The 72,089-nt window shown below is 32.6% G+C and overlaps 1 protein-coding gene across 1 annotated transcript; it reads right to left on the bottom strand.

The window, feature by feature from the left end:
• Positions 1 to 19,294: 19,294 nt before the first annotated feature.
• Positions 19,295 to 46,014, bottom strand: LOC127724472 (beta-1,4-galactosyltransferase 5-like). Its single transcript, XM_052231438.1, has 7 exons — positions 45,776 to 46,014; positions 40,697 to 40,926; positions 33,252 to 33,439; positions 30,866 to 30,988; positions 26,806 to 26,901; positions 23,639 to 23,786; positions 19,295 to 19,410 (listed from the first exon to the last, which is right to left on the bottom strand). Exons 1-7 carry the CDS (start codon positions 45,999 to 46,001, stop codon positions 19,366 to 19,368), a joined length of 1,056 nt encoding a protein of 351 aa, XP_052087398.1. The 5' UTR covers positions 46,002 to 46,014; the 3' UTR covers positions 19,295 to 19,365.
• Between the last annotated feature and the right edge of the window lie 26,075 nt (positions 46,015 to 72,089).

Raw genomic sequence — 72,089 nt, 5'->3', positions numbered from 1 at the left:
TTGAAAGTTGACACAACGTTGAATATCTTACGTTGAAACAACGTTATATTTTCAACATTACATCAACGTTGATTTTTGATTGAATATAGGTTGAAACTTAACATTGAAACAACGTCACCTTAATATTGCAACAACTTTGTTTCATGTTGAAATAAGCAATTCGTTGCTTGTTGTTGGTTCATCTGTCGCATGTGTTTGTCGTTACAAAATTAGGCGGTTGTTTTTCTCGTTTGAATTGTTTATTGAAGGGTTTATTGTGTCCGGGTCTTCTATCGCGGATTACTAGTATACGGTGTGGTGTTTGATTATTGTTGAAGTCCGTTTAGTGACCTTTACGTCTATTGGACTCTGATGGATATTTGTCTCATTGGCAATCATACCACATGTTCTTATATCTATAATAGTTAGTAACCACAAAAGATATTGAAGCCACATGACTCGACAGAGGACAACAGCTAGATTTGAAAAAAAAAACCAGTACAACAATTGTCAAGTCATGACAATAGCTCATAGCCAAAAGATGATCTGGTAAAAAAATACAAATAATCTCTGAATTCATTTTTAATATTTTCGTGAAAATGAATTTTAGTCTCTAAACTCCTCCAACCATTTCTGGTGCACAATCCTTCTTTAATTCAGCTTCTGTTTATTTTCGTGTAGGCATCCATTACTCTTCCTGAAAAAAAAAAACACAAATAATATTTTGTAAACATGAGTTAACAATTATGTAGAACGTCAAAGGCAGGAAATAAAATGTTATATAGCCAGTTTTTTTTTAATAATTTACTGGTTTACAAAATAGCGGATCCTTTTTTACCATTTTTCAACCCTGTACATGTACAATGTAGCAATGCCACGATCTATTGCTCAAATGCCACCTATTTCGAGCACCAGGATCTATTGTTACAATACCACCACTCTCGAGCACCAGGATAAATTGTAACAATGCCACCCATCTCGAGCACCAGGATCTATTGTATCAATGCCACCCATCTCGAACACCAGGATCTATTGTAACAATGCCACCCATCTCGAACATCAGGATCTATTGTAACAATGCCACCTGTCTTAATGATTGCAGAGGTTATGTTTTAATTTTGATATGCATTAAAATATAAATACAAATCAAATCAAATCAAATCAAATGTCTTAACTAATATTCCTAATTAAAGCGCCAATATAGAGCATATAAATCAATACAAATCACAAAGTGCATACAGTATCCACACAAACAACACATGCAATCTAACATACATCATGTACATACTGATTATTGATAATCAAAAATGTTAAGAATTTAACAAAAAATACATACCTTGACAGCTATTACCGCTATCCTTAAATCTTGTTTCCCTAAAACTGTTAAGTTACAGTCCTGTCCCTAATACCTGTGCAAAAAATAAGATTAACATCGATCATCATCGACGACGCCAAGCAATATTTTAAATTTGTAAAATTCGATTGAAGAATAAAAAAAACATGAACAATTTCAGAGCATAGTTGACAATCATTAAAAAAATGCGAAAATGGATGACGGATTAAAATCTTAGATAAAAAAGGGGGAAATGCTAATCTTACTTCGCAAAAGTTCCTAGTCTTTAACAAATCAGCAGTAAAGAACTTAAATAAACTGTATGTAGGATCATGTAGGCTGAGTATGCTGTTTCCAGATTATAGTACATATTTATATAGAAGTGCGGTCATAAATTTGGAACGTACAACAAAAAAGGCAATGGACACACTGAAGTCAGAAAGGATATCTCTACAACACATGCAATATGGCGAGATTTTCAGAATTATACGCGTTTGAGCATTTATTATCTCCTATTGTTAACATCACGCAAGCATTGGAAGACAATTAATACAGCAACGGATAATAATTTAAGGAATCCCTTACATTTCTATGACTTATTCTTTCCTGAAAACGGTCCTAATTATTGTCCAGGAAAATTGTACAATCTCCTGTTTTTGTATCACACTTCATGATCGCTGCCGGGTTTGAAAGAGGCGGTCACACACGTGCGGTCATACATTAATCAGCATCATGTCACGTGATAATATTATCAATAGATTATTTGGAGTGCCGATCCTCGTGTATCTGCTGTGTATATGCCACACTTTCACATGCTGTGTCTTATCTATGATTAAAATATTTCCGGATAATAACAAATTAGTTAGTAGCATATTTCGATGAATGATAATTTATATTTTTTTATACTTTTATGATTTTAATAAACGTCCCGGTTAGACGTCGGTTTGAGCTTATATTTCTTTGGAAAATTTGAGATTTTACCAGATATTGCACAAAAAAATTTAAAGGCAACATTAATTACAACTATCCATAGCAAAATCTTTATTTGTGAACTTTTGTTGATGCAACAACAAATGATGTACAACTATGATGATTCCCCTTTAACACTGATGGTGAATAATTTTTTACATCTTTTTTTCTCGACGAACTTCCATCGTCGACATATCAACCACAATTAAACGTTGAAACAACATATTTATTTCAACCTAACTTCACATTAAAAATTCAACTAAAATTCAACGTCGAAACAACATACTTTCTGCAACATAACTTCGACGTTGCTGTTACAACGTTGAAACAACCTTGAAGCAACGTCATGACAAAATATCAACCACATTTCAACGTTGAAATGACGTTGCATGCCGGGTGGGGAGGTAAAATATTTGTGTTTTGTTAAGCTGACCTGGGGTATTATGGCTATGTACAATAATACAGTGGTGACCTGAGGTAACCTGGTCATGTACAGTAATACAATGGTGACCTGAGCTTACCAGAAAATATTTGTGTTTTGTAAAGCTGTTTTTTTTGTAGTAAAGGTGACTAAGGGTAAACTGACCATATACTGTAGTTGCAAATGTGGCCTTGGGTAACCAGAGTAGCAATGATATCGCAAAGGTGACACTGGGTAACCTGATTTAATTTTGCAATGTAAAAGTTAACTGAGTAACATGATCAAATATTGTATTACAGATACTATTTTTGTTTTTCGTAAAAGTGACATTAGGTAACCTGACCATGCACATATAAGGTTTTGCAGTGGTGAACTGTCACAGTGTGAGGTAAATAGAAAGTAGAATAATGTATTTTTAGTTTATTCTATTTTTAGACCATAACATTACTACGCATATGGGGCACTATTTGCAAGATACTTGAGGTCCTACATCAGTGGACCTTTTATCCACTTATAAAACCGGATGCGGGTTCAGTACAATTTAAACGAATGGGTTTCCAAACTCCATACGCCGCAGTAATTCTCAGAGTCACACCAGGAAACTCCGATATCCTTCCTAAATTCTTGGAGGAAGTTGAGAGGGTTCTCTCCGATTGCCGCGTCTTCAGCTTGAAAGTCGTCTAATAGTAAAATTTCGATAACACTTTCTACTATAAATGTTTCTGATGTTTCTGTAGTACACTCAACGAAATCAAGCGAGTGGATTTTGTCCTGAGCAAAACACTTCCCCGAAACAAATGTTGCATCATGCATCAGGCATTTTATAGCAATCTGATGTGATTGACAATGTAAAAAGGACTAGATGGTAGACCTTTGATATCACGTTTAAAAACACAAACTGGCGATCCCTTGCTATAGATTACATTTCTGGTTTCCTGGATATCAACTGTAGTACCTATAGTTTCTTGTACATAAACTTTTAATTTTGAAAAATCTAGCTCATGAACATCTGAAGGTTTCCCTAAATAACAATTCAAAGGAAGAGTTCCTGAGTCGTCTTTGGTGCTCATGTTTCTTACCGCTAACTGGCGAACACACTGTACATTTTCTACCAAGTGAGATGTAAATATTTCTGTAATTAACTTTTAAATTCCAGATTTTTTTTTTCATGTTCAAAATTCAATATCCCTAAAAATACATCAATATCCCATATCCCATTTATTTTCAGGACGAATATCCATTTCCATAAAATTAAAACTGCAAATATCCCGTATCCCAATATATCCAATACAAGCCTCAAATTTACATCAGGTAATGGAAGGTCCAGGACCTTTGACCAAAAATACTAAAAGGTCCTCCTTTATTCTTAGAAGGTACCTTTATTCTTAGAAGGTAGATTTATAAAAACAGAAAATGCTTACCATTCCAAAAACACTCATCATATCTCGACAGTTGTTGTCCATTCGTTTGATGTGTTTTATCATTTGATTTTGCCATTTGATTAGGGACTTTCCGTTTTGAATTTTCCTCGGAGTTCAGTATTTTTGTGATATTACTTTTCACTACATTAACCTCATTTTTTTTCTGAATTTCTTAAATAAATTCAGTCAGAAGAAGGCTCCACCTTTTCCCCAGCACTATACGCTGTGTTAAATAACACTTTGTGCCTTTTTAATTGTTTTTGTTTCAATTACTGCATTAGAACACACTGGCCTAACTTTGTGTCAGATAACAGCTCGACTTCGTTTTCCAACTTAGGGCCAGTTTCTTTTAACTCCTTTTTTGGCAAGATATACAAATGTTGGGAGGTAATTTTCATCATGATTTTTTATGGGGTCAAGTTTTTAGTTTTTGTCCTACGAACCAGAGCATTTTTCCTTTCACTGTGCGTGGAAAAAAGTTCTCGTTTTCCCTGTCATATTTTTGGTTTTTTAGTCAGATCCTGTCTTTCGTCCTGCGTTAAGGGCATACGGTACAGTTTCGATCCCACGGTAAATTTTTTATGAAAATTTGCATACAAGCTATTTTTCACCTGGTCAATTCAATTATATGTTATAAAAAACATACCTTCATGTGCTCAATTTAGAGGGGTCGAAATTTTTGACATTTACCTAAAATTTCGGTTTCTTTGACATTTGTATCCTTTGGATAGACACACTTATCTTTTTTGTTTCAAAAGATAAACACATGCGGTTTGTTGTAAAACGGTTTGGAATATCTTCTTTACAAAAGTATCCTCTTAAGTTTTGCAACAATTATTTGGAAATAAATCATTTTTATTAAATTTTCAAGATTTTAGAAAAAAAACAGACATTTTTTTACAGTATATCTATCTAATTTAAAAAAAAAATCATCGGTGATTTTTTTCACTAAAATTAGAATAAATTATCTCCATACAGTATCAAGTCAAATGTCATTTTAAAAAAAGAGTGGTCCATGTACTCGTTTTCAAGCTATGGATTAAAAACACTCGAAACATGCATATTTTCTCGATATGTCGCAGTTTGACGTCGCGAAAAATAAGATTTTACGTTAACAACGTCATTACCTTCCCTGTAACTGTATCGTATGCCCTTAAGCCGTTTCATCAAATACCCCCTCTGTATCACCCGTTTCATCAGATTTTGTTTTGTAAGAGGTCACCCCAAAAACAGACAGACTCATACCGTTTACTAATTATGTTTTATTATTATATTCTCGAGATTTCCGGTATCTTGTGCGACAACCGGCCACGTGACTACACATGAAATCAAATGTGAAGAATTTAAGCAAACACTTAAGTTTCCTTTCAGTAAAGTTACATATTTTAAGATTATTTTATACTAGAATTTTATATTCTTTGTTCAGAATACTTTTGTAATTTTTTTTAACCTGCAAAAATACGAAAGTCCGTCGGGCGTAACTTACTACCGGTGGGAAGGTCCGAACCCATAAATACAAGGTCATTGACCTCAAACCACCGCTAATTTGAACCCCTGGCATTGCTCGTGTAATAAGCAATTGTATTTCACATCTTTATATACTCAGGTTCAATGGCCTTTTACCTTAAGCAAATAAGTGTTTAAATATTAAAATAGTTTTTTTATCTGTTCATTGTGATTAACTTTTTTTCTCTTTTAATAGAACATTTTTTTTCTTGATTTTGTATTCGTTTTTATATTTTATTTACTAAACATGGACGTACTTTTTTAAAACAAAAATGGAAACTGCCGGCGATGAATAAATGTGTGAGAATCATATGGCCATGCATTTTGTTTATGTCTATTGGACAAAAACAGATACGATTGATTGGTATATGAAAAATTTCGCCGACAACAGGAATGCTTCCATAGTTTAATCAAGCTTGTGAACACAAAAACGTGGTTTACACATGACATATTTGTCATACGATAGTAAATGTATGTCTCTGATTAAACTACTGCGTGCGATATTTTCTTATTAAATTTTGCTCTTTCTGGCGGTCAGGCGAAAGTAATATCCTTTGGATAACTCCATGGTCAATTGGCATGGCAGTATTGTGGTGCTACAAAGACTGATCGTTGCATAATATATATTTACGGAAAATGCAGTGCATGTAAACTAGCGTATTGTATTTTGGACAAAAAAGTTCCATTTAAAAAAAAAGATATCAAAGTTACGTATATGTATACCTCAAAGCACTTCTTGTAATGTTACCTTGGAACATAAGCTGGGCAGAGTTATTTCACGTGTATATAAGCTCATTTTATAATTATTTTTGACAGTTTTAATGATTTTTTTCCAATCATTATTGAGAGTGCGATCTTAAAATTAACAAATATGCCTGGGCAATAATATTGTTTTAAATTTAAGTGTGAGAAGACAATTTCATGATACACACGGAGTTGATTTTTTTTTTAATTTCTTCTTCATGGTGCACGAGTATTTTAGATTGCATCTTTCAAATTTAATAGCAGTAGCTGTAAATGGTCGAACGTAATTATAATCATTCCGGGATGAGATTTATCTATATATCTTTATTCTCACAAACCAAATTAACAAATTAAATTATCCCATACACACAAAAAGAAAAATTGTTGATGTCAACAATCATGGCAATATTGTACTTAAGAATTGAATGCTTCTTTTTGTAAATTTATTGGGGTGTAAAAGCGTTGACCAAAGTACATTTTGAAGCGCTTCATTTAAAAAATGTGCGCACGGTCAACGCTTTTACAACCCTATAAAATTACTAAAAGAAGCATTCAATACTTATTATTACATTTTTTTGCTAGGATCATGAAAACACGATTTCTATCAAGTTTTTCTTTTATTTACCTGTACACTTTATTATGGAAGCTCGTGTCATAATGAATGTTACATTTCATTTCGAAATGAAGGTTAATTTCAGAATAACGCGAGATTGCTGTTAGCCAATCAAAATAACGTATTATAATGAAACATACATGTAATGTAATTATTTGAACTTAAAATCGTAAATTAATCCTGACTTCGCTCACAATATTGAGTGTTAAAAATAGCTGACATCAATTTTGTCTACTGCACGAGATATCATACGGCGCGAAATATCATGTAACAGTTAACACAGGTGAACGATATGAACTGATTGACCGACAGCGGGAAAGTCAATTCAGGGTTAAATTTGATGTGTAATGATTGACATTATTGTGCGTTAGTCTACAATTGATTTATGAGAATCTAGATTTTTTTTTTTTTTAAATCACCGAAACAAATTTTCTTTAACTAGAAAATGTTTTAGTTTATCAATCAACTATAAGCTTTTATAATGGAAATACGGTTCGTGTTTCTTTTATATGATATTGCTGTAAAAGTTTTCAGTGAGTCGCTGTTGTTCTAGGGCGTTGATTGAGATCCTCAGTGGTTATATTTGGAGATCGTTAAAATCCTGTCCATATTTACCATAGTCATTTCTTTATAGCATAAGTGCATGCTCTGGTCACACGAAATAAATGTCACAATTGTTTTATATATTTATTTAATTTTTTAGCATTGAAATAAAAGTGTTTTTTTTTTTAATTACGCCCAACCGATTTGTATACATGTAGTTTAAGATCGATGACTAAGGTAAACGTATATATTTTTCATATGACCATCTTGTGGTATGGCTTGGGTGGGAAATTTCAAGAAATGCTAATTAAGACTAAATGACTCAAATTGTTTTCATAACAAAGGGCCACACAAAATTTGATCTTATTGTTCACCCAGAGTTGTTCACACAACCATTTACTTTAAAACACAAATACGTCGGGGTCTGGATGGGGTTTTCTTCATTTCTTCATTCTTCAATTTTGTAGGTAATTTTTCTCTATTCTTTATAATTTGTTACCAATTATTCACTTTTCTTTGTATTTTAGCACCCAACTTTTCTATGCTATATATTTCTCTATTCTTATGGTTTTTGTTTATTTTTCTGTAGATTAAGTCTATTATTCTCTATTCTGTAAACCCCATCTAGACCCTTATACTTACATCGTTTTCTCTTTGTAAGTTTTTTTGTGTATAAAACCCACATATTGATACTTGTCAACAATAACATGACAATCTTATTAAGTTGTTAATCGAGTATAATTTGATTTCCGAATGTATGTATCTTGTCGAGAGTTGTCTCATTGGCCATCATACCACATCTTCTTATTTTATAATTGTTGCTACAACAGAATTATTCACATGTTATTGGTAGCGAAATTTACATTGGTATGGAGATATGATGCTTACATAGGATTTTAATCCGATAACATGATAACCATTTTGTGGTGTATTTGTACTGCTACTTGTTTAATATCCGTTCGGTCATGTCGATTGGTGTCGTTTTTCAATTTTCTTTATTGCGATTTTCCCCATGACATCTTTCAATACTACGAGCTTAAGCGGCCTTCCCCATGGTATCAACCAAGCCAAATAAAGCTACACCACAGGATCTTTAATGAGTCTTTGATAAATCGGAGGCAGTACAATAGGCCGAGGTCTGCGTTTAATTATGACCCTAGAAGCTGAACAGTTTTTTCATGCTTAATCGTGCGTTTTGGATTTTTTTGAGATATTTTGACTAGGTTTCAGAGAAACAAATAGAAAATGCATAGTATTTATCTGATAATTTTGATTATTGTTTTCAAATTCACATTTTTATATTTGGCGAGCATAATCATTGGGTAGTTTATCATTATTATTCGTCAAAAACTAGTGCAACTTTTCTGTGACCTAAAGAACTCCAACGCTCCAGAATTTCCACACATTCAGTCTGGCCAGCATCGTAATTTCGGTGTGTTTGTAGCATAGCAATACCACACAATCTACTTTCGGTCATTGTTGACCTGTTCAAGTTTTAAGTTGCCGTAATGCACAAACAATGATAGCTCACAACTGCAAGATCCTACATGCAATGCTAACAGAAGTAATAATAATTGTCTTATATTTGGATTGAACTGCGTAATGCTTATTCGCTTGTTCTATGGTACAATTTGATCCAGTGTCCTTAGTTGTATTCAAAGTTACTGTAGACTAGTTTTAGGCTCACGTATGTACCAGAGCTAGTAACATTACTCCCCCATTATAAATGCATTTTATTGTAATCTAAATTTTAAGGTTATTGTTGATTTTAATTTTTGTTTTTTTTTTGTTCACTGTTTACAAATCTTCTAAGAAGAGTGATCTATTGTGATAGATATTTGACATAAATGTTGGACAAATGTGACGTTACGGTTATTACTTACATTGTATGTTGTTAAGAAAGTTTTGTTTATCACTATTCATACCGTGGGCTACTTCAAATAGTTCTCCGGTCAATTGAAAATTATTTATCATCACCATAGTCAAAGTGACCTCTCTATTATACAAGCATTTAACTGTCTATGACGTTAAAACACTAATTCCCTGGGATGTGTTTAAGTTGATTTTAATCTCTGATGTATGATTTTTTATTTTTTATTATTAATTGTTTTTGGCTTTTAACTAGCTTACAGTAACTGCGAGTACTCTCAAATCGTACTTTCGTGTTAATTTGACCTGTTGATACAATTTGTAATTTTTTTTGTTATCAAATGTTTACTTATTTAGTGTTATATCTCGTCTCACTATTTCTAATATATATCACCTTTGATAAGTGTTTAGTATGACTATAAATTTTCACTTTTGTTCTCGTACTAGGAACAACAAAATTATTTATTTTGTAAAAATTATTTCCGTTCTCCATGTATACCTTACAACAAAATTATGTTTATTTACCTGTACGTTATTTTATTTGGCGGCATTTTGTCCAAGGTTATCTTTCTGATATTGGTTTACATTTAACCCCCTTGTTTTATTAAATTTGTATTTACATTGTGTCATAGATCAAATTTATTCGTTCCGTGTATGTTCACTTGTTTTTTTTAATATGTCTTTTGATTGAGTTAAGCCATTTCAATTGATATTTTATAGTGTGTCTTTCTATGTTGTGATATTACACTATTGTTTCAGGTAGGGTGAAGGTTGGCGCCTATTAAAACGTTTAAACCCGCTGCATTTGTTTGCACCTGTCCTAAGTCAGGAACCTGATGTTTAGTGGTTGTCGTTTGTTGATGTGGTTAATAAGTGTTTCTCGTTTCTCGTTTTTTATATAGATTAGACCGTTGGTTTTCCTGTTTGAATGGTTTTACACTAGTCATTTTTGGGGCCCTTTATAGCTTGCTGTTCGGTGTGAGCCAAGGCTCCGTGTTGAAGGCCGTACTTTGACCTATAATGGCTTACTTTTACAAATTGTGACTTGGATGGAGAGTTGTCTCATTGGCACTCATACCACATCTTCTTTTAGGACATTAACTTATGCAACATTTAGACCCTATTCCGGACAGTTACTATATTTGGAAATTTCTAATTTTACGCTGACAAATAAGGTGATGTTCTTATAACATCAATTAAATGAGTGGTATATCATGGATCTGTAATGGATCTGGTATGCCAGATTATTTATAGTTCCGTTTTATTAATTGACAAAATTGGGTGAGCGTTTATAGTACAAAAAATAATACAAAAATGTGAAAAATTAATAAGTAATAGAAAACGGGAAATCTTACAATGATAGGTAAAGTAACAATATTATTATAATTGTAAAATCACTTCTTATACCAAACCTTACATATCTAGCTTCAGTAACAAACATACCACATGAATTTATTTAAGAATTTAAAATTTACAAATTTATATTGGAGGGTTAAAAAAGAAAAAGTAAAAACAAACAATATTAAGCAAAGATGCCACTGATAGAGATCTTAAGACGACAGATATAGACAATTATATAACTGCACTGCAAATAGCTTGGGTCAAAAGACTAACTGCAGATAGTTTTGCTAACTGGAAAGTGATTCCGACATTTTACTTTTATAAATTTGGGGTGATTTCATGTTACTTTACATGAATCCAGACAATACTTACTCCATACAAAACCTACATAAATTTTAGTAGCAAAATTTTTTTCTTAGAAATTGTTAAGTCCTGATTCAAAAGTACAATACTTAGATAATGACGAATTTATCTTGAATCTTAAAAACATAAGACAACTAATCTTATGGGGAAACAAAATATCTGTGTTTTTAAGGAAGCTGTATTAATGGGACCAAATCAGCAAATTTTGGATTGTTAATGGAAAGAACATCATCAATAAACCTGTATGTGAAATAAAGTAATCTAGCTTTTTGAAAATCTTGTTTTTTTAGAAATGTCTGAAGGAACTCTGACTCATAAGAAAATAAAAAAAGGTCGGCCGAGAGGGGTGCATAGTTGGTTTCCTTAGGAATGGCGACAACCTGCTGGAAAATTCTACCTCCAAATTCAACAAATATGTGAAACTCCAGCATAATGATCACTTGTTCTTCCGTGTAGCATGTTTAATTTTCGGGCTCATTTAAACATAAAATGTAGAATATATCCCAAAACAATAGATTTGTAGCGTATGGTACTATTTTTATGGAGGAAGGCATTGTGGATTATTTCTTTAAGACATTTAAAAACTTTTCATGTAGTATGGTGGTGTAAAAAGTGGAAAAGTCGAAAGTTTTGTTTAAATTTATTGAAAAGAAATACCGCAATTTCAAATATTCCAGAAGGTTTTTTTGTGGGTTCTTAAGAATCCACATATAGTGTATGCCACTGTGCGAGTAAACAGTGTCACAATATTTCTGTAACCCCTCTTTCACTGCGGACCAATTTTTGGTTAATATAACGGACAATTCCTTTGTAGAATATGCAGATGAACCGGCAATGTACCGTTAATTATACGAGGCCTTGTAAAGTTTAGGTATTCAATACAAACAAGGTAAATCCTCAGATTTATTGTTCATTGACAAAATAAATGAGGTCAAGAAGAACTTATGGTTTTCCAAAATCTCATCTTTATCAAGGATTACGTTTTTGTACGTGAGATTATCCAAGTATTCATTTATTACTCATTCTTTCATAAGACACTCGCAGTAATAGGATTTACATACACAAACAATATTGAAGAAATATAAACTACATCCCTATATTTTCCAGTGATCAAATGTTACTAGTGTCCGACACAAAATTGACAATAGTTCAGACAACAAAAATTAATCTCAAATTCACATTCAAGCAGATAAAAATCGGGAAACATACAAACATCTTGATTTACTCTGGATTTACAAGTCAGTTCTAATGTTTAACTAAAGTTGAGCAAAACAATGACATAAAAGTGCATTTACTTCTACATAAAAGTACATTTACTTCTACATAAATTTCTTCCACGTTTGGATTTGTAAATATTTCGACCTCTAGCATCACTGAAATGATATTTATTGTCGAAATGAGCATCTGGGGCAGCAAAATTGGTTCCGTTTATGCTATTCAATACACGAAATACCGGATTTACCAAACAAATCTCAGTTTAAAAAATGCCACTTCCAGGTGACTTATCTTTAAGTGTAATATGTCATCCAAGCCAATGCAAAGACTAAAATATGACATTTCACTTTGTTTTCAGCTTTCTTTTATCTTCAACCAAAGATTAAGAACTGGATGTTCCATCACTGTATTGGATACCTAAACTACATAGGTGTCCTTACAAACAACGGTATATTGCTGGGTCATCCAAGTGCTCAATGAAACCTCTTTCTAAATTATTAACATCAATTTATCAGCAATCACAGCCGGGCTTCAAAGTTATTGTGAAACTACCTATTCTAGAGGTGGCGTGAATTAGATGTGGATACCAAGAAATACAAAAGATCTTTAAGGGTATATACAATCTAAGACTCTTTCCTCTTGCAATAGTACTAAATCATTTGACATTTCTACACTTTACACAAGTATTCCCCATTCCAAACTAAAAGCAGCATTTGTTTGCACCTGTCCTAAGTCAGGAACCTGTTTTAGTGGTTTTCGTTTGTTTATGTGGTTCTTACGTGTTTCTCGTTTCTCGTTTTTTATATAGGTTAGACCGTTGGTTTTCCTGTTTGAATTGTTTTACACTAGTCATTTTGGGGCCCTTTATAGCTTGCTGTTCGGTGTGAGCCAAGGCTCCGTGTTGAAGGCCGTACTTTGACCTATAATGGCTTACTTTTACAAATTTACTTCATACAGGAACTGCTTAGGAAGAAAGAAAAGAAGTTAGCAGTATCCTTAACTTTACTTTCCGCTATATAGATGATGTTCTCTCACTAAATAATTAAAAATTTGGTGACTATGTTGAACGCATCTATCCCATCGAACTTGAGATAAAGGATACGACAGATACAGTTAAGTCTGCCTCATATCTTGACTTATATCTAGCAATTGACAATGAGGGTCGATTGAAAACAAAACTTTACGACAAAAGAGATGATTTCAGATTCCCAATTGTGAAGTTTCCATTTCTATGTAGCAACATTCCAGCAGCGCCTGCATACGGAGTATATATCTCCCAGTTGATACGATATTCCAGGGCTTGTATTTCCTATCATGATTTCCTTGATGGAGGGTTGCTGCTCACAAGGAAGCTATTAAACCAAGAGTTCCAAGTGGTGAAGTTGAAATCATCCCTTCGTAAGTTTTACGGACGCCATCACGAGTTGGTGACCGTTATGGAATATCCGTTTCACAGATGATAGCGGATATGTTCTAATGTCGTAACTACAATCCCGTCCCCTTTTCCCGAAGGTGACCTACAGAATTATTATTTATCGGGTTTGTACTAACGTGAGCAACACGACGGGTGCCACATGTGGAGCAGGATCTGCTTACCCTTCCGGAGCACCTGAGATCATCCCTAGTTTTTGGTGGGCTTCGTGTTGCTCAGTCTTTAGTGTTCTATGTTGTGTTTTGTGTACTATTGTTTGTCTGTTGGTCTTTTTCTTTTTTAGCCATGGCATTGTCGGTTTATTTTCGACTTATGAGTTTGAATGTCCCTCTGGTATCTTTCGCCTCTCTTCTACTTTTCAATAAAACGAAAACTCATATCAGAGGTCAACAGAATAGTTCGTTCAAAATGAATTGCAGTCTCTCCATATCGCAACTATTTATTTTTAAACAGCCTTTTGTCTGTTCTGAGGAAATGCGATAACCTAGAATCATCTTATATAAATAATCCTAATTGCATATTGTTCAAGCGATCGATCATTAGGATTATTCCAAAAGAAGCTCTGATGAAGTTGTTTCCACCTATCTCAAATTTACATTGATCAAAAAACAAAAAGAGTGAAACATAAAAACATCCGATATTAAAAGCAAGTTACGGTGTATGTCTATTGTTGAACAAACACTGAAATAATAAAAAAAAAAAAAAAATAAAAGAAGTAAAGAAATAAGTTTGTACCTTAAGATACAAGATCATATTTAACGTTGTTTCTGACTGGTTGACATCTGATGCCAAATACTAGAAAACACAGTCCATATAGATAATATTTGTAACACACCCGTATCAAAAATCAATTAAAGACAGTCTTAATGACAAACATCTGCAAAATAGCTGTACAATTACATTACTGCACAAAATAATCTTATATGGCAAATACCCGTAACATAAAAAGTAAAATTACAAAAATACTGAACTCCGAGGAAAATTCAAAAAGGAAAGTCCCCAATCAAATGGCAAAATCAAAAGTTCAAACACATCAAACGAATAGATACCAACTGTCATATTCCTGACTTGGTACAGGCATTTTCTTATGTAGAAAATGGTGGATTGAACCTGGTTTTAAAGCTAGCTAAACCTCTCACTTGTATGACAGTCGCATCAATTTCCATTATATTGACAACGATGTGTGAACAAAACAAACAAAAATAATAGGTAAAAATGTAACAAATAGGGGTAAATAGTCTAATTCGGTAGGTCACATTCGTGAAAAGGGAACTGGATTGTAGTTACGACATAAGGAACATATCCGATATCATCTGTGAAACGGATATTCCATAACGGTCATACAACTCGTGATGGCGTTCGTAAAATTTACAAAGTGGTGATTTCAACTTCACCATTTGGAACTCTTGGTTTAAAAATGAAAATTCACAATTGGGAAGCTGAAATCATCTCTTTTGTTGTAAGAGTACCAGCTGTATTTGAAAAATGTCAACACACAGTCCCTATGATAAAAACTTTTAACATGCAAAAACAATCCCAATGAAAAATATTTGAAACATACCCGTATTTGAAAATTATATCACTCATTCCCTACGACAAATAATCTTGACATACACTTATTACGAAACTTCAAAACACAGAACTTAGAATAAATATATGTAGCATACCCGGTTTAAATTAATGAAAAATACAATCCCAATAAGATTATCTGTAACGTACCCGTATTTGAAAATTTAAAACCACGATTCAAATAACATGAATAACAAATATCTGCACCTTACCCATATTAGAACTCCCTAGTACCTATTAAAACAGGGTCATATATCCGTTAAAGGGAAAAAAAAACATGAGTCCCTATAATAAATACCTGTACCATTCCCGTATTATCATACAACAAAACAGTCCATATGAAGAATATCTGTAACCCATTTCTAAAAATTTCGACACACAATCCCAATGACAAATACCCTTAATATACCTGTATTTGAAAACTTCACTGTCCCTATGGCTAATAACTGTAAAATACTGTAACATAAACTTGTTAAAGAGAATCTTCATGACAAAAATCTGTAACAAACCCTTGTTTGAATATCTGCACAAAATAGTCTTCTATAACAAACACGTGTAACACATCCGTATTAGAAATTTAGAATATCAGACCTTATAAAAGTTAGTAAAATATCATTATTACATGGCTTCAAAACACAGGATATATGATAAATATCTGAACATGCCCGGATGAAAAAATGCAAAAACAATCCCAATAAAAAAATCTGAAACGTACCCGTATTTGAAAATATAAAAGCTCAATATGACAAAAAACATGCATTTTACCCATTGTAGAAATCTTTGAACCCAGTACCTACTACTAACAGGGTAACTTCCCCGTATTGGAAAAAAACAACAAAGCACAGTCCCCATGAAGAATATCTGGAACGTTCTCATATTGGAAAATAAAATAAAAACAAAATCCCTATGACAATTACCCTTAACATATCCGTACTAGACAACTTAGAAACTAAGAATTATGTCAATCTAAGTCTTTATGACAAAATTCTGTAACATACCCGTGTTAGAAATTTAGGAAAAGAGTCCTGATAAAAGTTTGTCACATACCCGTATTTGATAACTCCAAAACACAATCCCTATAACAAATCAATTTCACATATCCTTATTACAAAACTACCAAACACAGAACCAATGATAAATAGATGGAGCATATCCGAATTAAAAAGCAGTAAAACAATCCAAATGTAGAAAATCTGAAACGTACCCGTATTTGAAAATGTAAAGCACAATTCCAATGACAAATACCTGCACTATACCGTATTAAAAATCTGCAAAATCACTGTACCTATTATCAATAGGGTAACTTACCCGTATAATAAAGCAGAAAATGACCCATGTAATAAATACTTACAGCATACCCGTATTAGAAAACACCAAAACACAGACCTCAGTAAGAATATCTGAAACGTACCTGTATTTGCACACAGTCCCTATGACAAATACCTCAATATTACCCTTATTACAAAACTTTAACACACAGAACCTATGAAAGATATATGTAGAATACCCGGATTAGAAAACGACATAAACAATTCTAATTAAAAATGTATGAAACATACCCGTATTTGGAAATTTAAAAGCACAATTCCAACGACAAATACCTGCACCATATCCGTTTAAGAAATCTGCAATACAATGTACCTATTACTAACAGGGTTACTTATCCGTATTATAAAGCAGAAAAACAGTCCTTGTACTAGATACCTGTGGCATACCAGTACTTGAAAACAGCTAAACACAGTCCCCAAGAAGAATATCTGAACTTACCCGTATTGGAAAATTGCAAAATACAATCCCTATGACAACTACCCTTAAGATACGCATATTAGAAAACTTCAAAGAACAGTCCCAATTGATAATATCTGCATCATACCTGTATCTGTACAAGGCAGTCTTTATGGGAACAATCTGATAAATAACCGTACTAGAATAAATGTACAAAATAGTCCTCCATGACAAACACGTGTAACCTACCCATTTTAAATATTAAGAAAATCAGTCAAAATTTTGTAACATACCCTTAAACAGATATCTCTGCTGTTGGACTATCAGTCCCCGAGAGTATCATTAGCTCAGTAGTCAGTACTTCTGTACTGAGATGATTTATAACAATCCTTTCTAAAATTGGCCCTTAATAAATTTTTGAATTATAATAAAAAAAACTTCTACTCCCTCAGGGAAAGTTGACCTTAAATGGATTTTGCTATTGTCTAGATCCTTTTTGGTCATATAGCTCTTCAACTGTTATCATACATCCTTTGCTTTCAAATACTCGGCTTTGAGCTTTCCTGATAAAGGTAAATCCAGAAAAGCGCTTCAGACGAATGACATTCATAACGTGTTGTTTTCATTTTCATGTTCCTCGTTTACCGTGATATTATATTAAGAAGAGTCTATCTGCGGACCCGTGTGTATTAAGAGAATGCCACGTTCCATCGTACGTTAAAAAGAATCTTTCGTAGTTTTCGAAACAAAAATCCGCCACAGAAAATTAGCTTTCCCCTCTCCCCCAATCACTTCCCGTTTTCTGTAGTATTAAAAATTTATAAGCCCCATTAAACCTACTATTGGTAACTAAAAAAATGTATGTGTCATGGCGTATGAACCACATGTAAATATGCATATTTATCAATTCCTGTTATACATCATATACTCCTCGCCACCACAATCTATAAGGCCGTCAAACATTTATAGATAGAAGACGTTCATGGTTGTAATATATAGATATGATCCAACATTTTGTATCCATCCTTTTGTTTCAGACTTCAATTCTTATCTAATGATGATTAATGGCAATCACTATGACATGAACATCAGCCTCTCAAAAAGGACGTTATAAATGGGACCATCCAATTCAAAACAAGTATTCAAAACTATCAGGACTATGAAGTGGGTACCGACTTTTTTTTTCTACAAAGTGACTTTGACCTTCAACTTTTTACTCTAATAACCAATAGGGCTCATGGTCAAGGTATAGAGCAATTTTAGAATGACATATTTAAAACCTTAAGGTCTACTTGTGCTACGAGTTTTTGGACAGATATATAACGTGACCTTGACACCAGGGGTCCTGAAAAAAATAGGTTGCATGTTCTCCTGATTTTCAACACACAAACAAATTATCAAACAGAAAGGACAGAGAGGGAAAGTAGAAATGTAAATAAAATCACAAACACACTGACACTCTTTACATCAACTAGATATCGTTACTTTTTTTACCTCTGCCTATGCAAATTATTAGGCTTTAAGTTCTCCTCAAATTAAAAATATAGACGGAAAATCAATGAACTTATATGTTTATAATATCATATCAGTCTAGTGTTATATTTTATATCCTGCTGATTGATTGTGTTAAAGACACGATGCCATTATATTATATTGATTATCAAAACTAGTTGTCGTGCTAGTCTAACTACTTATAAAAAAATATCTTCACACGTTAGTTATGTTTATTCCGTAGACATTTAAGATAAGGATAAAAAATAAAAAAAAATAAAATGGAAATATTTTTATTGATATTTGTATCCTTATTTCTACAAGAGAATATGAGAAGAAATGCCAGCACTAAAGGGGAAAATCATAACCGCGATATTATGTATAATCATATGTGCATTCGCAGGTATCGTGCAGAACATTGACCTTTACTGGGGAAGTAACTTTTGCAACTTTATTTTGCACGTAACATCAGTACAGGATTCATCAAATGTTAACTTGTTGGAGCATTTAAACAACAAGTAAAACATTAATATTGTAAAATGTCCGACGTTGTATGACCGAATCACTCTGTAACAATTGGAGTAAATTCCAGATATTGCATTCGTTCAATGACTACTTTTTGCAGCTTTTAAATTCTGGTTGTTTCAATTTCGTCCATGTACGGCGTTATTTTTTTTTAATGAAAGATGGCTTAGGAGGAATCAACTTTTATAAATTGAACTAAAGATTAATAACGAAACGATGACATATGCAGCAGGTATACTTTTTATGATACACTACATTAAATTGTCTGAAAGTGTTATAAATATGATTGTATCTTTTAAACTGTTCTCATTTGTGTACTTTTCCGCCTATAGGTATGTACGAAACCATTTTCTGCAACAAAGACAAAATCTCAATTTATAAATTAAAAATCACTAGATGTTCGATATCACTCTCTACTATATGTATGTTCACTCATCTTGGTTGAGTTGTTGAAAGCCTTAGTAAATGACGTGGGTTGTTTCTTTTCTTTCTTTTTTTTTCATTGAACAGCAAGCATAATGAGTTTAATGATGTACATTTTAAAATTAAAAAAACAACGGAATTAAGGTTTCACAGTGTTGGTTGTTTAGATATAAGTGTAGATTTACGCTTATTCGATATACATTTGAAAATTAAAAGATTTTGAGGACGTAGGTCGTTATTTTTAAATATTGATGTCCTAATCGAGGTAAGGTTACAGCAATTATAACGTATCTGTGGAGTTTTGTGGTACAAATATGCCATAATAGCGAACCGATCCATGGTGGCCTCCGTACAACCTTTATAGAATGTTTTTAGCTGTTTCACCTGAAACCCTTGGAACAAAAACTTCATTGTAAACAGTGACATAATAAATCATAATTATTCCTTACGCAGACGCTGTTTGAATGTTGGTACATAGAAATGGAATTGAACTGATATCATCCATTTTATCGTTAGGTTTGGTTTTTTTTTTGGCAACCGATCTTCGTTGTTAAATTCAAAATTTAAGTCAAGATATGCGCTAAAAATATTGTCACCACCATCATTAATGGTTAATTGAGCGAAGAATGAATAAAAGAACCAGTCGGCAAGAAGAGGAGCACAATCAAATTTTCTCTAAAACAATTAACTGTAACACTTACAGCATCAGAATAATGTGCATTTCGACAATGATATTTTTTTTCTCGATATTGCGCGAGGCAAACATAATTGAAAATCCGGTATTTTTACATACCAAAAAACAAAAGACAAACATTGCCAACAAATTACTGAGGAGTGTTCGTAGTTAATGAATCTACTTGTATGCACATCACAGCAATCAAAAATAGAATTCAGTATACATTCGGTGGTTTTAATAATAAAAAGATGGTGAACCGGAAGACCATATATAGTATATTTATAATTAAGGATACAGAAAAAAACTATAGTTTTTAGTTACATTTTTCTTTTTCACCTCATGCATTGCGACTCCATGAAGCTTTCATTGATATACACACACTTTCAGTAATCTAAGAGGTTTTCATCTGCTAGCCTGTCTTATTTTGTTGATAAATTTACGTAATACATGTAATATATGTACAGTATGTAAAATGTATTTTTTTTTTTTATAACAATTTTAATTGTTATGTTTTTCTCTTGATTTCAATACGGTATATGGCATGATGACTTAAATGTTTGTCTACTGAAGGTGTAGTTGATTTACGCCTTGGTTCCACACATTTACTAAATTTCATTTTTTTTGTTTAGTTTTTTTTTTTCCTTTTCAACCAAAATTGTACAGCAAACAAGTCTAAAACAGGATAATCTTTTTTAGCATATGCAAGATATTGAATATTTGATTACATTTGACACTAAAACAATCAATAATAATGCTATTTAAATGTTCACTTGTTTAACGTGATTTTTTTAGCTAATTTTCATGGATTGTTTTAGCTTTTGTGCCGGATAACATAATAAAAATTATCGGAGAACCCACAGCTGTCTTCTTTAGTGTATACACGTAGCGTGGTTGAGACCAATCTCATAACTCTGCATGTTCGAGAATGGTACTTTAAACATACAATTGTGTTATAACACGTCCCGAAACGTAACATACATCCTGTCAAAAATAGTATCAAATTTATATTCGTATTATTATCATAGATCCCTTGGATGGTGTAACTTTTTGAATAAAATGTGTATGGTGTAGGTGTTTTGTGTAAAGCGTTATAGTGTACGATTTATGGTGGAATGATGCACGATTTAAAATGCATTTTGTATTGTATATGGGAAATAGTGTATCGTATAATCGGAATGGTATGGGACTATTGAACGGATGACATTTTAGTTAAGTTTTTGTCAGTGCACGTTTATTAATCATAAACAATGGCGATAACGATAGGACAAACTGTGAAAAGTCCCGATATATTTACATATTTTATATATAGCTTTTCATCACGAATTTCTATTTCTTTTATTAAATAACTAAGTTAAAGGCAACCATTTCTGCGAGAGTATACATAGATTTTTTTTTATTTTTCTACCCTATATACCACTTTGCCTCATATTCTTATTAAGAAAAAAATCACACACCTAATTAAATGGGCATTTAAAAAGTCGGAATGCGAATACATATGTTCAAACTCTTTTAGGTCATTTTTTAGTAGAAACAAACAAAAGAGCTATGTCAATTGGACATGCTTTGATACTATATCTGCCCTTGAACTTTTACTTGATAACATTTTTGTTCGCTTTGGAGATTCCGTATATCGTCAAGTTATCGGAATGCCAATGAGGACTAACTGTGCACACCTTATTGCGGACCTGTTTTTGTATTGTTATGAGTTACAATTTATGACTAAAATCAGCAAAGACCCATCGAAACAACATCTGATACAAAAATTTAACAATACTTTTAGATATTTGGATGATATATTGGCTCTCAATAGTGACAACTTCAGTATGTATACTAAAGGAATTTATCCTGTTGAACTTACTTTAAATAAAGCTAATACTAACAATGACCACTGTCCTTTCCTCGATCTTGATATCTATATCATTAACGGGAAGCTTAATACAAAAATTTATGATAAAAGAGATGATTTTTCATTTCCGATCGTTAATTATCCATTTTTAGATGGTGATGTCCCTTGTCACCATCTTATGGTGTTTATATATCTCAACTTGTACGATTCGCTCGTGTATGTAACAACGTATAAGATTTTAGCGAGAGAAATTTATATATTACTGAAAAATTATTACACTAGGGTTTTCGATATCATAAACTAGTCAAATATTTACTAAATTTTATCATCAGTATAAGGACATCATTCGTAAATATAACTCAACATGCAGACATCTTATACGTTCGGGTATTTCACATCCAATCTTTTAAGGTTATATTCTTTACAAAGCACAAAAATGTCAGTATTCACCTCAAAAGCTAACAAAACCTTTAAACAGACTTATTAAGAAGGGATATAGTTACGATACTGTTGTTAGGTCATTAAAAATTGCATATTTTGGCTTTAATATTGATTCACTTATAGGGTCTTTGCATCGGAATTAAACATATTTATTCTAAAACCAGTTGTTGGCATGACACGGGTTATGTTCTTCTCATATATTTTATGACGGGATAATACTAAACCCCTAATAGGAGGGATTGTGCCTGATATTCATATGATGAAGACATAATCTTTCAATCAGTTTAATTGAGGTCTGGAGCTGGCATGTCAGTAACTGCTAGTAGTCTGTTGTTATTTATGTATTATTGTCATTTTGTTTATTTTCTTTTGTTTCCTATTCTGACATCGGACTAGGACTTCTCTTAAACTGAGTTTTACTGTGCGTACTGTTGTACGTTTGTTTTTTCTACATTGGCTAGAGGTATAGGGGGAGGATTGAGATCTCAAAAAACATGTTTAACCCCGCCGCATTTTTGCGCCTGTCCCAAGTCAGGAGCCTCAGGCCTTTGTTAGTCTTGTATCATTTTTAATTTTAGTTTCTTGTGTATAATTTGGAGTTTAGTATGACGTCCATTATCACTGAACTAGTATAAATATTTGTTTAGGGGCCAGCTGAAGGACGCCTCCGGGTGCGGGAGTTTCTCGCTGCATTGAAGACCCATTGGTGGCCTTCGGCTGTTGTCTGCTCTATGGTCGGGTTGTTGTCTCTTTGACACATTCCCCATTTCCATTCTCAATTTTATAGAGTAAGTTATATTGATTCCAGGAAAACCTCTAAAATTTGGAATTCTTGATAATACAATTTGCAATCGGAATCGTTTTTTTTTTCTTATCTTTAAAAAAAAAAAAAAATCAGTTGCTTATTACGACATGTACTAAGCTCTGAAATTCTATGCGACTGTCTTACAAGTAAGAGGTTTGGGTAGTTATAAACCAGGTTTAATTCACCATTTTCTACATAAAGAAATGCCTGTACCAATTCAAGAATATGACAGTTGTTTGAAGTCCATTTGTTTGATGTGTTTGAACTTTTGATTTTGCCATTAGATAAGGGGCATTCCGTTTTGCATTTTTTGCAGGTTTTTTTATTATTTTATTTTTCAGTTAAATATAATAATCCAAAGCACTGTCGAAAAAAAGATGTAAAATACCTGACGCACTTTCTTCATATCAATATCTCTGTAAATCCATAAGTATAATTGCTTTGTTTGTTTTTCTAAAATTGTGTATGCATGATCGAAAAGATCAAACAGGCCATCTTTTTTCCAAATTGATTCTGAAATTCTTCTGATTTTCATCCTTAAAGAGAATATTAAATAGTATTATTAATCTGTTCCAATGGATTTGTACATAAGTTCTCTCTCTTTCTCTCTCAGACAGACAGATAGACAGAGACATACACACACACACACATACGTAGAAAATAATACTCCTCTTACTTGAAACTGTGAATCGTCGAATTTTAGATATGATCCCTATGGCCATGTTATTACGGGGGACCTAAATATCGTTCAAGACCGAGAGGTTAAAAACTTTTTGAAAAAAGGACAAAAATATCGTCCGCCATCTAAAATAGATTGGAAACAGTGTCGTCAGGTCACAAAAGACGCTCTTTCATCGTAATGTAAAAATTGGTATAAACGGGCAAAATCTGATAAAAAATCTCTTGATTCTTATTTAAATAAATGTATGAATGTTGCGGATATTCGAATATCACATTTTGAAAATAATTCAGAAATAAATAAAAGAGTACATAATACGCCTATTTCTAGAATAAGAAACAAACTTCAAGAACTTTCAAAGCGGTTTGTGTTTGTACCGGCCGACAAAGAGTCAACAATGTGGTGGTGGTATGCCGTAAATACTACACGGACGTTCTTAAGAATGAAATTTTAAATTCATCTACATTCAAGTCCGTGCGCTCCACAGAGAGTCATATAGTTAACAAACACATCATAACCACATCACAGCTTGGGGCCTCTTCAGAACATACTATGTATTGGTTACCTAAACAGCACGAAAAACCAGTAAAATATCGTTTCATCTCGGCCTCTAGTAAGTGTTCTACAACTAATCTTTCAGTGCTTTTAACTAGTTCCTTAACTACTATCAAAGAACTTATCATTAACTTTTGTAATAAAGTATATGAAAATAGTGGAAGTAGCTATTTTTGGAGTGTAAAAATTCTTTGGATGAATTAGATAAATTACGTGCTTTTGATGGTCCTTTTGATTCTGTTGACAGTTTTGACTTTTCAACTCTTTACATTACACTTCCACACAATCTTATCAAACAAAAAATTTCCTATTTAATTGAATGGTCGTTTGGTAAATCTGAATGCAAATATATTTGCTAAAACTCATTTAAAGCCTTCTTCTCTAATGAGCAAGGTAAATATGCTAGATATACTTACTGGAGGTGTGATGAGATGATTGAAGCTGTTAATGTTCTCCTTGATAATATCTATGTACGTTTCGGCAACAAAGTTTTTCGACAGGTTGTAGGTATTCCTATGGGCACCAATTGCGCCCCTTTAAAAGCAGACTTTTTCTTTTACTGTTATGAATCACAGTTTATGACCAAACTCATGAAAGACCCGTCTAAATTGCGTTTAATTGATAAATTCAACAACACTTACCGTTATCTTGATGATATTTTTTCGTTAAATAATCAAGAATTTTCTAAATATACCGAAATTTACCCAAAGGAATTTACTTGGAATAAATCAAATACAAACGGTAATAACTGCCTTTTCCTAGATTTAGATATTTCAGTTTTGCACGGGAAACTCTACACTAAAATTTACGACAAAAGGGACGATTTTTCGTTCCCTATTGTTAATTTTCCTTTTTTGGATAATGAATCTTCCTTTGGCACCATCTTACGGTGTTTATATATCACAATTCGTTCGCTATGCACGTTTCTGTTGTGACGCTTTGGATTCTAATGAACGTAATCTATGTATTTCTGGTAAATTATAAAGTCAGGGATTTCTTTACCTCAAATTACTTAAAATCTTTAATAAATACTTCCATAGATACAAAGATTTGGTTTTGAAGTTTGGTTGTACCTGTAGAAAACGTATTTCAAACGGGATAGCACATCTTTATTTTTATGGAGATGTTGTTGACCGAGCCCTGAAATTTAGAAACGATCAGGATAAACTTATCCATCCTTTAAATAAACTTGTTCTAAAAGGTTACCAATTCAACACTGTAATTAGATCTTTGAATATTGATTTTTATTGGTATTAATATTGATTTTGTTATCAGTAGATTGAAAGCAAACTAAATATCATTGTTATATACATATGCACATTCATGGCTCTACAATCGGTCGTTACCTGTATCTTGGCATTGCACAAGGTCATGTTTTTTTCTGACTGTTTATTACGTCTTTATACAAAATCTATTGGATGTTGGATGTGTATTGATTGATAATTTAGTCTTTGATGCATGATTTTTTTTATTAGTTGTTATTGGCTTTGAACTAGCTGTCAGTAACTTCGAGTACTCTCAGATCTGTACTTAGTGTCTTTTTGTTGTTGGATATACAAGTACCCGTCCACGTCTACTCTGTGTTTTTGTTAGATGTATTTCTATTTGTACCCTTCTGATGAGTTGAGCCTTTTTCAACTGATTTTTATAGTTTGTTCTTATGTTGTTCTGTTACACCTCTGTCCCAGGATAGGTGGAGGATTGGGCGCCCGCTAAAATGTTAAACCCCGCCACATTCTATATGTGCCTGTCCCAAGTCAGGAGCCTGTAATTGAGTGGTTGTAATTTGTTGCTGTTGATCTTATGCGTTGTTTGTTTATTGTTTTGTTCAGTTCTTGTATTGTTCTGTTGCACCACTGTCCCAGGATTAGAGGAGGGTTGGGCGCCCACTAACATGTTTAACCCCGCCATATTCTGTATGTGTCTGACCAAAGTCAGGAGCCTGTAATTCAGTGGTTGTCGTTTTTTGCTGTGTTACATATTTGTTTTTCGTTCATTATTTTGTACATAAATTAGGCCGTGAGTTTTCTCGTTTGAAGTGTTTTACATTTGTCATTTCGGGGCTTTTATAGTTTACTATGCGGTATGGGCTTTGGTCATTGTTGAAGGCCGTTTGGTGACCTATAGTTGTTAATTTCTGTGTCATTTGGTCTCTTGTGGAGAGTTGTCTCATTGGCAATCATACCACATCTTCTTTTATATATATACACACACAGACAGACACAGAGAGGCGGGCTCATACATACAATATGTCAAGTAATGCAGCAATACATAACAAATTGTAAAACATGCAATTGTTGAATGTGATTTATGTTCGATACCTGTCAGTTGCAATGGCTGCTTTTTGATGTTGCACACTCCCGCAGTGGCCATATTGGTGAAATGGTCTAGACAATTTATAGTGAACTCGTCGAATTCTAAAAAGTATACACATTTTGTTAAATAACAGTAAATCATCGTCCTATTTTTTTTTATAGTTAAGTTTTATTCTTCAAGTAATGGCCTAAATCAACTTTAAAACTAGCAGAAGGGGCTATGAAATAAATAAACGAAACCTGTAAGAACTATAGCTAGTTGTTAAATATTGAATTTCGGATAATTTACAGTTTACCGATGTTCAAATCTTACAAATGCATTAAAAAAATACAAATCAAGATAAGAACACCAGAATGAGGAAAAAAACCGGCACTCGTTGTTACAGAAGTGATCTGTCTTAACTGCTCTAAAACTAGTCAGGAAACACCGTTGTTACTTTTTATTATTATTTTGTTTGTTTTTTTTTTTAATTTTCAATTATTACTATTTCAGTTCCTATTTCCCCCTGTTCACTATATTCATGACACTTTCATTTTTATATATTCTTAAATTAACATAAAAATTCAAAACCATAAATGTTGCTTTCCCAAAAATTGACATAGTCACTATATATTTCAAACTTTTACCTATACTAAGCGCCTTCAGAGCGCCCATAACACTCTGTTTTCGTATGTCCAAAGCGAATATATTATTGTTTGATTATAACTAAAAATCATTACAATGATATCTCCTCTTATGCTCAAGTATTTTAATGCACATCTACAAATAATATTTTCGATAACAAAAAAGTGACTAACAAATTAGTAAAAGAAGCATCACTTGCATATACTAAAACGTCTACTGTTTAATATTTTTAGTATAAATAATGCGCTAACTTGAAAACTTCATTTGATTGCCCTTGACTTCGTCATCTAGTAGAAGTCCAGGGTTGTGGATGCTTTATCTATTCACCTATTATAACTGTTCTATCTACAATAGAAGATCGCCCTCAGAACTATTGTGATTAGGCAATTTAAACCAGTTGTGAAAATCAGATGTGTATTCTTAAACATTATACAGATCTACTGTACATTCTTCTTTCAAAATCTTTACAATATTGCAGCAATATCAAAGATGTTGATATATCTACCATTAATTATAATATTCCTCGTAGATACATATTTCTTATTTGAGGTCATGAAAAATATTACTTCTGAGAAACCACAATTATTCAATACACAAAAACAGCGAAGATGATATCATCAAAATCCCATTCTTTTTTTCATCGTCAACGTATATGTTGAGTTTGGTGAAGTGATATTTCAACTGACAGTCGGTATTGCAAAGTATACACATTACTGTCCAAAATCAATTTTTAAAATGCAAAATGTCTGCAATTCTATATTCATTGTTGCCCGAAATAAAAAGGGAATTCAGTTATTTGATCGGTAATCATACGCTAATACAAAAATGCACTGTTTGGACATGTCTCTGCGCAAAATAGCGCATCCTAGTGCACATGGTCGTTAAGAGTGGACAGTATAAAAAGTTTCCGTAACACTTTATCAATTTCAATTTTTTTAGGGGCGGCACCAAGATAAAAATTCCTGATAAAAGTAAGTCGTCTATTATTTTAATCATTTGCTGCGTTTGTTCGTTGCAAATCTTATTCAAGAAGATTTTTACTATTCTTTAGAGATAATTTCCCTGATCGAAAACTGAGGCTAAAAACGACAGTATTATTATTTTAGAAACGGAAAATAGACTAAAACGTGTTGACAGTATGAACAATAATTTGTCATGCCATAATTTGCTCTGCTTGTCAATTAAAAGAGACGAAGGAGGTTGTGTGTTTGGCGTGTCTGAGGAACTTGTGGTGAGTTGAAAGGAACTGTGCGAATAACTATTTGTGTATTGTTACTAAACATTCAGCCAGGATGTAACCAACAGAAAGCAGAAAGACAGATCAGTGGTTACGTGTATAATACATAAGTTTAGCTGCTGGAACAAATGTGAGCACAACATTAGATGGGTGGTTTTGTAGGGGGACTGGAAGGAGCACCTGAGATCATCCCCAAAATTTGGTGAGGTTCGTGTTGCTTTTTAGCTTTCTATGTTTAGTTTTGTGTACTGTTGTTTCTATGTTTGTCTTTTTATTTTTTAACCATGGCATTGTCAGTTTATTTTTCGACTTATGAGTTTGAATTTCCCTATGGTATCTTTTGTCTCTCTGATGCGACAAGACGACACAGCGGTGGTCAATGCCTAATAATTGTTAGCTATATTATAGATTACTGACGCACGGATGTACAATAATTTATCTATATATTAAGGATCATCGTTTCAGTGACCAAACAGATCATTAACCGTTGGTTTCAATTATAAAAAAAAATATTTCTTAGATGCTCAATCAAGATTTCAATGCAATATTTAACACTTACAAGTTAACGAACTTGATGCTACACATTTACTGAGTCTTACCTTAGTAGCAATGTGTTGACTGAAAATTACAAGGTAACGAATTTGATGCTGTACAATTACCGAATCTTACGGTAATAGCAATTTGTTGATTGGCAATTACAAAGTAACGGACCTGATGTTGCACATATACCGAGTCTTACCTTAGTAGCAATTTGGTGACTGAAAATTACAAGGTAACGAACTTGATGCTGTACAATTACCGAATCTTACCGTAATAGCAATTTGTTGATTGGCAATTACAAGTTAACGGACCTGATGTTGTACATATACCGAGTCTTACCTTAGTAGCAATTTGGTGACTGAAAATTACAAGGTAACGAACTTGATGCTGTACAATTACCGAATCTTACTTTAGTAGCAATTTGATGGTTGACTGTTTTTTTAAGGTGCCGGTTAACACCGGGCAATCCAGGAAGCTCAGAACATCAATTTGGTTGACCAATTTTTGATATTGGTAAATCAAATATTATATTTTCTAGTCTAATGGATATTTCATAATTTGAGAAACATAGAGACAAGCTGTACGTGATATGAACTAAGTTTGTAAGAAACAATTTTAATTTCAACTACCTTTAGAACCAATATGTAATTAACAAGAAATATAATTGGTCATAGTGGAGTCGAATCATGTAAAAATTGAAGCATCCGTAGCATGTACAAAAGATTACATTTCACATACGTTTTAACTGCTCTTTAATTCAACCTACTACATTTTGAACAGGAAAACACATTAACTTCTTAATTGTTAAACCATAGATATCTCTTTATATTTTAGATGGCTTCAGTCTAAATGGTATGTTTTATTCAGACAAGACATGAACACTGATCTACTCCAGACAATTCCTGTAAATAAGGCTGCTGCAGACTAAACTTGTTATCTGGTCTCTCTAGGAACAGTCCAGAGATATGTACAGATCTTCATTTGTATATGTGTATACAGGACAGTGCCTCGTATTATCGTATTTTGCAAATATTAAACTCCATATGCACATACGTAAAAAAGTATTATCGAATACGGCGGCGTTTAACGACACAAATATATACAATGACATGCACGTATGTCAAACGGGGAGACACTTCTATTTGAAAGACATGGCAAGGGGGTATAGTGCATTGGAAAAGCATTCGAAATGGTCAACATGGAAGTGCATTATAAGTACAAGTTACCAATGGTAGATTAACAATGACAGGCAACAGAACGGGATGTAAGAAAATTGCTTCGAAGCTGTTATAAAACGCAGACACGTAAACACACATTTAGAGAGACACAAATCGCATAGAAATACACTGCAGATTCATTGAAAGCTATATCTAAAAATATATCGTTCCTTGTTTATCCAATCATTAATGGAAGGCAATATCAAGTACACTCACTCCTGTTAGAGTTCATTCAATTTTCTCAGTGTGTGTTTTTATCTTGGGGTGTCTCGCAATCGACTTACATCGCTAAACTACTGTCACCTTCATACGTCAACTGTAAAATAACGTAACGAGTCAAAAACACACTCACAAATTATACATATTTTATATTATGCTTTGATAAATCCATATATGCATATTCTATACAAGATGAATGCCTATTGACTAGGGAACCATTTACATCACCTGCTAGATACCTCGTCGTCCTCACTTCCCCATCCAAAGAATTGGTTTGGATAACCATTTATTGTTTTGAACTGTTCTGTTGAAAAGATGACAATACCTCCAAAATTTGTCTCATATGGCATCCTATTTAAATGTAGAGAAAAAAATGTAATATTAAAAAACACCGAGATAAAGATACTCGTAACGCTCCGTTGTGATGGGTGAGAAGTATCAAGTTCACTCTTAACAAAATAGTTGTCGACAACCACTTTAAACGCAAATTATCCTCTTTTTCCACAATTATGTCTTGTATTACTATTCAGTCCTGTTAGTCTCATGGTGGATTGTTTTACACAAATTGTGAGCTATATAAATTTTTAGCATTGTAATTCAATTATGTTAATACCGCTTGATGAATTGTTTTGGCCAAATTTCCGAGCTTTATGAGTCTGTTCTTACTGAAACATTTGTCGCATATATCATAAGTGCCAATTCTTTAAAATCATGATCAAGCTTAATAATTCTATGTTGGATTGTTTGACTTAAAAGGAATTACTGTAAAATCAAATATTACCGCGTACATTTAGTATTGTAATTTTTGTAGAATGGACAGAAAACACGAATCTAACCAAAAATCTAAAAACATGTGCTATTTTTTTCTTTATCTTTATTTTATAATGTAATGCAAACATTTTAATGTTCGTTTAAAGACCTTATGATGGATTATTTAACACAAATTGTGTACGGTCACACACATTTTTGTCTAAAATAATAATAAAAGAGCAAACATTTTTTTTTTCTTCAAAGATGTATTGTTCTTATAATACAATAGGATGCATTATTTCTGATATATCAATATAAATAAGAAGATGTGATATGAGTGCCAATGAGACAACTATCCATCCGCAATTGATAAATATTTTTTTTTCGTCATCAAATAAAGGTATGAAAAGTTTCTTGAATGATATGTACCATTATTGAAAATCAGTTATTCTTTTTTTTTAAGGATGAATTGCTTTGCGCAGCATGCGTGTTAACCGATAATGTATTGTTTTGATTAATTGTTTATTAAAAATCCTTATTACACACTGTAATTAAAAAATAAGAAGAAATAAATCAGGTCAATCATCATAGTCATATATATATGGAAACTGAATGATAGAAAAACTGTGTAAGTTAGTAAATTGGATAGAAAATGCGTTTAGTAAAGTGTTGATGTTTTAGATTTGTTGATATACCTATTGTGTGTGATGATATGCTCCGATGAACTTAAAATGTCTAGTTTTAAATTAGCGCTTTGGTTAAAGATTAGTCTTTAAATACTTTATGTACATTTATGAAATAATTTCGACAACAGGTGTTATTCAATAAGCAAGTGATTTGCAGGTTTAAACCCAGCTTAACAATTTAGAATATATAGGATATTTTTGTATGCTATGAAACATGTACAACGACATATATTTTGAAAGGATTGTTTTGTCTAAAGACAATCTCTTCAGAGACTAGTACATGTCATCTGTTTTTCAACGTCTTGCAGATTTGCCGATGTAAATCAGTCGTCTTGAATGTTAACTACATAAAAAGAAAAAAATGGCGTATATATAAAAAAAGAAGATGTGGTATGATTGCCAATGAGACAACTCTCCACAAGAGACCAAATGACACAGAAATTAACAACTATAGGTCACCGTACGGCCTTCAACAATGAGCAAAGCCCATACCGCACAGTCAGCTATAAAAGCCCCGAAATGACAATGTAAAACAATTCAAACGAGAAAACTAACGGCCTAATTTATGTATTGCATTTTTAAATTAGAAGAATTTCTGAAAAGATTTTGTTCTTAAGCAATACTTTATCTATTTATCATTTGCAACATATGAATAAGCTATTGAACAATTAAAAATTATGAGTGTTAAATGTTGTGGAAAATCCGTTGTTGTTATGTGTTCAGTTACTATATGAAACTTATAAAATTAAAACTTAAACAAAAAAATATAGTTTATTTTAAATGTTTACAAATAGTGCATTTATTATTAAGTCCATGTAAAGGATTTCGTTTGAAATCTTCGTCGTTTTAATACAGACTAAAAGGACAAACAGTAAACGCCCCTGTAGATTGAATTGGACGACATTAGGTACATGTCCATTGTGACTGCGTTTCTGTTGTAATAGTAAATGCGAGTTTACTAGAAAACGCGGATATTGGAATAAAGTTACTAAATGTGTACACGCAGCGTGAACGTGCGTTAAAGTTATGGTATACGTTGTCGGTATCCATCTGTAACACTGATAAATTGGTCATATCTTCATTTTACCTCGCCGCATTGAACATGGCGAGTCTATACGTTTTATTTGCTTACTAACAAGAACTGTTATGAGATACAAAATAAGTTTGAACATATATACCTATATCCGTATTTCTGAATCTTAGTACTGAGTTGGGCTGGATTATCACCACACGTGTAAAGAATTCGGTCATCTTCAGCAAGAATATCAACGTCATGTATTACTATACAGTCATAGTTCATGTCTTTCATTGCTTCGATAAAGCCAGTATTTATAAGCATACCTTTGTTGAACGGATTACCAGGAGTCTGCAAAAATAGGGAAAAGTGAAACGACTTTTAAATATATGTATATCCTAAAAGTTAAAATCGTGATATAACCCAAAGGATAGAGGTTTGAAATTGCATACCTGTATTGTGCATACTTATCATTTTTTACCTGGGAGGGAGGGGCTGGTCATTATGAAATCAAACATACAAAATTTCTTGATCCCCCCATAATATTTCACAATATTTATTTGACCCCCCCCCCCCGTAAAAACATTTAAAAATTGTAGTCTAGTCAATTTAGTGAACAACCTGCAACTAATTGCAACACAAAGTTTTTCTCTGAAAAACAAGTCTGTTACTATCTATGAATAACATACTAAAACTATACAAAAATATATTTTGCGGAAAGTGGTGTAATTTATAAAAATGTTTAGTAGTAAAAGTAAGGTTATATGAGTTGCTTCCCCTTATTTCCCAAAGTTGAAAAAAATTAAGTTATACAAAAAATGTTCTGTAGTTTTTAAAACAGTTGAAATAATACAATACAATACATAATTATTTCAATTTAAAAGAATAATATTACAAATGAATCACTTTCCTGTCTCAAAATTTGTATATTTGAATAAGGATATAGACCGAGATTGTGTTCTGCTATTTTACAATCCAAGAATCTAATTCCCCAAAATAGTGTTGGTAAGTAACCTATAAATGGAAAACTGTGCTGAATTAGAGTTACCAACTTAGTCACATTCTTACTTGGTATTTGAAAGAATTCTGCCCCTGTGTTAAAGGCACAGACAGTTAATTTTTTGTTGGGGGAGGGGTTCCAGAAAGTCATGTTTTGTTTTTTATAAAAAAAAAATGTTATTGCAAGATTCAAAGTCTTTAATGTATTTTTTTCCCCACAACTTTAGAAAGAAAACAATATATTTTTTTTTCATTTACCTTCTGGAATAAACATGTTAAGATTTAGAATTCAACAATGTTTCATAAAAAAATAAGAATGATGACTGTTAAATGATTTTATGTTAAATATTTTATTCACAAATGAAAATTTCAGGCTCCTCGAAGCAAATAGCTACTCATGTAATTTGCGACGATCTCAGTACTCACACACCATATAAATAAAGCTTTGACTGTAACACTGAATCCACGTTTCACTTTGGTGTACTTATTTATATTTTAGTCGGTGCCAACAGTATTTATTCATCAACTGTAATTACTAAGCTTTGAACTAGCTATGAGAACTCAGTGTCTTTTTGTTAATTTGTCATATACTCCGTGCTGATCTTTTTGAGTTGAGCCCTTTCCAACTGGTTTTTCCAATTTGTTCTTACGTTGTTTGCTATTTAAATAAAATTGAGAATGGAAATGGGGAATACTGTATGTCAAAGAGACAACAACCCGACCAGATCAAGAGCAGATAACAGCTGAAGGCCACAAATGGGTCTTCAACGCAACGAGAAAATCCCGCACCAGGAGGTGGTCCTCAGCCGGCCCCTAAATAAAAACTGTTCCTGATTATTGGAGGGTTGAGTGCTCGCAAACAGGGTTAACCCTGCACACTATGAATATGATCATCACAAGTCAGTGGCCCTTTATTACTTGGTTGTTATTGTTTGCTGTCTGTCATATTTGTTTATCCGTTTATTGTTTTAACATTAATCAGGCCTTTGAGTTTCTCGTTTGACTTGTTTTATATTTTGACGATGAGCTATAGTTGTTTACATCCACACCCTCATCATTGATATCTCTTGTGGAAAGTTTTCTCATTGGTAATCATACAACATCTTCTTATGTTTTTAAAGTGGGGAGATTTTATAATAAGTGGTGGTTTCATTGGCAAGCAATCAAACTTACTATCAAGAGATCACTGATAGAGTTTAGTGGACCATAAAACTTTTATATTCTTTGTCATGAGGTGTATTTTTTTAAATATTTTTATAGTTTCGTTTAAATGAGTTGAATACAGGTCAGCATTCCGGAAGCAGAAAACAGCGTCTTTAACATTGATATATCTGTAATAGAGTATATTTATGAATAAAGAGAGATTTGAGGTTTTTAAAGTCAACGAGAAAGCAACCCAAACGATTAACAAAAAACCAAGACATACTTTCAGATAAGACATGACTATCTAAACGCTATCTCTGGCCATCAAAGTCGCCCACAGACACTACAAATTTTGATTCATACACAGATGATGCATGATCATTTTTTTACAGTTCTTAGCCTAAGCTGATTATCTTTTATTAAATTAATTCAATGAGATATATTAAATAAAGAACTTGGTAATGTTTTTTCTTTATATACTAGTAAGTATATTTATATCTTTGACCATAATATTTTCACATAGCAGACAACCCATGTTAGTTCTTTGTCATTACCATTTGGTTGATGTTTCAGACCACCACATACATGCAGGTTTATAGGGTACACACACAAGGCGCTGTTCCTATTAACACTTCCTCCAGGAAGTGATCCCATTAATTCATTCAACAGTGCATATCTCATTTTCAACATCCAAATTTGGACCACTTTAGTACAATTACTATTTAAATTCAAGCTTTTGAGGTAAACTTATAATCGTATTGACAAAGCTGCTCTTGAAATTGCATTAAACAATATCATTTAATTTTTGATCTATGAGTTTGACTGTCCCTCTGGTATCTTTTGCCCCTCTTTTAATGCTAATTCAGTGAACTAGTATATGTTCCTAAATTTAAAAAGCTTATATATCTGAAATCAAACGATATTGATAGAGCTTGCTTAATAAAATTAGCAACACATTAAGAGAAATCTGCAATCACATCGTCTGTGTTTAACTGTGACTTTATGCAATTCAAATATTGAAAAAGTAGCTAATGAAAAAATACACAAAAAGGACTACAGTCAATGACGATGCAAAGACACTAGAAAAATGAATTTTCCAGCAATTAACATGACAAAATCAAAGTCAGTAACCAAACTGATTTACAGTTATTTTTGAACACAATCATTTTTGTCGAGCCTTCGACTTTTGTCGAAAAAGCGAGACATAGCGATCCTACATTCCATCGGCGTCGTCGTCGTCGTCGTCGGCGGCGTCGTCGGCGGCGTCCACAAATATTCACTCTGTGGTTAAAGTTTTTGAAATTTTTATAACTTTCTCAAACTATCCTAGATTTCTACCAAACTTGGACAGAAGCTTGTTTATTATCATAAGATAATATTCAAAAGTAAATTTTGTAAAAAAAAAATCCATTTTTCCGTATTTTACTTATAAATGGACTTAGTTTTTCTGCCAGTTTACATTACATTCACTCTGTGGTTAAAGTTTTTGAAATTTTAATAACTTTCTTAAACTATCTTGGATTTGTACCAAACATGGAAAGAAGCTTGTTCATGATCGAAAGCTAGTATCTAGAAGGAAATTTTGTTAAAATCTTGTTCAATTTTTTCCGTATTTTATTTATAAATGGACTTAGTTTTTCTTCCAGTTAACATTACATACAGTCTGCAGTTTAAGTTTTTAAAACATTTTTTAGAATCATAAACTATCCTGGATTTTTACCAAACTTGGACGGAAGCTACTTACAATCAAAAGATAGTATAGAGAGGAATATATTTTATTATTTTTCTCCTTATTTTTGTTGAGCCTGCGATTAACAGCAAAAGTAGGCGAGACACTGGGTTCCGCGGAACCCTTACGAATTTTTTGTTTATTATACCTACACGTATAATTACTATAAATACATAACCGAAAGATAAGATAAAATTTCAAACTTCCACGAAATGCACATATTTAAACTGAGTTTTACTGTGTGTTTGTTTATTCTATATTGTCTAGAGAAACTAGGGGAGGGTTGAGTTCTCAAACAACATGTTTAACCCTGCCACATTATTGCACCTATCCCAAGTCAGGAACCTCTAGCCTTTGTTTGTCTTGTGTGTGTTTTTTTTGGTGATACTTTTGGTTCATTTGTATGTACTGGAGTTTAGGGTGGTGTCCATTTTGCTGAACTAGTGTACAAAATAATTAAGGGGTCAGCTGAAGCCCACCTCCGTGTGCCGGATTTACTTGCTATGTATAAGACCCATTAGTGGCCTTGTTTTCTCTTTGACACATTTCCTGTTTCCATTCTCCATTTTTTCGTTTTTAAAAATCAAACTAGAAATAACCAAGATTTTAAAATTTTCATTTTATATGCCCCTCACTTAGGGGCATTATGTTTTTCTGTCTGTGCGTCTGTTCGTTCGTCCGTCTGTCCTGCTTCAGATTAAAGTTTTTTGTTAAAGTTTTGGTCAAGGAATTTTTTGATGAAGTTGAAGTCCATTCATATTGAAACTTAGTACAAATGTTCCCTATGATAAGATATTTCTTATTTTAATGCCAAATTAGAGTTTTGACCCAATTTCACAGTCCACTGAACATAGAAAATGATAGAGCGGGTGGGGCATCCGTGTACTATGATATATTCTTGTTTTGTAGTTAGTGTCTAAAACAAAATATTTCACACAACAAATTGATTATTATTGATATCGATAACAAGAGGAATACATATGCGATAAACATAAGATAATATAGTCTGTCTATAAAGATCCTATGTTAAAAGTTTTAACCATGAATAATCGAGTTTTTTATTTCCATTTTTTCACACAATTTTTATCTACAAATCACATTTTACACAAAAATTAGAATTTTTTAAATACTAATAACTATAGGGCTTCTTAAGATAAACATCGGATAGTATTCTCTATTTTCTGTCAAGATTCCAATTTGAAAGTTTTAACCATCAATAACCGAGATATCTTCATTTCCAGTTTTCCGGGTTTTCAGTCTTAAAACATATATTAAACCAAAATTACCCAAATATTAATATTGATAACTAAAGGACTTCACAAATAAAACATAAAATAGTATGTTCTTTTTCTATATAGATCAAATTTCAAAAATATTAACCATTAACAACGGAGATTTTCTACGTTTCCAGTTTTCAGCGTTTTTTCACTAAATATCACTCATTTCACCTCAAAATTACTTCAATATGAATAATAATAACTAGAGGACTACATAATACTCTATTAAGATAAGGTTTCCTGTCTTCAACAAGCTTTAGGTCTAAAAATGTAACCATAAATAACATGTTTTCTTCTTTTCCAGTTTTCAGCATTTTTTCTCTAAAAACCACATATTTCACCCCAAAATAACCTTTTCCGCAAATTATATCAATGTATAGTTTTAGTATGTTGTTAGTACAAGTCTATATTATAGTTTGAACTAAAAAAACCTTGTGTTGCAATTAGTTGCAGGTTGGGCGATTTTAGAGCTTAATTGACTAGGCTATTGTTATCCCCCTCTATTAAACACAATTTTAACATTCAAAACACTTATCATGATGTTATTTCACGAAAATATTGAAAATGAAATATTCTCAGTGGATTGAGTCCAAAAACATATTTGAGGGAAAATTGCCTTGCAATAGGGCTCTTCCATGAGGCCTCTTCCATGAATAGTAGGTAGAGCAAGCCAGTGCTTTGAATAGCTTTTTCTGACTTTTTTTTCTAATTTCCTATATTGGGCTATTAAAGAAAACTTTATCCAAAGTAACTCTGTAAAAAAATATACATTAAAAATTAAACTTTTTGAAACAGTAACAACACATTATTTACTAAGAGGGATCTATTATGTCCCTCTCTTGAACGCTGCTTAAACTTAAGTTTTACGTAAGGCCTTATTGAAACCTTCATTGAGTCTCTAAACTTTTATATGGATAGTTCATGCTTACAGCTTGAACAATTCAATTACTCATTTAATGTCACATTTCATTCATAAATGTGTGATAGTAACCTCAAAATTTTGATTTATTAGCCTAAAAAGTACAAATTTTGAGGGGGTGAGAGGTATAAATGGACACAAAGCGATCTTGTAATGAAACAAAAAGATACATTAGTGTTGTTCATCATCTCAGAATCATCTGTTGTATCAATATTCAACTGTTTGTATGCAGATTAGATGAATATTTAATCATTTATTGGAGAATTTATTGCTCTACACTATATTCTTCCATGATGCGACGTGATTTGTATTTTTGGACAAAATTTTGCACAAATCGCCGTAGATTTCGTTTTAATCTATACTTAATTTCTCTCAAACTATTAAGCTGATTATAACAAAACTTGGCAGTAATGCTTGTTAATTTAGTGATCGAAGTGAGTGAAATATAACGACTAAATTATTCGGATTATGAAGCACCTATGCATTTTATATGGGACAAAATGACACAAAATGGCAGCTTCAGATCCTGCATCACTAAAGTCTTGTGATGTCTTACCTAATTGTATATGAATGGTGTTAAAAATATATTTCGATTTGACTGATGTAATGTTCTTCTTGACATTTTGTCTCTTGAAGTATATGAACTACTTATTTCCATGTGCAAAAAATATTGATTCCCCCACATTGAATTTATAAAAAAAAATGAACTCCCCTTTTCCACATACAGAAAAAAACTTGACCCCCCCTGCATTTTGACCAGTCTCCCTCCCAGATAAAAAATGATAAGTCCCTAATACTTGTATCTAATATTTACATTAATTCGATGTGTAATACACCATACTTTTGATATTCCTTTTTTTAAAGACAATCATAAGATGAATGCAGCAAGGCAACTGTTCTCAGGACACTTACTGGCGTGGTAATTTTCAATCATAGTATATATTTCATGTTTCGAAGCTTACTGACTTTTGACAATTGATAACTGTTCGTGAACCTGGTTAATTAACTATATGCTATTGACGTTACTTTTAATTAATATTATGTATATACAGCGAGTTATTCTAAATGCCCTTTATGTCCAAATTTCGTGAAACGGTAGTCTTCATCACAGAAAATCAATTACTAAAACATGCACACATTTTGTTTTATTTCGAATGGTTTGTTCATATGTTGTAAATAATAAAATCAGCACAGATACCATATAAAAGAGAGCCAAAATATACCAAAGGAACAGTCAAACTCATAAGTCTTAAATAATCTGACAACGCCATGATAAACAATTGATTTAGAATATTTATAAATAAGAAATTATTCTAAACAATAAATGATGTGAAAATGTATATTATTATTGGTTTTTTTTAATATTTGGTGAATAATGTTAACGGTGTAAGACGTGTCATTAAAGAGACGATAAACACTAATGTTTTAACGATTTACATTTAGATAACTGTCTACTCAAAAAATGAAAGAGAATGTAACACCAGTTAACTATGTTGCCTGCTTTAATTTATATTTTTTAAAGAAAATAAATCGATACTTACCTGCTCAACAACGTATATAGTAAATTCCAATTGCTGTCGATAAATACGTGGTATAAAGTTATTGAGGAAAATCCGTAGTTGTGGTTCTCTGTCACGAAATGGAACAACAACTGCAATTTTTTGATACGATGAACAGTTTTGGGGTTTAAAGTGGCCCTTCTTCATATATCCAAACACTGTACTTAGCGTTTTCAGGTCAAAAAGTGTCCGGTTGAGAGGTTCACGTCCAACTGAAACCATTGCAAAAGCCTGAATAAGCTGAATGATAATGTATGCATGGTTATAACTTTAAAACTACCATTTGAAGGATCAAGACATGTCCGAATATTCAAAGAGGCATCTACCAGCACTGCCAATATTGAAAAGACAAGACAGCAGTTAAGGTGAGAGGACTGAATTTTCTTATATAGGAAAAAATATTGACCTATGGATATTGGATTAAGTAAAACACAGATAATAGTTAATAACTTATGTCAATTGTCTTGTTTCATTAACGTTGTATACGGTTCACGTCCAACTGAAAACCAATACATAAGACTTAACAAGCTGAAAGATACATTATTGATGGCTATGATTTAAAAACTATCATTTGAAGGGCCAAGTGTTTGCTCTTACAACCGTACAAAAATCGGATATAGTAACACAGGGTATGTCAATAGTTGTATTATATATAAAAGTTGAGTGTGAACATATCTATGCAAGTCTGGTTTCAGTCTCCATCCTTTCAATGTGTATTTATCTCCGTTAAACAAGATGTTATATTAAGCGTTTATCGGTGTTCCACACATAATCGTGTCAAATTAGTATGTTCCTACTTCTCGAAAGTCTTCCGATACTTCATGAGTTACTCACACGAATGTTGTCATAATACATAGCTTGGCCGTTGTTCCAACTAAAACAATACACAAATCGAACATGCTAAACAATTCATGGAAAAAAACCGTATTGGTTTGATACATACTGTTAATATTCACTTTGACGCAAAGTGATTCTCATTTAAGTAAGGAATTAGTTTTGCCAATTTTATTTCATACGTAAATCTCTACTGTCTTGGCTTATCTTGGTTTTGGCAATTTTTTGTTTGTTTGTAACTGATTTCCTAGCAGTATTAATAAAATTTACAAAGATAAATTTTAATGGATTCATTCGGTCCACAGATAGCTCGGGCCATACGATATTAATCTTTTTGCGTAGTTTAATTTCTTCATTTATTTGTTTTCATTTAGTGAAAAATATGACCTTGAAAAGGATCTTAATATTTATATAGAAAAAATTACTACAGTAAGTGTTTAATTCTGTGATTAAATATGTAGTCAATGAAAAGCCACGTATTTCCCAGCTGGCACGTTTAAAAGATGCACGCACCTGTAACTAAGAATTTGGGAAACCTCATTTAAGAGTGTCAAGGAATTTTCAAAAGAAGTGTTACACTCCCGTTGGTGAGGGGTAGGGGCCTATTGTACCCTTCAGATATAATAGTATAGACATCAACCATACAAGTATCAGCATGTTACATTCTACCGTTATGTGAGTAATGATCGTTACAGTTTCTTTTTTGTGGTGTTTTACTGGCCTCGTATTTCCCAGCTGGCTCGTTAAAAAATGCACGCACCTGCAGTTACTAAGAATTTGGGAAACCTCATTTAAGAGTGTCGAGGACTTTTGAAAAGAAGTGTTGGTGAGGAGTAGGGGCCAACTGTACCATTCAGGAAGCAAAAAACAATCCAATCATTCATATCACCAATATATGTTTGAAATTTTCAAGACTGAACACCTGTGCTCCGGTAATGCGCCCAAGGTATAATAGTATAGACATCAACCATACAAGTATCAGTATGTTACATTCTACCGTTATGTGAGTAATGATCGTTACAGTTTCTTTTTTATGGTGTTTTACTTTATTGATTCAAATTAACGTGTGTGTTTTAATTTTTGATTTTTGTATTGTTTTTCATCTTTTGGCAGATTTATTTTGTTTATTCTTGTGAGTTGAAAATAAAGAGATATTCAGCCATGTCTGCATGATTATACAAGTCACTTAAACACAAATTCTGCATCCTTTTTTGTCAATCACTATATGGATTTGTAATTTTTCTGAACTTTTAGTTTTGTAATTGTAGTCATTAGGAGATATTGGTAATACTTGTGTTTTCATTCAGAATGTTAGCATGCTATACACGACATACAAATATTCATATGGCTAGAAGAAGTTGTGATTTTTATGCATTTTTGGTATGATTTTGTTTATTTCGTTATAAATTCGAAAATTGTCGGGACCTTGATGGTTCACAGTAATCACCAGTCTAACAATGACAAGGAAAACAAACGACAAATTTGATAAAATTTATAATCTCATGGTTGTAGCATACAAATGGAATTATACAATTGAAAGCTTCTTTTTGTAACTTCCGCGTTTCATGCAAATGTGCTTTGGTCAACGCTTTTACACCCAATAACATTACAAAATGAAGCATGCAATTCTTAAATTAAGGGGCACTGTTCAGTATGATATTCTCCAACACAACAAAACCACATGGATAATGAAATCCAAGAATTAAACGAGTAAGACAAATGTTTATTAACCACAGAATAAAAAGGAGTGGATAATTATGTGGAATGACTGACTTCATGCATGGTAGCAATGGATGTAAAGAACTGTAAAATACATGTAGCAATGGAGGTAAAGAACTGTAAAATACATGTAGCAATGGAGGTAAAGAACTGTAAAATACATGTAGCAATGGAGGTAAAGAACTGTAAAATACATGTAGCAATGGAGGTAAAGAACTGTAAAATACATGTAGTTGAATGAATAAGAACTGTAAAATACATGTAGTTGATTGAATAAGAACAGTAAAATACATGTAGTTGATTGAATAAGAACTGTAAAATACATGTAGTTGATTGAATAAGAACTGTAAAATACATGTAGTTGATTGAATAAGAACTGTAAAATACATATAGTTGATTGAATAAGAACTGTAAAATACATGTAGTTGATTGAATAAGAACTGTAAAATACATGTAGTTGATTGAATAAGAACTGTAAAATACATGTAGTTGATTGAATAAGAACTGTAAAATGCATGTAGTTGATTGAATAAGAACTGTAAAATACATTTAGTTGAATGAACAAGAACTACAACATATACAATGTAAAGTTACACTCAAGCACACTACCAATTATACACTAAGCGGGGAAACATGAAACAAAACAACTAATTAAATGCGCATTAATATACAGCTAAAGAGCAAAAGATTATAAAGTGTGATTTTTTTCTAAGGCTGAGATATACAATATTTATGATCACATTTGTCTGTTTTAATTCAATTGCGAATATTAGATATTCATCTTTTAAAATAACATGCATATTTTGGCGAACAGCTTTCCTTGGCTAGGCATTTTTCCAACCAGTGCAAAACTTATGGGACAAGCAAAATAGCCTCGGTGGTCTCGTTTCCGCCTCGAGTGCGGCAGGTTGTGTGATCAAAGCCCAGCTGGGTCGAATCAAAAACTTAAAAATTTTTATTTGCTGCTTCTCCGCTCATCCGCATTAAGGAATGAGAGCAAATAGTCGGCTCGTTGTCAGATTAATGTGTATGAGGAGGGTGACAGGTCTTCCTGCGGACTGTAACTTTGTGAATTAGCACGTAAACAATCTGGCTCAGACAGTCGGTCTTGTACAAAGCTGGGATAATATTTATATCACATTAACCTCTTCTGGTCCTAAATATGCCGCAGTGGACGTTAAACAGCAATCCATCATCACCATCATGAAACAAACACTTAATGCAGTAACACGATGTGTTCCGTATATATTCAATATTCGTGGTTTTTTTTCTTTTTTCTAAATCTTGAAAATAATAGGACACGTGTATATATATCTGTTCAAAGGATTAAAAATTAATTATTCAATTATCATAGTACCTTCAGAGGAGATACGTTTAATTGACTGTTGTTTGCTGAACGTCAGGTGGCAAAAACTTCATACATATTTATGACGGAGACCAATTTGGAGAATGTATTCCGATAAGAAATTGCCCGCGTTGTCGTTGAAAAATAGAGATAAGTCTTCAAACGGGTGAAGGGGCGATAAAAAAATCAGAAGTCGTAAAAACAAACAACACCATGAAAAAAAGGAGATAACAAAAAGACAACCGGCAGTAACGAAATATAAAAACAGGTAACTACAAATTGAGCACAAATACACCACACAAACAGAAAAAAATCAGAAATATAAACATAGTCCATCGATATTATATATAAATTTATAGTAAGCAGCTATCTTTTTTGGTCGGTTGTAGTATAATCTCAACCGATTTTAAAAGAGACCACAAAAAAGGGATAAAAAAAAAGACTGCGTTTTGTATATAATTTTTCTGTATGTGCTTGTCACAAGTCAGGAGCCTGTAATTCAGTGGTTGTCGTTAGATGCTATATATATCATATTTGTTCTTCGTTTATTGTTTTGTACCTAAGTCAGGCCGCTAGTTTTCTCATTTCAATTGTTTACATTTGTAATGTAGGGGCCTTTTATAGCTAATTACTATGCGGTATGGTTTTTGAGCAGTGTGGACAGCTGTACGGTGACCTATAGTTGTTAACTTTTACTTCATTTGGAGAGTTGTCGCATTGCCATCAAACCACATCAACTATCTTATTTTTATATATTTACTATTATGCACGCCTCCTATCCCGCGTGAATATTGGATACTCAAGATCATAGTGACGGAGAGTTTTGTTTGATCTTTATTTATTTTTTCTGATTCAAAAAAAATATTTGTTTAGGGTATTGTTCCTAAATGTAACGAACAAGTCTTAGTTTCATTTTAATAAAAAAATTTTTTATAAAAAAACCTTTTCTAAATTAAACCACTGTGCAATATGGCATTAAACTTAAAAAAACGAATAATTCAAATTGTTACATGGTGTCTTTTCATGCCGTATGAATAACAATGATAGAAAACAAAGGATATGGGATATCCATCCATGACAGAAAATCAGTACATGCACAGCCAAAGACAAAATGTACACTTATCCTCGCTAGAAATAAAAAAAGAACAACAACTCCTACTTACTCAAATTATGTGGCGGCCATGTGCAATTTTGCTTCGTAATGATGTCTGCTTGTTCCAATAAAGATGACATGAATGACATTTGCCTAGCTTCTGTATGGGTTTCAGCGCCAAGTCTTTTTTTTAATTTTCCGTTAAATATTGTAACATCATAAAATAATGATACAAAGTTGAACGCAACAATAGCGGTAAATGCAATAAACAATCCTAAAAGTATTATAACACGCATTGGATAGCTAGGTGTATTCTAGAAGAAATAAAAAAATTATACTTTAAATATTCATCAGATAACCGTAGATACATAAAATATAAAGAATAGATAATGTTGGCTAAACAAATGAAAGAATAGAGAAAAAAGGTCACAAATGAAGAATACAGTAATGAAGACCCCCCATATACAGGTCCTCGTGCATGTTTTAAGCACATTGTAATTCAAACAAAATGTATAGTATATAAGTGACATACATGATGTTTGTTATGTGTTACCTACCCATGAAACTCATATAAGTTTTCCTCACACATGAATATCAGTATTTTAATCCAAGAAGAACAGTATGCGCAAACTAGCATCAGAAATACAGTTTTAATGTAAAATGCACTAATTTCGTCACAATTCAGTCAGTCAGACATTTTTTTTTATATGCATGCATATTGTACGGATGGTAAAAGCTAAAAATAGCACAAATTCAGGTTTAAGGCTCTAATGTAGCAATATGTGACTTTTTGCCCAAAAAATGTTGAAATATGTCTACCTGCATTTCAAATGATCAGTTAGGAAAACAAAATCAATTGTTTTCTGATTTGTTTTTGGTTTCACCGCTTTTCGCTTTAAAGAGACATAAAATTTATCAGAGGTCATTTGTTTTGCTTTATTCTTAATCCTTTGTCAATTTGTAGAACAAAAACAAATCATATCTTAGCATATTGCAACTTATATAGCAAAATTCACAGCTCAATTTAAACCGACTGCTTTGTATGACTTTAATAGAAAAAACTTTAATTTCTGATTACAGGAACATAAACTTTCAATATCAAGATCAATTTTGGTTGATTTTTTCTTGTTTGCCCTACTGCTTTAAAGACTCTTTACAACTTTTACCATGAGTTTAGATAAAAATCAGAGGTAATGAAGTGTTAAGGAATATTCCCCCTTTTTTTATAAGTTATCAGAAGTGGGACATTCATTGATCAATAATACAGTTCTGGTCATGAAACATTTTTCATTTACTACGAGTCAATAATATCTAAGTTAGACAACTTTTATTTGAGAGAATTGATGGAAAAAGAGTGAATTTATGCAGTTTTAACATTAGGCTATACTTTCTTCCAAATACATGGAATAACGCAATAAGATAACAAGTAAAAATCAGATAATTTCATGAAATATTCATAATGACAATTTGTTTTTGGTACAATGTAGTTAATAACCTATATTGGACTTGTTTGCCCCCAAAATGTTGAAATTTGGCTACCTGCATTTCAAATGATCAGTTAAGAAAAAAAAAATCAATTGTTTTCTGATTTTTTGGTTTCATCTATTCAACCAAACTTTGCAATTTTCACATCTTTCTAAATTTTTTACCTTAAGTTTAACTTCATAGAAACCAGGTATATCCTGAATCATACATGTATCACCTTTCTACATGCCAATATAAAGTCTTGTAACGAAGAACTACCGTTCGGAAGCCAAGTACTACTAAAATAACCCCTGGTTATCTGGAAATCTTAAATTAATATACTATTGAGCGCATTAATCCTCAATTTTTAATGCAAACTCATGGACAAGTAAATTGTAGCTCAAATGGTCTAAATATATTTCTCTTTCACCAAAAGTTTCATTTCTGCAAATTTGATGGTTAGTTTAAGTAAAAATGACATCAAAATCACTATTTTTTGTCAGGGAAAGGCTACTTTTACATAGTTCTAAATTGGAGTGGGTGAATTGGTGGTCTGACACCTGATTATGAAGATACAAATAAATATATCAAAGAAACGGGGGAATAAAACAATAAGAGACAAAAGTAAACAGTAGTATATGGTCCCTTACTATAGACGGAGTTTTACTTCGTACGGCGCTGTTAAACATGTTTTATAGCATTTAACCATCGTCCTAGACAAAAATGCAACATTTTAACAAAAGAAAACTATTTGAAAAAATAACAGCAGCGGTATAAATAAATGTTTCGTCGATGAAGATCCAGGCAAAAATATTTGAAAAATACAAAACACATGGCGTTGATACATTTTAGTTAAGATTTTGCGGAAAATGTCAGAACTTAGTTGCGTAGTCATTTAAAAACGTTTCAAAGGAGAAAAGGTTATTTATATATTATAACAATACATAATAGATGATAGACATTAATCAAACAATATCATGTTCATTTACCTATAACTAAATCATTTATATTTTGAAAGCACACCATTTGTACTTTATTTCTCATTCCGGAAGTCGCATACTTTTCTATTCGTCAAGATGTTAGCATTGTTTTTCGGTCTTCAGCATTATAAGGTGATGCATGCAAACGAACAAAGACAGTTTAAAAAATAGATTATCAATCACTGTTAAAACGCACTATGAAATAATATGACCACCTTTCATTAAATAGTGCTGTTTGTCCCGAAAACTAAGTGAACATGACAAATATGATTTATAAATTCCATTTAATTGATAAATTCAACAACACTTACCGTTATCTTGATGATATGTTTTCGTAAAATAATCAAGAATTCTCTTAATATACTGCCGAAATATACCCAAAGGAAATAACCTTAAATAAATCAAATATTAACAGCAATAAGTGCCATTTATTAGATTTAGACATTTCAGTTTTACACCAGAAACTCTGAAAAAAAAATTACGACAAACGGGATGATTTTTCTTTCTCTATTCTTAATTTTCCTTTTCTGGACGGTGATGTTCCTTTGGCACCGTCTTACGGTGTTTATTATTGTATTAATGTATGGCCTTTTCCATATTGGCCCTGTAACATGCCCGAGGTATTAATAATGGCCAAGGATTGTTGTAATGGCTTGAGGCAACGCCGAGGGCCATTGCAGCCTTCCGAGGACATTATTGAAATACCAAGGGCATGTTACAGGGCCAATATGGAAAAGGCCATATATTGATATTTTTATTAACCAACTTCATTAAAGAAAATAGTTAGGACAATACAGACACAGGCAGTTCATAACACTTTTATTAAATGAATAAAAAATATCAGGATACTGGAAATTTTACTTGAACTTCTCCTCCCACGCTGCTTTTAATGTCAAAACTGACGAGATTTTTGATTTTCAATCCAAGTGCAACATGAATGCTAATTCTATTCATGAATGTATTTAGCAGAAATAAAGTACTTGGGAAGAATATATCAAACATTCTGACATTCTCATTCGTAACGTCTGCATTTGTCGACTTTGTTTTTATTATGGAAGGAAATGACGTAGGGATGATAAACTGAAACAGAGCTCGAAAAGGTTGTGGAATATTTCCGATTCATAATGCATTTTAATACGACTGTTATAACACATATAAAATAAGTGCATATTGATTTTCAACTCTCAGAAACTTTATAAACGTATATCACTTATTTTAAGAAATATAGACCATTTTGATTTAATCCATAATGGCCCTGTATTGATGCCCCGTTTTTAATTCGTAATGCATGGCTAGGATTTCGTAATGCATGGCTGTGACTTCGTAATGACCGGCTGAAGGAATGTCCCGGTTCATATTGACCAGGTGTGGAAATTTTCTGTTCATAAAGCATGGGCATTTCTATACATATTGTAGTAAGTTGGTTAATAAATATCCCTACTCGTTCGCTATGCCCGTGTCTGTAATGACGTTTTGGCTTTCAATGTATTACTAAATGTAATCTATGTATTACTGGTAAATTAAGTCAGGGAGTTCGTTACCACAAATTACTCAAAACTTTTACTTAATTCTTCCATAAATGCAAAGATTTGGTTTGCAGGTTTGGCTGTACCTGTAAAAAAAAACTAGTTTCAGACGGAATAGCACATCCTAAATTTTACGGTGATGTTGTTTACCGAGCACGGAAATTTATATAAGACCCGCTGTTATCAGTAAATTAAAACCACACAAAAATATTTTTTACACATACGCACTTTCACGCGGTACTACAATCTGTCGATACCTATATTTTGGCATTAACAAGGTCATGTTTTTCTCTGACTGTTAATGACGTCTTTACACTAAATCCATTGGATCAAACGATTATACTATTTCGATTTAGTTAAAATTGCCTACTAGCATTGGAGATTTACTTTATGTCGAGTATCGAGATGCGAGTTATAAAGTCGAGTTGCGAGTGACAAAGGTCGAGTTGCTAGTTATAAAAGTCGAGTTGCGAGTTACAAAAGAAGAGTTGCGAGTTATAAAGTCGAGTAACGAGTTACTATAATCGAGTTTCGAGTAATAAAATTCGAGTTGCGAATTAAGAAAGTTGAGTTGCGCGTTACAAAAGAGATGAATCTGCTGATCTTCTTTTAGAATAACGAAATGAGCAAATTTCAACGTCAAAGACTACCCCCCTTTTTAAGTAGCAAAAGTACATACAAAGTTTTGAAAATAATGAGGTTCGAAGTGATCTAATGAATCATTGCATTTGAAATCTACATTAAAGATCAGCTCCAAATGAAGAATAATTAAAAAATTATAAGTATGGTGATATTCTAGAGTTTCTAAATTGTATCAGCCTTTTTAACTCATAGAACTAATTGTAGAATTGTAAATCTGACAACAAGTTTAGATTTAGTCATACCACAGTGATTTATTATATGCTACAAAGGGGACCAAAATGCCAACACCATGTATCGACTCAAGATAAAAGAGGTTTTGTGTACAAATGGTAACTCTCATTTCTGAATCTTTTTAATTTTCAGTCTTTAAGTTACAGAAAAAGAAGATAACCAGTATTAAAATTTATTCTGGTATAATGCAGATTTGATTTTTTAATCACAAACATATTAAGATATTTTCATAAAGTGAACCTTTCATACCTTTTTTATGCCAAGTTTGGTTAAGATCGATATGTATCATGTGTATAAAAAAATAAGGAGATGTGGTATGATTGCCGATGAGACAACTATCCACCAAAGTTCAAATGAAGTGGACGTAAGCAATTATATGTAACCGTACGGCCGTGAACAATGAGAAAAACCCATACCGTATAGTCGGCTATAAATGGTCCCGACATGAAAAATACGAAACAATTCAATTGAGAAAACAAACGGCCTAATTTATAGCAAAAAAATTTACGAAAAGCAAATATGAAGGACACTGAACTACAGGCTCCTCACTTGGGACAGGCACATAAAAATGTGTGTGTGCGCTCAATCCTCCACCTAACCTGGGACAGTGGTGAATTGGTTACCTTTTAGAACAAGTTTATTTAAAGGATTGATAAGTTTACTCGGATCGTATATAAATTTCCGGGCTCGGTAAACAACATCGCCGTAAATCTAATATGTGCTATTCCCACTGTGTATCATCGCCACCGGAAATTGGGTACCAACGAAGCGGAGAAAAAGGAGAAAAAATATTATAGGTAAGAATTCTTTTAATTTAAACCATTTCTATCGTTTTGATAAGATTACCGCTTATGAAACGATTTTCTGATATATAGTGCTTTCATTTTTTATATCAACAAGTAGCAAACAAAGACAAGATTTTGTGTTATACTCCAAAACGGTGCACTTGGTACCAGCAAATTTCGAAGTCGATCGACCTCCGACGTCCCGCTGGCCTGATATTCAACTGTTTTTCCTTTTCTTTCATGACAGATTTTTAGATTATGGTAGTGTGACTTCATATTTACTGAAATTCGCGTACAAAAAAGATGTTTTCTAGAGAATATGAACCTTAACAGCTATTGCTTACTGTACGGCGAATTGCAATATACTGTCATGTAAAGATGACATTGATAACTATATAAGTAATAACTAGAGTGATATGGTATACATATCAATGCATTACCAGCTTACAATTATACGAAATATACTACGAGGCAAAAAATATTCTTAAATATATGCCGTTAACTTCATTCAGATGTCATTATCGCGTACCGGCCTTATTAGACGTTGTGTTTTGAAAGAAAATAATTGTTTCTTTAACATGTTAATTCTAAATTTATTCATATAAAAATGAGAATGGAAATGGGGAATGTGTCAAAGAGACAACAACCCGACCATAGAGCAGACAACAGCCGAAGGCCACCAATGGGTCTTCAATTCAGCGAGAAACTCCCGCACCCGGAGGCGTCCTTAAGCTGGCCCCTAAACAAATATGTATACTAGTTCAGTGATAATGGACGTCATACTAAACTCCAAATTATACACAAGAAACTAAAATTAAAAATGATACAAGACTAACAAAGGCCAGAGGCTCCTGACTTGGGACAGGCGCAAAAATGCGGCGGGGTTAAACATGTTTTTTGAGATCTCAACCCTCCCCCTATACCTCTAGCCAATGTAGAAAAAACAAACGCACAACAATACGCACAGTAAAACTCAGTTTAAGAGAAGTCCGAGTCCGATGTCAAAATAGGAAACAAAAGAAAATAAACAAAATGACAATGACAATATGTCGCTATATTTCTAACAACTGTTGTTTTAATTGTTGTAAGGGCGAATTATCAAAAGCTAAATAAAACACCGTCCATTCATCTTTTGTGGGGGTGTTTTTTTTAAATGTATTGTTTGATTTTAACTAAATACCATATTATGTGTTTATATATCTCAACTTGTACGATTCGCTCGTGTATGTAACAACGTATTAGATTTTAGCGAAAGAAATTTATGTATTACTGAAAAATTATTACACCAGGGTTTTCGATATCATAAAATAGTCAAAACATTTACTAAATTTTATCATCGGTATAAGGACATCATTCGTAAATATAACTCAACATGCAGACATCTTATACGTTCGGGTATTTCACATCCAATCTTTTATGGTAATATTCTTTACAAAGCACACAAATGTCAGTATTCACCTCAAAAGCTAAAAAAACCTTTAAACAGACATATTAAGAAGGGATATAGTTACGATACTGTTGTCAGGTCATTAAAGATTGCATATTTTGGCTTTAATATTGATTCACTTATAGGGTCTTTGCATCGGAATTAAACATATTTATTCTAAAACCAGTTGTTGGCATGACACGGGTTATGTTTTTCTCATATATTTTATGACGGTATAATACTAAACCCCTAACAGGAGGGATTGTGCCTGATATCTATATGATGAAGACATAATCTTTCAATCAGTTTAATTGAGGTCTGGAGCTGGCATGTCAGTAACTGCTAGTAGTCTGTTGTTATTTATGTATTATTGTCATTTTGTTTATTTTCTTTTGTTTCCTATTCTGACATCGGACTCGGACTTCTCTTGAACTGAGTTTTACTGTGCGTACTGTTGTACGTTTGTTTTTTCTACATTGACTAGAGGTATAGGGGGAGAGTTGAGATCTCAAAAAACATGTTTAACCCCGCCGCATTTTTGCGCCTGTCCCAAGTCAGGAGCCGCTGGCCTTTGTTAGTCTTGTATCAGTTTTAATTTTAGTTTCTTGTGTATAATTTGGAGTTTAGTATGGCGTCCATTATCACTGAACTAGTATACATATTTGTTTAGGGGCCAGCTGAAGGACGCCTCCGGGTGCGGGAGTTTCTCGCTGCATTGAAGACCCATTGGTGGCCTTCGGCTGTTGTCTGATCTATGGTCGGGTTGTTGTCTCTTTGACACATTCCCCATTTCCATTCTCAATTTTACCTTGTTAAGAAGGAAAGCGAACAAAATAATTTGTTTCCATTGAAAATTAGGGGAAAATGAATAATACATTGCGCTTCAAAATAATTTTCTTGTCATTGTATATATGTTATTGAAAAAAAACCTGTTTTTATATAACTTTATATAAGTAAAAAAAAAATGTTTGTCACGAGAGAAAAACAATGCTCCCTCAAAAAATAAACAGTCAGAGCCTAAAATACAATTTGGAAAAAAAAATGCCGTAAAGGAACCGACGACGTAGAATATTTAGTTCTTTTGAAGGACATTAATCATCCAAACTACAATTATGGCAGACAAGACATGTGTGGTAACCAAAGACAAATAGTCACAGATAAAAGAAAAAATTACAATTTTTTTATTTTCAAGATGGAAAAATAAAAGACTATATATAATTGTTAATTCTGTTTGGCCTAAATTAAAAGGAGTGGGTGGAGGGTTGCGGGGGATTCGGGTACATTCGCCGGACTTCTCTTTTTGTAGTACTTTTTAACAAATAAGACTTTGATATTGTGTCAAATCAAATGATATAATTCAATACAAGTAAGACTTGCAAATGCATTAACAGTTATAGCAGCACGTGTTTCTTTTTCAAATACGCATTCTGTTTTGAAAGTTACGGGATGCCAATTTGATTTCTGGGAGGGGAGGAGAATCATGAAAATGAATGAATTTGCACTAAACAGGATGAAAATGAATAACTTTCATCACAAAATGCCGGAAACAAATATGTACAAAAGTGAAAATTAATTTTTCAAGAGGAAAAAATAAGCAAATGAATGATCAATCCGAGAAAAAAACCCTCCTATCACCCCTAAGAATATCAAATGTTCTGGTCAGGTTTGGAACTAAACCTATATAATAGGTTTAATCGAAATGTGAAATGATAGTGTTTAAAAATCAACATTTAACCCTCAAATATATGAAAATAATCGAATATTAAATGAGATGCTAAATAAATTATTTTTTTATATGTTTTAAGGAGAAAAAGTACAACTTAAGCACGAAAGTAACCCTAAATGTGAAAAGTTTACCCGACTTACCCTTTCACGATAAGAATTTACAGATTTCAGCATTTTAACAAAACTGTTTCCAAGAACAGATATCTAAATAAACGCTTTAAATCAATCTTTTAATTAATATTTCGTTTATTTTTCCGAAGAATTTATGAGAATACACTATCAGAATCTAAACTGATTTTCAACTGTCGTTATTAGATGACAGCTGTACACGCGTTATTACAATTTTCTTTATTATCAACATTTTATGACCGGATGAAAAGATAAACTGTTTTTTTTCATTTGTTCAATGTAAATTGACTACATTACAATTGCATCTCATATCTGATGTAAACTCGGATATATAAGAATGATAATGTAAACTCTAAAAGTTATATAATTCAAATGGTTTTATTTATGAACACTTCATAAAACGTTTTTCTATGTTCAGTATGGGTAAAACGTTTACATAAAATGTATACATATACTTCTGGAAAACATGTATTTTTTTGTATACTACTAGAGATCTAATAGGACTATGTAGCCTACTATTGTGTAAAATCTACAATGCCGTCAATCGAATTGTATTTTTGTCACATGTATAATAAGGTATTCCCACTAATTCTTGAAAAGGACGACATATAAATATTATAAAACAAGAAAGTTGCCATACAGTTGAAAAACAATATAATCTTAAAATTTGTCTTGAAAAGAATGAAAGACAGTTGAATATCTGGCCGGACGGTGATCGACCTCGAAATTTTCTGATACCAAGTGCACATTTTTGGAGTACAACACAGAATCTTGTCTTTGTTTACTACTTGTGGGCATTAGTATTCTCCATTCTTTTGTCATTTTTTTGCCTTTTATTCACTATTTGTTCGACCTTTATTCTCTATTTTTGCCATCACTCTATTTTCTGTACGCCTTATCCAGACTCTTTTATCTGTAGTCACGTAAGCATATATTCTTGAAGAAAGGGCACATTTTAGGTTAATCTTAAACTAGATAAGCAATGTAATGGACAAAAATGGACTTTTTCAGTTTGTTTGGTCGTAATAATTATGTAACAACATCAAACAGTACCGCAACGACATCTAATAACGGAAATAAACTTAGTACAAAACAAAATGAATGTTATGAAACGTTTTGAAAGAGCTTCCATGAATATACAATTGTATAACAGTTTCATTTAAACACCTATAGGTTTGAAGAAGTAAATAACTTGAAATGATTTATTCCAGATTTTATAGAGCTTGGCATAAGGTATAGACCATGTCTCTTATTGAAAACCGTCTGCTATAGATGTTTTTGGTTTGCTTTTTTTTTGTTGTCTTTTGGTCGTTGGGTCGCTTTCTTCCCAGCAGACACAATAACGTTGAAAATTATGGAAGGGAATATCCGCGATTATTATATATTTCTTAATTTGTAAAATGCAATTTCTGAATTTGTAAAATGCAATTTCTGAATGTGTAAATGTAATTTCTTAATTTGTAACAGGTATTTTTTCCATCCGTTAGATGAATTTCTACAATTCTTGATTTGTGAAATGTAACTTCGTAATGTGTAAATGCAGTTTCTTAATTTGTTAACGTATTTTCTTCGCTCGTTACATGAAATTCTACGTCATTTCTTTATGGTACCGTTTTCGGAGAATGTGTCAGTGTAATTGTAACCGCTGAAAGCCAATGAGAAGTTCTGTTTCCAAAGAAAAACTACAAGTTACAAATCAACAAGTTACAAATCAAGAAGTTTTACAAAACCAGAAGTTTTACAAATCAAGAAAGAAATAGTTCCACAATATTCCGCACGAGGTCTTGTGGATCCATGTCAACTCGTACCTAATATTTACCAACTCGTACTTTTACCAACTCGTACCCAATATTTTATTATTTATACGCATTAAAGTTTTCATGTTCTTTTATATAATATACAAAATACAAAAAAGTACAACTTTATTGATTGCTAATCTGATGCAATTTGTTTTCAAATCAGAAATATCTCAGGTTAATCATTCGTTTTTAGAAGTAAGTGATTATCTGATGCAATTTGTTTTCAAATCAGAAATATCTCAGGTTAATCATTCGTTTTTAGAAGTTAGTGATTATATATAAATAATCACTTACTTCTAAAGACGAATAATTAACTTTAGATATTTCTGATTTGAACACAAATTGCATCAGATTACCAATCAATAGAGTTGTACTTTATATTTGTATGTTTCTATATTATATAAAGAACATAACAACTTTAATGCATCTAAATAATAAAATATTGGGTACGAGTTGGTAGAAATATGAGTTGGTTGAGTACGAGTTGGTTAATGTACGAGTTGACATGGATCCACAGCGACCTCGTGCGGAATATTGTGGAACTATTTCATTCTTGATTTGTAAAATTTCTTCATTTTTAAAACTTCCTGATTTGTAACTTGTTGATTTGTAACTTCTAGTTTTTTCTTGAGAAACAGAACTTCTCATTAGCTGGCAGCAGTTACAATTACACTGAAAATTTTTCCAAAACGTGACTCAAACAAAAAAATTACATTTCACAAATTAAGAAATGTAGAATTTCATGTAACGAACGAAGAAAAGACGTTAACAAATTAAGAAACTGCATTTACACAGTAAGAAGTTATGTTTCACAAATCAAGAATTGTACAAATTCATCTAGCGGATGGAAAAAATACCTGTTACAAATTTTAAAGAAGTTACATTTTACAAATTAAGAAACTGCATGTTACAAATTAAGAAATTGCATTTTACAAATTAAGAAATGTATATTTATGGGGGATATTCCCTTCCAAAGAAAATATGTTGAATTTTGGTCTAAATGTGGTCAGTGTATGTTGAAAACGAGTCGAATGCTGGTTGAATTGTGGTCAGTGCATGTTGAAATCAGGTCGAATGCTAGTTGAACTATGGTCAGTGCATGTTGAAAACAGGTCGAATGCTGGTTAAACTGTGGTCAGTGCATGTTAAAATCAGGTCAAATACTGGTTGAACTGTGGTCAGTGTTGTTGAAAACAGGTGAGATTTTGGTCCAGGTTGACTGTTTTATGTTCAATGTAATTTGAAACTTAAAATATGGTAAAAATTTAAGAATATTTGGTAGAACAAAAGTTGAATCGAGATAAATGGGCGAAAGAAGAGGCGATGGTTAAAATCTTGAATGTTGAGAATAGGATGTGAATGTGTTGAACATTGGTTAAATGTAGGTCTATCAACAGCTGAAATCATTACCCCATATTATATCCATCAATGCAATTTTAAGTGCAATATAACTATATGTACAAAATGGGAGTAGTCGTATGTTGGTAGCTGATGTAGTCTGTTGCAGAGTAAATAAGTTATTCCCTTTGTCTTGGTAAAACTGTTAAGGAGACCATTCACTTCTGAATCTAGTGTTTTAAATACAAGACTTGACAAGAAGAACAGGCATAACCTTACCAGGCATAGATCATCTTAAACATTTTTGTACGTACATTTTTCTTTATAGACAAAATCGATTATACATATAACTATTCTGTTCATATATAAAATATGTCTGTGACCTAAAACCTTAATTATATTACAAGTTGCTCACATATGTATCTCACAATTTCAAACAACCACAAACTAAATACTGAAGTTTATTTAGAATTTTAGTCTTTTTTTCTAGACACTTTCACTGATCTTTCAGGTGCATATTTTAGGTATCTTGTACACTCGTTCCATATTGTGGTGTCTGTTACACATTCGTGACTTGTAACTACAGCATCTGCAACAGAAAAAACATATTTTATTATCTTAATCATAAACTGGTTAATATTCTTCTGCAGCTCAAATTCAGAACATTACTGTAATATGTGAACAATTATCTCTGTGCAATGCTATCGTTATTTTTTTTAAATAATTTACTGAGGGTAACCATATGTTTTTTTTAAAACTTGAGTTAAACAATTATTTCTTATGGCAACTGCCAAAGATTTGATAAAAAAAAACCTATAGACTTGAGTAGACAAAGATGCTAGAGCACATTTAAAAGTATTAGTCACAAAATCTCACACAATTTTTAATGTGCAGAACAATGATATATTTTTCAATACTCAACTCTTATTATTTTAAACAAGCTTGAATCACCAAAGGCATGTTTATTCGTTTAACCCTCCGTGTTCATTTCAGACTTGGGTTTATTGGTAAGACATCTACAAAGAAAAGAGACACCTTTAAGTGCAGCTTCTCTAAATTGTTACCATTCCTTCTTTAACTTCAAATAGTAAAATAAAAAGTTTTATATTTGTGAAGCGCTTACAAAATTAGGACTTCCAAAACCTTTCATAAATTAGTTGAAAACTCTTAAATTCTATGATTTTATAGTAGAAGTAGAAACTTTTCCTGTTGAATCCAACAAGATTCTGACATCAGGGTTTTTTTAAAAATTAAACTTGATCCTAAAACTCATAGTTCGAATATCTCACAATAAGCTAATCAAATTACAATGTTTCTCAAATATAAAATCTCATTCAATACAATTGCAATCTTTGGAACACTATCAGATTTTAAAATGAGATCTTTAGTCGTTCATCATGCTCATCCTGAGATACAATGTACAGTAATGCCCAAGCACCAAGATCTTGACAATCATTCATCTTGAGATACAATAATGCACCACAAGCACCGATATCTTGACAGTCACTCATCTTGAGATACATTAATGCACCACAAGCAACGAAATCTTGACAGTCACTCATCTTGAGATACAATAATGCACCCCAAGCACCGAGATCTTGACAGTCACTCATTTTGTTATTATTAAACACCCATAAAACCACCCATCCCATATCGCCTAATAGGACCATACACATTTTGAGTGTTTAGGTATTTAAGCTTGGTCTGGTCATCCTAAGATGCATTACTTTAATATTATAAAAAAAAAATATTATTCTGGTAAATTTTGAAATATCTATATTTAAATTCTTCATTAATAGATATTTTGACAGATCTGCCATGATCATCAGGAGTCCAACTGCCAACTGTACGTTATAGTCTTCAACTTTAATCTAGTAGGCATATCTCCTCGTATTAATGTTTGCTATACACAACAATTGGTTCAACATTGAACACTAAGCATTTATTTCCCGTACCAGAGGGAGATATGAAGATTTGTTCACCCTGAAAAATTCTTGTTTCCCGAGGGTTCTGCCCGAGGGAAATAAGACTTTTCGAGGGTGAAAAAAATCTTTATATCTCACGAAGCAAAGGGAAATAAATGTTTTATTCCACTGTCTATACTTTCCTTACAACCTGAACATAAAATAATAATCTACATACATTTTGTTCTTATCCGTTTGTTTGTTTAGCTAAACACGACATAGACATTGATAAATCATTACGATTAAAAGTTATAATCATTTACTCTTTTCGTTTGAACGAACGTCTGAAATAATTTTGAACACGATAATAACTTTACTATAATAGCTATTTTTAAAAACGTTATGTACATTAACCGCGCGTAACGTCGCACGAGGAAGTCACGATGTTCAAAGGGGAATATGATGCTCAGAGGGGAATATGAAGTTTTGTTCGATGTCACGTGTGATAGTCTCAAGCAATCAATGTTGATTTCGCTATCAATGTTTACATACAGTGGAATAATAAGTCTTGTACACATTCTTCGTCAAACTGCTATAAATTCCAGTGTTTCGTAATACGTTTGTTTTTTAAATTTTACGTATACATAGGTTATGTTTAGTTATTATAAAAGAAACTTAAAGAAATATTTTCTTTTTCCGTGAAATTTTTGTGGGTATCATTAGCTTAGTACTTCGGTACTAGCATGATTTATAACAAACCTTTCTAAAATTGTCCGTTTATAAATTTTGAAACTATAAAGAAACTAAGGTTTCAACTCCCTCAGGCAAATTTGGCCTTAAATGGATTTGGCTAATTTTTGGTATTTATTGTCATAAAGCTCTTCAGCTGTTTCGGTACTTATAAATCCTCGGCTTTCAGATATTAGGCTTTGAGCGTTCCTGATGAAGGTAAAACAGAAAAGGGCTAGGATGCATGAAATTATTTAACGTGTTGTTTTCATTTTTGTGCTGTAATAATTCAGTACGGTCAATTGATAAAGCATCAGTAATACAATCATCTATTTCGACGTTATCATACATTATCATAACCACTTTGAAATTAGTTAGATTGAGTATTAATTTGTTATGGTCACACGTGTTTCTTATCTGCCTTGCTTCACTTTTCAATCTATAAGATCCTATTTGAACTGATCGACAAAACAATTTACAAACGAAATGCAAACTGTACAAGTTTTATAACCTCCAATGAAAGAGTACATGCTTGGATTTCTTTATGGACAGACAAGAAAAATGAAAATGATAGAATTGTACAGACTTTGTGGTCTCTAAAAAACATGACAGTAGATTAGAACGTAATGATGACTGGTATTTTAGAACTAAATACGTACTAAGCAAATGTAAATTCAATTTTAATTGTGCAGGTTTTTGCGTGAACCCCCTGAGGGGTTCACGCTTATATATTGGCGAGTTTTGGAAGTGTCTATGGGCCACTCGATATCCTCGGAATCACGATTCTCGGAACGTCTCGAAAATTTTCCATCATTTATACAGGTAGTTATGTATGTCTTTGATACGGTTCCTCTATGGATAGGCTACAACGTGACAATGTATATTTCAACAATCCGGCAAACGGTTCATTTGTAGATTTGAAAGTAAAACAATAAAGACTAGGTTGCATTCTAAAAATCATTTATATGTTAGAACCTATTTGCCTTTTGACAGCAATAATGTGAATGTTTATTAAATATCAAGTATAATGATAACGCAATTATATAATTCATGCTTTGAGACGGTCCCTCTACGCGTTGTGTGTGTTGTATATAATAAACCTGGGAATAGTTAATTGATATACAATGACCCAGAATAAACTGATTATTTCTGAACGTTTTTCATTTGATATTTAGTATTTCAATCATAGCATGAGAAAATGTCGGAAAGAATGAAGAAAATTAAGAAAACGATATTTCTGTAAAAAATATTTATTTAAGGTCGGAAACACAGTGGTCGGAAAGCAGAACGATAATCAAACAAGAGGATTTTTCTTTAAATAAATTATCTAATTTCAATAATAGATACTACCAGACTAAGAGAATATTCATTGTTAAGGTAAAATTGAGACTGAATTTATTCCTAATACTTATAGAATATAATTCAAAATGTAATGTATACGTTCATTATGTCTCACGGGTTTGATCAGTCATTATATTTATGAAAATTATATGTAACGTATGAGCACTAATGAGCAGGGATGCATACTCAAAGTTAGCTAAATATCTAAATTTTAAACGGTCGTGAATGAAAAAATACCTGCGTGGTTTCAATTCACAAGGATTTTAAATCCTTCCATCTCACAAAAAACGTAATTAATATTTTACATTAATCATAACAAAATTTAATTACTGTCATAATGTTAATTTTTTTTTCTTTTATTAGTTCAACCTTATAGCATCTAAATATTTGTACTATGGTACGGTTTTGAAAATTGTATTCATTGTGTTGGTCAGCTATCCTACACGTCTTGATTCATTCACATTATACATCACCTTGTTCTCACGCACACTATCGGTTTGCGTTCACAAAAATTCCGGATAAAATGTCAATGAATCCGGAGTCAAAACACTTGAGTTAGGTACTTGTAGTTTGACATCCGAATTCAATTATTAGATTAAAATATGTGATGACGCAAATGCGTATTCTTTTCCAGAGTATCAGTGCGTATGCTTTTAATTTACTATTTCTTGCGAAAAAAATACCGGTACCACGTTCATGCATAAATATCAATTTCACTTGCGCTTTTCTTATATAAATTCAGGACACGGCAATAAGAGCTTGCCATGTGACTCTCAAGCACGGTCATCATTGCTTACGGTTTTCTGACCTCTAGCTGTTTCTCTTTCGTTTTCTTTTTTGAGTCACTGTCCTTTTATAAACTTTGACATTTTCGAAATGCCAAGGATTTTCTACCCAAGGAATAGATTACTTAACTTCGTACTTTATTTAGCCTTTTTAACTATTTTTATTCGAGCGTCACTGGTGATTCTTTGTAGACTAAACTCGCGTCTGACGTACAACATGGTATCTTTTTATATCTACATGTCTTTTTATATAAATTGGTTCTTTTGAGAGTATGTTCAGGTATTCATAAAACATCTAAAAATAAGATATTCTTCAAAACCAAGTTTCCCTGTAGAATATTTGGATTGATTTAAGTAAAATCAGAAAATCCTTAAAATTTGAGATGTTTTATGAGACCAAAATAAGTCTCTCTTAAAGAGGTCCAAATGAAGCTGGTGTTTTACTCTCAAAAAAAATATACGAAACCTTCTTATAAGTTGCATGCCACAGGGTTTCACTTAACATGGAAAATGGACTTTAAATTTATCTGTACAACATCTACCATGAGTACAGACAACTTCAAAAACGAGTTGAGAATATGAAGGCATCCATGCAGGAAACAAAATATAAAGATGTGATAGATAAAATAAATGCATCCAGATTGTAAAGCAAACTGAGTGTTTACATTTATATTGCGATTGGTTTGTGCAATTTGCATTATTCATCCGGTTTGTAGAAACTGGGATTTGCAATAGGATTATAAAAAATGATGTACAATCCCAAGTACTAAATGAAATAGTCGAGCTTTAACATGTATATTCAAGTAGTAGCTGTATATCCACTTTTCTATTCACACCTACCCAACTTTGCTTTCAACTGACTTGTGCAAAAATGTACACACTATTACATATTTTTAATAAAGGTAGTTTAACTTCATCATTATCTTCTTCTATTCACAGTCAATTATTTCAATTCAAAAGCAAACAAAAATTCAGCAACAATCTTTTGTTGACCAGTCAGCGGTCTTAGGTTCACGTATTGCTTTTCTTTTTTTTAAAGAAAGCAACTTGTTTTAATTATTTATCTTTTTCCACTGGTCTGTGGGAAGACCTTTTTGTTTTGTTCTGAATATCAGCTCATTCTACTTTTCCATGGAAATACCCTTTGAATTTGTTCTGATAATTGATTTGTTTCTTCTGCCATTTTTTTCTTTCTTTTTGTTGTTGTTTCGCAAGATGTCGCTTAGATATTTGATATATGATATCGAAAAGTTGATACTCCTTTGACCCTGCGTAACCGATCAGTTTGCTTTGTAAGGGTTTTCCCAAAATATACTGTTTTTGTTGTTGTTTTTTTTTTGCGCACCTTTGTTTCGAAACCGATCTGATTTGAGGTCCTGGACCACCAAATAGAGATTTAGGACAAGGTCAAAGGTCTAGGTCTTGTTCTTATTTTGTTTGCTTCTGCTTCTGCATTCTTATCCTCAGAAACCGTAATAGACATTCACAAAAGATTTTTACTATTATCTCCTTTGATTCAACTGAAAGTACATAGAAACAATATCTTTTAGGAATCAATGATAAATTGCCTTTTAAATGACACCAGAAGTGATATTTTCTAAACCGGAAGTTGTTTATTATCTTTCTAATTTCAAGCGAAATTACTAAGAAACTTATTTTTGGCATCTTTGTAAAGTAAGCTTTTATATGAAACTTGAATAGATCTTTTGTAAACCGTAGTTGATTGATTATCTCCTTTTTTTCCCAAAAAAGTCATTATCAACCATATTGAAATAACATTTAATTTGATACCGAAAGTGACATTTTGTAAACCGGTTGTAGCTTATTATATATCCAGTTCAAATGAAAATTCATAGAAACCATTTACTTTTTGGAATCAATGTTAAGGTAAATTGTTTTCTCTTTTACCTTCTTTCTATTTTTTTTCTTTTTTTTTTTATCAAAAACAGTTATCTCATGGCGGAAAAACCTTTAATTGTTCTCTAAACAAATTTATTTTAATTATTAGGTCATTCAACCTTTTCGCGAAAAGACCTTGTGATTTGGTACTGAATATTGAGTCTGGCACGCATAGTCTCAGATATTCTTGAACCTTTTGGTACATATTTTGTCCCAAAGATGTATATTTGCCGTGGTAACCTTGACAATAGATTTTTGTTTAAATTAGCAAACATAGTGAAACACATGCTTTTTACCATTCCTGTCACAGACCATGCAGTCATGTCGATAGTTTATTTCTTCATTTTAATGTATATTGTGTAAAACTGATATAAATTGTCTAAAATCACCATAGGTTTCAATTTTACGATCCCTTTGGAAGTTTGTTTCTTTTCACATCTGTCAAGTTTTCTGTATGTTTAGAAACGCTTATAAAGAACTTGAAAATTATACATGTAGTAATTTCAAGTTTATATAGAATAAGTTATGCCTGACCAGAAGGCTGTTTAGGCAAATTATAAAACAGCAAAATATCTGAATGATTTTGAATAGAAATTCCATAATTATTTTCTTTCAGCAAACTGAGTCACATGCTATTGTTGTTGTTAGATTGTTTCTCGTGTGATAAATTACTTTACTTTTTGTCTTTACATGAATATTGAATTTACACAGTATTTCCCTGCTCACAGACAAAATGAGTCGAGATTCCACAGTATGTATTATGCCATTTTCCATCATTAAGATTCATCTGAACACACGCTACTAAACCTTCTGGTTTGCCAATTTCCCAATTTGTATACGATGGTGTTACAGTATTTCTGTTTAAATGCCAAATGAATCCTTTGATTAGAATGTACTTAAATCCCGTCCATATCTCCGTGACATTTTCTGTAGGAAAAAAAATATGTAAAATCCAATTCAATTTAATATGTAAATGGCATTAAAACACGATAATAGGTTTATGACAAACAATCAAATACCAACAAATAACAAAGATAATATAGTAAAATAAAATAGCACTAACTTGTAAACAACAAGTTGAACATGTATAAGTCAATATTAAAAAAAGATAAAAAAAAAAATGTCCATCGTAATAGTTAACCATTTGTTGCATATCTTATATACTTAATGTGCTTTATAAGCATCGATATTATTACAATACAAAATAGAATTTTACTTTTTTAGATTTGTTTTCATTTCCCAAACTCTAAACCAAGTGCAAATCGAGATTTTTTTCAAATTATATTTGCGTTACTTTTATAGTATGGAACAGAACTTACAAGTTTTGCAATCCACACTTTGTCGTGTGAATATAATATTTCGACATTAAAAACTCACCTTTTTTTGTAAATGTGTGTAAATCGAATATTGTGATGACATGTAAATTATTCGACCTGAGAAAAATGAATCGAATTTGTAGACTTGATAGCAACTCTTCAAACCTTTATATTGTGAGAAAAAAAACCTCAAATAAAAAGACATATCCATATTTGTGTTAGATAGGACACTTACTTACTACCCCCAAAAAGACAACCAAAGAACATATATACAAACAACAGTATACCCCTCTCATTTTCTGATTTCTAATTATTGTGTAATATTGGTCCAAACCCTTTTTTAGTTTGGCATATATATTTAACAGTTATATATTTAACAGTTAACTTCATAATGGACATGTGTACAGAGTTTCCCGTTGAGGTGACCACAAACCGCCCAAAACCAAATGTTAACCTACTTTAAACAGACACTTTAACATGATAACGGACGGACCCACGCACAAACCGGAAAACATATTTGATTCGTTTCAACAAGCTTTCTTCTGTTTTCATGTCTTTATGCTTAAACTGTTTGTTATTATAAAATATGTTCATGTGTTCATTATTTAATGAATATATTTCTTATTTTTTGGACGTTAATAAGTTGTAAAACGTGTGTCTGGTCCATAAGTCATTTGGAATAATAAAATATGCTTAAACTATTTGGTGATAAGCAAGGTACGGAAAACAGGACAAAACATATTACTGGTTATCTTTAAAACCGATACTCAATATCGGACAACAGACTATGATTTCGGTAAATCTTTCAAACAAAAGGTTTCCTCAGCATTACAATTTAGAACCTTTGGTTCAATAGCTTTCTCGTTACAGAAACATGCTATGCATGGAATCCTTATTGGAAACGCAAGACCTTGAATGTTGTATCAACTGGGATATATTTACTTGTAGTCCCTGCTGGAATGGTGCTATATAGATATATAAAGGTCACTATGATTGAAATCTTTCATCTATTTCATAATAAACCTACCATAGTGAATTGATGCCTGCTCTCTGATCCACGAATTTTCATCTTCAGATCCTATGGCAACTAAAGATGCGCTAAGTCCTGCACAATGATTCTGCATTTAAAGAAGTGATAACAGTTTAGATAGTTTAAGCTAAATTTAAAAAGAACGGATGTTTAAGTATTTATTATAGAATAACATGACTTCACTACTATTGATTTGATATTGTATTTAAAAACATCTTGTATATATTCAAAGTTTCAGTTATTTCAAAAATTGAAAGCATGAGAAGAAATTTTGTTGATACATATCCACACACAAAAGCAATGGACAGAAAAAAGAAACCTTCACATGCTATAAACGATCCCACGGGTCACACAAAATTACCACCAATGCTAACAAAAGAACGGTGGGTGGAATATGAAAATAATATTCTGTCCATTTACAATCATTTAGCTTCTAGAGCGCTGTCTAAGTTTTCCCCCTTTATGTAAAAAATGCAGTGTTTTGTTGTTTCAACAATTCAAAAAAATGTATTTCAATATAATATTAGCTGAAGTTGTGTTTGTAATTTGCCTGGTTATTCATGACGAAAACAAAGTCTCTATCAATAAAAGGCTATTTATTATATTTTATGAATAAAATAGACAATACAACCCTAAAGTGTGGTTGGTGAATATATTAAAAATGCAGCAGAAACTGCAATTATCATCGACACATGTAAAATAACAACGTTTATTTAACGCACATAATAAGACCTACAATATAAGATATAGATGCGGATCTTTAAAGCATGGTACAATTCGGAAGCCTTGCGTAGAATGTACGTATTACAGATTAGAAGCATGAATTAATGCTCCCTTCATGCAACATGTACATAAACGGATTTTTCTTACGAGTCCTTACGGATCCCCAACTCGTAGTCAAATCGCAAGCATCCGCAAATAACTCGCTGGTAAGCGCAAATATCTCTTCTGACTTGTACAACATAATATCTAGCATGGAACCTGACGTTATAACAGGTAACGAAACTCATCTAAATCCAGACCACTTAGATGCTGAAATCCTTCCATATGATATTCCAAATTGACATAAATACAAAATTTATCAAAAAGACAGGAAAACCTTAGTTGACAAAGGATGGGGAGGTGTAGTAATCATGGTAAAGCCAAATCATGATTGTGAAGAATGCCTACATCTGGATGACGCATGCGAACTAAAGTGGATCAAGTTAACAACAACAAAGAAAGAATACATACTATAAGGAGCCTTTTATCGAGAGCCAAAATCACCTATAGAGGCACTTGATCAGTTAGAAACGGATTTTTACATCAAAGAAATAAAGAAAATGTAAAATATTCCCTAGTGGAGATTTAAATCATGGATATATTGACTGGGATAGTGGTTGTGTACCAACAGGAGTTAGAGATAAGGCACATTGAGAAAAACGTATCTAAATATTAAACCAACACAGCCTTGTTCAAGTTAACACCTTACCAACACGTCAAAATAGGATGCTCGACCTTTTCATAACATCTCATACTAGTCTTGGTCAAAAGTTATTCACTTGTCCCCCTAAAGGAATGAGTGACCATTACATGCTAGCTGTGCGGACACATGTCAAGCCATCTAGACCAACCAAGACCACTAGAACTGTCTACCACTATGGGAAAGCTAAATGGGAAAAGCAAAAGAGTAAACATCTGAGATCAGCAATTCTTTTCTCTCAGAAGATAAAAGATCATCATGTGTGGAGGAGAATTGGAGATTTTTTAAAACATCTGTTTTTGATGTTATGAACAAATGGATCCCTAAGAAGTCATTTAAGAAGAAACAAGATGTACCATGGATGTCAAAGAAAATTAAAAGAATGATCCGAAAGAAAGAACGACTGTATAAACAAACACTTAAGAAAGGAAAAACCAGCAAAGAGGAAGAAAACTTTAGACAATTCCGAAAGACTCGTCGTTTGAAACTTGATACATCTTACCATAAATACCTGAATAACCTGTTAGATCCTGAAAAAGATACAACATCGAAAACCTTTTGGAAATACATCAAATCCAGGAAGCAGGATACAATGAGCATTGGAACACTAAAACCTGAAGATAGAATAGCTGAAACACCAAACGAGAGGGCAGAAATGCTAAATAACCAATTTGCTTGTGTTACATGTAACCAACGAGAATAATCATCAAATACCAGACAAGGGTCCATCTCCATACAAACCTATTAACAACATTCAAATAACAGACAAAGGAGTGAAAAAGTGCATAGAACGCCTAAACGAAAAGAAAGCCAGTGGTCCAGATAATATACCGATCACATTCCTTAAAGAAACAACAGAGGCTATAACACCAATACTATCCTTTATATCATTAGATACTGGAGATATAACCAAAGACTGGAAAAATGTAAACATTGTTCCAATTTTCAAGAAAGGCGAAAGGTCTAAGCATGCAAACTACCGACCAGTATCTCTAACAGCAGTCATATCAAAGATGCTAAAACACATCATAGTATCCCAGATATTGGACCACCTAGATGGGCAGAATATCCTACATGACAACCAACATGGTTTCCGTGTAAAGAGATCATGTGAAACGCAGCCACTAGTAACAACAGACAACATAACAAAACACCTAAACCTCGAAAGCGTTTGATAAAATTCATCACACCATATTGTCAAACAAACTCTAACATTACGGAATCCAGTGTAACACACGTAGATGGATAGACAGTTTCCTGAAAGACAGACAACAATAGGTTATAGTAGATAACGCAACATCCTACACAGCGCCAGTAACATAAGGTGTTCCACAGGGGACTGTGCTTGGAACCACAAATTTCTTGATTTACATCAACGACCTCCCTGATGGTGTAACATCAACTATCAGACTGTTCGCCGATGACTGTGTCATACATAGACCTATAGAGAGTCCAGTAAAGAACATACATTACTTCAAAAAGACCTGGACACACTAGTACAATGGATCGAAACATGGCAAATGGAGTTTAACGTCAAGACATGTGCCATCATGCAGTTTACAACATCAAATTAGAAGATACTGTACCAATACACCATGAAATATGAGCTATTAAAAATTTTACACCACCATCCGGACCTAGGTGTTGAGCTCAGTGACATCCTAAAGTATCATCTGATATTGACAACATCAGCAAGAAAGCTTCAAGTATATTGGGATTTTTGAAGCGGAACCTACGACATTGTCCATCAAAGGAGAAAGAAAGAGCATACCAAAGTCTAGTCCAGCCAAAAGTGGAGTATGCATCACCAATTTGGAATCCTAAACAGAAAATCCAGATCAAACAAATAGAACAGGTAAAGTGGAATGCTGTCAGATTAGTAATAAACCAACCATACAACCCAGAGAACCCAATCAGTGTAACATCAATGGTTCAAAACCTCAACTAGAACACACTGGAACGAAGAAGAACATGACAGATGTCACCCTCATGTACAAAGTAGTCCACCAACTAATAGCTATCATAGCTATACCAGTACTCTACATTCCAATACCGGCTACTGTAATAAGAAATAGAAACAACCACAGTTAAAATTGTTGCCATACCACTGCAGAATCTACATATATCAACATTCATTTTCCCCTAGAACAGTTACAGTCTGGAACACTCTGTCAGAATCGGTTGTGCTTGCACCATCACTGGAGGCCTTCAAATCATCCCTCCAGGAGCACCAACCAAGTAGAACCAAAATCAACTAATGAGCTTGAACTTTTGTATAGTGTACATACTTGTTATATTCTTAATCACCAGAGCTACATTCTTTAGTGGATTGTTTGCACACATTACACTACTCACATGCACACAAGTCCTCGTTATAAGATGCCCAGTATGGATTTTGACAAGTAATGAAGTTGTATTTGGAGTTGACAACTCGCAACAACTCGCAGACACGCTTAAGGTCCTTGAAAGGAGACGCATTTTTTTTGACATGTCAAAAATCTTCTAACGATTGTCTACGGATTGGTTTTTCCGTAAATAACTCGAAATAATTCATAACCGCTCGTAAACCGCAATCAACAACACGTAACCATCAGTAAACTACTCGAAAAAATCCGTAAATGACTCGTACTAATTCTTTTTATCGATGTGTTACAGATAGTTTACGATTTGTTTACGGATTATTTGCGAATTATTACGAGTTGCTTACGATTTCCTGCAGGTTCTGTTATGGTGACTTTACGGATTGTTATGAGTTATAACGAGCATTTTACGTGTAGTTACGAGTACTTTACGAATAGATACGAGTACTTTACGAATATATACGTAAACTTTACGTATTTTTACGTATTGTTTACGATTTTGGTAAAGGTATAAAAGCTGCAAAATTGTAAGAACTCGTTAATACTTGTAACAAACTATTCCTAACAACACGTAAATATGTCGAAACTAACACGTTTAAGCTTCGAAGAATAGTAACTTTTCGTAATAATATCGTAACAATCTGTAAAAAGCTCGTAAAATGCCCGTAAGTATGCATTGCACAAAAGTATTAAATATTTTTACCACTCATTTTCTGTTTATTTGTCCACCTTTTTCATGAACTGTGTTTGTTTTGTTTGTGTATCGATATCTGGAAAGTGGTTTTAGTTCCGGTTAAGCGACATAGTTTACTTAATTTCTTATCAGTGTTACCTACTGTATACTGGCTATTAGTTGATTATTTATTACTACGGTAAATCAGTAGTAAACACAAGTTTTTTTTCGAACATAGAACAAATGTTGATGTTTATGTGTTTAAAGTGAGCAGCAGTATTGAACAGAATGATATATTGCTCATTAAAACAATGTGACTTTACGCAAAGACGAAATATTGTCCACAAACCTTAGCATCATCCCATTTCATAACTTCATTCTGAAAAAAGTACCGATGTCCATTGAATTCTTCACCTAAAATATAGAAAAAGAAAAAAAAAATGAAATAGAAACGTCTTTTAAGCACGACCAAGAAAAAGAGTTTTGTTTTGTCTTACACTTCTGATTATATTTTCCAACATGCAATCATTTGGTTTATTTTCTTTTTGGATCGTTGTCTCATTGACGCATACACCAAATCTTCTTTTATACACACATTTTGATGTTTAAGTTCACATTTGTATAAGTTTGACAAATGCTATATGCACGGACTGTCTAATAATATATGTTATATGTTTGTAGATTTGCTTAGGCCGGAAAGAATAAAAGGGCGACCTTTGAGACCGGTTAATGCCCTCATCGTTAGAGTCTTCACTATCTCTGCCTATTGAAACTGTCTGTTTCAATCACGCGGGGTCTGGGTCAATAAGACAATACCAAACATTGCTTCACAGTGCACAA

Source organism: Mytilus californianus, unplaced genomic scaffold, assembly GCF_021869535.1.
Source record: "Mytilus californianus isolate M0D057914Y unplaced genomic scaffold, xbMytCali1.0.p SCAF_14, whole genome shotgun sequence".
Lineage (NCBI taxonomy): Eukaryota > Metazoa > Mollusca > Bivalvia > Mytilida > Mytilidae > Mytilus > Mytilus californianus.
This window is presented reverse-complemented; position numbering and strand designations above follow the sequence as displayed.

Bases quoted from the DNA above. Each gene is read 5' to 3' on its own strand.
- LOC127724472 (XM_052231438.1), bottom strand. From the start codon at position 46,001: ATGCGTGTTATAATACTTTTAGGATTGTTTATTGCATTTACCGCTATT. The intron at 30,989-33,251 runs GTATATATGTTC...ACATTTAAATAG, and splicing joins ATTCAGAAATACGGATATAG to GATGCCATATGAGACAAATT. The intron at 26,902-30,865 runs GTGATGTAAATG...TATACTTTTTAG, and splicing joins GACGACGAGGTATCTAGCAG to AATTCGACGAGTTCACTATA.